Genomic DNA, 55,583 nt, shown 5'->3' on the forward strand with positions numbered 1-55,583 from the left:
GCTTTATCACTTTGTGTTATCACCTTGCTCTGTAGTTGTTTGTTAGCTTTATCGCTTTGTGTGAGCCATTAGATGTTGATTGTAAGCTACACCAACTTGCTCGTAAGCTGCAACTTGGCCAAGGTGCTCCTTGATTCTTTGGGACCTGAATTACGTCTTATGATAGTGATTCATTGATTTCATCATTTATTTCCATACTTTTGTCTGCAACTTTTTAATCGAAACCCTTTCAGTTTCTCTGGTCATTGGTCCTTTGCCAAGTGGAAAAGAAGTATCAGGGTCTTGATTGCTGATTGCTTCTAATTCTAATTCCATAGGTACTAGAGAAGTTTCAGGGTCTTGATTGCTTATAGTTCTAATTCCATAGGCACTCCCAATTGAAATATATATATATATATATATATATTGCTGATGTTCATTGCACGTGGGGAGTGATTTGGTTTGCTAATATGCTTTGTTTGTTTAAGTTGAGTTATTTAGTTCATCAAACGATATGTTATGTTATACTTCGAGGAATACCTTCTATGTCGATTATCAGTTTTTTTGTTCTTTCAAAATATTTAATTTATGTCATTTATAATTTACATGAGCTATCCAAACATTGAAATTTTCAATTTTTGTCATTTACAAAATTCGACATACATAAATCCAAACACTGAAATCTTCAATTACTAGAAATTGAAATGACGGAAATCTAAATTCCGTCATTTTAAAATTCTATGTAATTTGCAATTCCTTCATCCAAACAGAGCAAGTTGGTGTAGCAGGAGATAATTCATTGGTAACAATTAACCCACTGAAATAATTTTTTTTGTAAAAATGACAGAAAACAGAAAAGCCCAACCATTCTTTTGTAAACAGTTTCGAAGTTGTTGCCTAAATGCAATTAGAAAGGAAATCGAATTCGAAACAAAGTTTTTGTCGACTGGATCATCATCCACGCACTTGAGAGCTCCGCCGCTCCCTTTCGAGATTTGATCTCGCTTCCCAAATGTTGAAGGTTGGCTGAGACTCACTGACTCACTGGGATGCTGAAGATGATGATGCGGAATATAGCTGCTTCTTCTTCTTCTTATTGCACTAGCAGGAGATGGAGAGATATGCCTTGTCTTCACTCTAACTCCACTGTTGTTGTTTTCGCCAACGATTACTTTGCTTTCCTTCACTCTCAACCTTCTAAACCAATCAAACCTACAAGAACCCAACTAGAGCAGCCAGTGAGAAACTCGCCCAAAATCACAACTGTTGAGGATGCTTTCAATGTGTTTGATAGAATGCTTCAAATGCGCCCTCCGCCTTCAGTTGTTCGTTTCAATCAAATATTGGGTCAAGTTGCGAAATTGAAACATTATTCGGCTCTCATCTCATTGTATAACCAAATGGATGTGTCGGGAATTGGACCTGATGTTTATACTCTAAACATTCTCATAAATTGTTATTGTCATCTAAACCAAATGGGGTTTAGTTTATCTGTCTTGGGAAAATTCTTCAAAGTTTGTCTTGAACCAGATGTCTTTACCTTCAACACTCTAATCAACGGCTTTCTTCTCCAGAATAGAGTGGCGGAGGCAGTAGGAATTTTCAACAAAATGATTGCAGGAGTTAATTGTCCGCCTGATGTGGTTACTTATGGCACACTAGTTAAGGGCTTTTGCATGAAGGGTAACAACAGTGCAGCTATTCAATTGCTTAGGAAGATGGAGGAAGGAGCTTGCAAGCCCGACCTAGTTGTCTATAGCACAATCATCGACAGTCTTTGTAAGGATACACTAGTTGATGATGCATTAAACCTCTTCTCAGAAATGATGTGCAAGGGTATTTCCCCAAATGTCATTACCTATACATCCTTGATTCATGGAGTTTGCAAATTAGGCGAGTGGAAAGAAGCTACAAGGTTGTTGAATGAAATGGTGAGTAAAAACATCTTTCCAGATGTGTGCACGTTCAATGTCTTGGTAGACACACTTTGTAAGGAGGGGATGGTTGGGGAAGCAAAAGGCGTGGTCGAAATGATGATTGAAAGAGATATTGAACCTGATTCGGTTACGTACACTTCACTTATGGATGGTTTCTGTTTCCGAGGAGAAATGGGCAAGGCAAAAAAGATTTTTAAGCTAATGCTTAGCAAGGGCTCCATGGTTAATGTTATTAGTTATAGCACATTGATAAATGGATACTGTAAACGTAAAATGATGGATGAGGCCATGACGCTTCTTCGGGAAATGTCTCGTAAGGGACTGGTTCCAAATACTGTTACTTATAGCACTCTTGTAGATGGTTGTTGCAAAGTGGGGAAATTAGGTGATGCACAAAAGTTGTTCTCTGATATGCAAGCTTGTGGCCAACTTCCAAATGTTCAAACTTATGCTATTCTACTGGATGGCCTGTGTAAAAACCGACAACTTTCTACAGCAATCCAACTGTTTAAAGAGATGGAAGGCAAGAAGTTGGATGTAAATATTGTGATTTACACTATTCTTATTGAAGGTTTGTGCATAGCTGAAAAAATTGAATCTGCAAAGGAACTCTTTTGTAGTTTATCATCAAGAGGGCTTCAACCGAATGTAAGGACATATACCATAATGATTAATGGACTCTGTATTGGGGGCCGAACAAGTGAAGCAGAAAAGCTGCTTACTGAAATGGAAGAGAGAGGTTGTCCTCCAGATGATTTTACGTATAACGTAATTATTCGAGGGTTTATCAATAACAATGAGACAGTAAGGGTGACAGGACTTATTCAACAAATGGTGGAGAAGGGTTTCTCTGCAGATGCTTCAACTACAGAATTGATAATTGATCTATTGTGTAAAGATAAAGTAGATCCTGCATTGTTGCCATTGATGCAAAAAGAGAATTATGAACTTAATTTGCCTCAGTTAAAGTTGAACAGATATTCTGACCGTCCCAATAAACATTGAAGCTCTTCCACCTCTGGCAACCATGGATGTGTTATATCTGTTATCTCTTAATCCATCATGTGACAATGTCGAGTAGTAGATATAACTTTCCGATAATCGTAACATGTTTGAAACAATTGGCTTGTTTTTTCGTACACCGGTCTTTTTAAGTTTCTTTCACACAAACATTGTGCAATTGACTGACTCTGCATGTTTTTGTTATTTTGCGGTATACAGACTTGGTTATATAAAGACACCATTGGGGGATATCCTGTGATCATGATAGAGAAATTTCAATGTTACTCTTTTAAGGTTGTTAAATTTATTAGGGAGAGGCAGGGTATTTGGACTGATGTAATCAGATTTCTGTGTTTGGAGTTCCTTTAGTTTGCTCCTCCGCTCTGTCTTGAAGGTGCCCACCACCTGTTTGATAGAATGCCTTAGCGAACTTTCTGTGTTTGGCTACTTTATGCAGGTGCATCGCACTTTTTTTTTAATTTTTTTTTTAATTTTAATTAATTATTTATTTATTTTATAAAAAAATTGGCCAAAAAAATGTCATTTTAGACCATGCCTTAAAAAAAAGGGAAGAAGGAAATCTGCTTCAATACAACAAAGAAGCCTTACCCTCTTACTCCATGAAACCTGCAAGCAAAGCAAATAAATCTTATACAATACAATAACATGAGTCCAACCTAGCGATGGAGAGGATCTAATCATCTAATGACACATGTGTTGAACTTGAATGGATTCTTGCGTTGAATTATTGTCTTGCCTTGAAACTTGAAGAGGCTCTTTTTTAGTTCTTGTTGTAGACCACAAGGTGAAGAACTCACTCACGAGTCACGCCACTGCTCTTTTTTTTTTTTTTTCCTTCTAGTTTTTTCTCTCTCCTAGTTTTTTTCTCTTATGTTCTTTCATTTTTTTTCTTTCTATAATATGTTTTTTTCTATTATTTTTTGTTGATTCAGCTCTCTATGTATTTATATAATCAGTAGCAAACTCGAATAAGCTGTGCAGAGTACGACTTGAGGTATGCATTTTGATTTGTTTGTTTAATTGATAATTTGTTATGCATTTTTATTAGGCTTAATTATGTACATGCTGTGCTTTCAAACTTATCTCATATTACCACTGTGTTTGTAGAACGTCTCAAAGTACCCCCAACCTTTTAAAAACCGTCTCAGTTACCCGTTCGTCAATTTTTTGATGTTCCGTTCTGAACGTTGGGCCCCACTTCCTTTTTCTTTTTTTTTTCTCCTCCTCTCCCCACCCCTCCCAAACCGGCAGATTTTCAATCGCTTATTTACCCTCCAAAACTCAGAAATTTTTCCTAACCAACACAACTAGCAACAAGAACAGCTCGAGAGGTTGAAAAACCATACCTGGATCGAAGCAAATGGTGCTCAGAATCGCCCGAACGAGCGATGGAGATTTTGGGTAAAAACCGGTCAATTTCTTGCTTGTTCCGGCAATCTAGACGGCGATTGGCAACGACGAGATGTGAGGTGGTAGAGAACAACGTCTGGTTCTTTTGATACCCATGCTGCGCTTGGGTGGCGGAGGAGGAGATGGTGGCCCAAAAACTATTCGGATGAACAGTAACAAAGGGGAGGGACTATTGTTCTCAAATTGAAGGGGAAGGAGGAGAAAAAGAAGCAAAAAGGAAGTGGGGCCCAACGTCAGTAATGAAACGTCAAAAACTAACGGAACGGGTAACGTGAGACGGTTTTTAAAAGGTTGGGGGTACTTTGAGACGTTTACAAACACATGTGGTAATATGAGATAAGTTTGAAAGCACATGAGGCATGTATATAATTAAGCCTTTTTATTTTATATATATATAGATTAATTAATATTAATTTTCGTAAATTAATTGATGATTTGATATGAATTTTGATAAACTAATTGTGTAATAGACAAAATTTTATTTATATTAAATATTGCCCCTCTGTTAAAAAAAATCTTGAATCCGTATTGTTTAAAGTATAAGGATATTTTTGGTTGTCAATGTTTTTAAAAAGCTTCTGTGCCTAGCAGATACAACGATGAAAATAGAGTGACCTACCATTTATAAATAAACTCAATCCTAAACATGTATTTATAAAAAAACCCAAACACTATTTAAACATAGAAACACACCCAAAATCAACCCCAAAGTCAACAATTGTATATTTTTTGGGTGTGTGTAATGATGGGTTTTGGGTGTGTTTATAAAGTGTTTTGGGTGTTGAGTTTTTTTATAATTTCAGCTCCATTTTGGGTATTTTAGTGAAACTCCCTAGAAACTGTTCCAACTAACCCCTCATTGTTTATGTACTATTCCAAACACATCAATTTTGTCTCAAATTCTTCAAGTTCGATCAATGTTATCTCCATCCTTTTATCCCACACATCAATCTCATCCATGAAGTCAATTCTGTCCAATTTTATGTCAAAACCAAGGGCAATATCATCAAATCAACAAGAGTTGTGCGATCGTTGAAACACCACACAAATTGAGGGTTGTTTAGCTTTTATTTATTTATTGAACTTTCAAATTAGATTGTATAAGGATTCATTTAGTGTAGAATTAATGAAGTTCAGAGGGTAAGATTATGTTTTAGTTGAGAGCAACGTTCAGAAATTCTAGCATCGTGCTTGCAGCTTGTGAAATGCAAATTTATTTGATAGTTCTTGTGGATCATGGGGGGAAAACATATTTAAGAAATTTCAAACACAACTAATCAGGAATACAATTTTGGCTCAATAACAACTATATAAACAAAAGGGAACTTGAGCAACTCAATACTGTAGTGGCCTTTCTTCAACCTGTTGATTTCTTATTTGCTCAGGTGTTCCTTGCTCTGGTGTTCCTCGGTTTTCATCATTGCCTGCAAACTGATTCATCATACCTTCTCCAAATTTACCCAACATCTGTGGGTTCATTGGTGCTCCTTGTGGTGGTAGGCCATTAGGTATATTGGCCCCACCTTTTTGTCCTCAAAATAAAATGCACAAATCCCTTTTTCTTTTCATCTCTTCCTCTCTTCCCCTCGAACTCAAATCCCCTTTCTCTCTCCTCTCACTGATGCTCTCTCTCTTTTTGCGTCGTCAATATTGGAGCCACACCTCAAATATTTATTTTGTTTCATGTGTAATGCTATTTTCTTTGAAGAGGGTTAAAAATTCTCTTTTTCTTCATTCTTAGAATTGCATTATAGGTTTCTGATAATTGGTTAAATTATTCTTTGAATTTCTTCTGTGATATATGCTTAAGTTTCGGGGGTGTATTCAATTGAGATTTTAATAGATTGTTTTGAAGCTTAAAATTCTAGTAGTATCCAATTAGGATTTTTAAGTAATCAATAAAAATATGGTGGTATTCAATTGGAATTTTTAGATAATCAATCTAAGTCTTGTGATATTCAATTAGGACTTCTAAAATATAAGAAAAAGTAAGGTTGTATTAAAAAACTTACCGATTTTGAGGTATTTCGTTAAATGGTGTATTGTGTGAGACTTTTGAGTGGGTGATACAAAATATCAAACCCTATTAAAAAAAAAATCCCACTCTCCTATGCCTCATTCTCACCTGTTTTTTTGTTTTTGGGGAAGATGAACAAATAAAGATAAACAAGGTACTCATGTCTTTACTAACCTGACTCGATCCTTATGTATTTAGTGGATAGACTCAGATAGCTGTCTTTGTTTTCTTTGCTTTCTCTAGTCTATCTTTGTTTTCTTTTTCTCCTGGCTGTTTGGTTGTAGGAGGTGTTTCCCACCTTTCTTTTGGCTCATGTCTATATTGTTCGGTTGCTTTCATCTTATGGATAATCTCTTTGCCCAATAAAAAGAGAGACTCAGATGGCTTACCTTCAGATATCTAAACAATAATTTCAAATATGTTGCTTTCAATAGTTGTTCATATTATGCAATATGCATGCATTTTTCTTAATAGATTTTCAGCTCGTTTATTTCCTTTGATTTATTTGTCTTTCTTTAGTAAACTTGTGGAATCAATTTGAGTGAAAAGTGTTCTGTACTAGTATCATGTCATAGGTGGACCATTTTGACTTGTTTTCAGCTGTCTAGTTTCTTATTTGAATTGATTCAATTAACTTGTCTGTTTTAATATTTATAAATTCAATTGATTCAAGATTTTTCCTTGTTGTAGCTTGTGTTGGCGTGACTTGTGGATATTGACTTACTTTCCTTACACACCAAGAATTATAATTATAATTGATTTACTTTAATTCTTGATTTCCTATTGTAAATAGATTTAGGAATTTATTATTTACTTGCCCATTCATGTTTAGTTGTATTATAAATATGACCTCCTACAAGAAGAAGAAGACATAGAAAATTCCCACAAACAAATATTCTCTCATAGTTTTCATATTTTAGCAGCTTGTTCCTATGTCAATTCTCAGTTCCAGACCAAGTTTAATAGTAGCATGGTTTTAGTTTAATGACAGTTATGTTTGAATTTTGGGACCGCTATGGTTTTAGCTTTATAACAGGATGATTCGAAGAAAGCCATACATGACAGATAGTAATGATAACTTGAGCAAAGATTGGTGTAATTTCAGCTTTCTGTTTCTTTAAAGGCTTGGCATCCTTTAACTAATGGATGAAAGATGGCTAACCCAAATCCAATCCACACTTCGGTGAAATCTACTTTGGAGAATACAAGAAAGTCCTACATGAATTAAAATCATAAGTAAAATCTTGTATTTACAATCCAGTAAAATCTTGTATTTACAATCCATTAAAATAATAAGAAAAATAATGTAATTACAAATTATGCTGAAATCTATTACATTAAAATCCTGTAATTACAATCTATTAAAATCTCAATTGAATACACCCCATCTTTCTTGAAAATTTGACCATGGTTGTATATATCGATGGTTTGCAATATTCTTGATAAAAATTGATATATTTTTTAATTTGTATTGGAAATCCTTTCAATTGCGGAAAAAAAGAGAGAGGGAGAGATTCGACCAAGAAAAAAAGTGAGGAAGTGATAACTGATAAAGCGAGTTGGGAGAGAGAAAGAAAAGGAAAATTGATGAGAAAAGAGAGATAAAGGGGGTGAGATATGAGAGAGGGGGCTGAGATATGAGAGAGAATAAGGGGGTTTTAAGTTGCAAAGGGAACACAGATGGAACAGACGTGAAAAAAAAAGACATTTTGAGTGAGGGAGAGAGAAAGGGGATTTAGCTGCAGGGAAGAGAGGTAAAGATGAAAGGGAGACTCGGTTAGAAGAGAGTGAGAGTCGATGAGAAGAGAGAGAGGGAGAGATGAGAGAGAAGAAGAGGACTTTGAGTTGTAGCGGGGAATAAAAATGGTGGAGTAGGCTTGAAAAAAAAAATATCTGAAGTGTCAAAAGTGTTTGACAGTTGTCAGGAGTTAATCGGCTGGGGATATTGAAGGACCAACTTATAAACTGAGTTTTTCACATCCATCAACATCTTAGACCAAGTTTTTGTAGTGTAAAAAAAGATAGTAGGAATGACATGAATTGTTCTTTTTTGTTTGTCCAATGCTAAAACATAAATGCATGACACAACTACCTCTCTATAAAATACTCTAAATAAAAGGGTTAATCGTTTTATTAGTCCCTGAATAAAAGGGGAGAGGATGGTACTCTTTTTCTTCAATTTTTTCCAAAAAAATAATTTGTAAAAATGATTTAACTGAAAATTGGATGAAATGTTGAGGATTTAGACGGTAAGGGGGAAATTGGCCAAAAAAAGAAGTTCATATCTTTGATTTTATATTTAAAAAAAGAAAAAAGATATGGGGTGAATCGAAAGCTAGATAAAAGTTCAGGGGGCAAATCACCAATTAACCCTTTGTAATAACGACGAGGAAACATAGCTTTCTAGTTTCTAAGCTAAATTTTACCTAAAAAAATAAGAAGTATAGTTGTAGATGTTATAATACATGAAAATATATTTATTTTTTGTGGTTGGAGCGGATGCTCTATAAAATGGGGACGGATCCTCTGTCCCCAATTTGGTGTCCCCTTCGTGTCCCTTCTCTAATTATTCGACACATGTCATATAACTTAACAGAAAATTAACTTTGTTAACTTGTTTTATTTTATCATTAAGAAAAATCCTTTAAAAAATATATAAAAAATTCCCCGAGACAAAAGTGCAGTGAACTTAAAAACCAATACATCACAAAATGGAAGAGAGATGAGATATGAGAAATCACAATCCCTAAGAGCATCCACAATGGGCTCTCTAAACCATCTCCTTAGACAAATTTTAGGGAGGAATGATAAAAATGCAACTCCAATCACGCTCCCTATCTACCTTCTAAAATAGGGAGTCCTCTAGGAGCTCCTAAATTTGAGGAGAGAGAAAAGACTCCTAGTGGCTCCCTATAATTTAATGTTGCTTTATTTAATGAGTATTTCAAACCTTTATTTAATGCTAACCATTTTTTGTTTTATTTTTTAATAGAGATGGACCAATAAAAAAAGAGTTATAACATTTATGACTCTCCAAATTAGGGAGTATGGTTGGAGTTGAAATTTTTTAGAGAGCTCCTAAAATAGCTTTCTTATATTCTTAGCCAAATTTTAGCTAAGAAATAGAGAGCGTCATTGTGGATGCTCTAAGAAGAAGACATCTGAGTCACAAAATGAAACCAACTCATCTTTTACTTAACACAAATGCTAGAACGATGAAGAGACTGTTTGATTTATGAGAAAACAAAGGGAAGATACGTGAGTGTTGAAATCAATTTGGAGGATTCTGAGCAAAAAAAAGAAAAAACCATGAAATCGATTTGGAGGGATATAACTCCTATTCAACCTCTCAGTTCACAAAATCAAATGAAATTGAAATCCAAAGAAACAAATCAACCAAAACCCAAAACAAATAACAAGTTAGAACTAAAGGGACACTCCGAAACCAAAATGAAACAAAACCGAGACGGAATCAACAGTCCAAAAGAACAGAAGCAAACTCCAAAACCCAAAGATAACTCCCAAAACAGTAGAAAACAAATAGAAAATTTGGACATCTTTAACAACAAGAAGCTCTCCACAACCAAGATTCATGTCCATGTAGAAACAGCCAAAGGCACCTCAAGATCAACTCGCACTTGCTCTATGGGATCAAAGGGGCATTGACTTTGGCCCTTGAAGGCAATGGCCTAGGGTTACTGCTGGGATGCGTATGCTCCTTTACTTGGTATTTGCTGAGTTTTTAATTTTTTTTAATGTCAAAAATAAAAAGAAGTTAATAGAGTTAACTCTCTATTAAGTTATATGACACATGTCAAATAACTAGAGAGGGGACATGAAGGGAACACCAAATTGGGGACAGCGGATCCGCTCCCCTATAAAATAGTGTAAAAGATAGCAAGAGAAGTATCCAAAACTCAAAATGTGAGAGACAAGGACATAAATATGGCACTGATGCGGAATATAGCTGCTGCTTCTTCTTCTTCTCATTGCACCAGCAGGAGATGGAGAGGTATGCCTTGTCTTCACTCTAACTCCACTGCTGTTGTTTTCGCCAACGATTACTTTGCTTTCCTTCACTCTCAACCTTCTAAACCAATCAAATCCACAAGAACCCAACTAGAGCAGCCAGTGAGAAACTCACCCAAAATCACAACTGTTGAGGATGCTTTCAATGTGTTTGATAGAATGCTGGGCCTTCAGTTGTTCGTTTCAATCAAATATTGGGTCAAGTTGCGAAATTGAAACATTGTTCGGCCGTCATCTGGTTGTATAACCAAATGGGTGCGTCGGGAATTGGACCTGATATGTGCACTCTAACGATTCTCATTAATTGTTATTGTCATCTAAACCAAATGGGGTTTAGTTTATCTGTCTTGGGAAAATTCTTCAAAGTTTGTCTTGAACCAGATGTCTTTACCTTCAACACTCTAATCAATGGCTTTCTTCGTGAGAATAGAGTGGCGGAGGCTTCAGGAATTTTCAATAAAATGATTGCGGGAGGTAATTGTCCACCTGATGTGGTTACTTATGGCACACTAGTTAAGGGCTTTTGCATGAAAGGTAACAACAGTGCAGCTATTCAATTGCTTAGGAAGATGGAGGAAGGAGCTTGCAAGCCTGACCTAGTTGTCTATAGCACAATCATCGACAGTCTTTGTAAGGATACACTAGTTAATGATGCATTAAACCTCTACTCAGAAATGATGTGCAAGGGTAGTGCCCCAGATGTCATTACCTATAACTCTTTGATGAATGGAGTTTGCAAATTAGGCGAGTGGAAAGAAGCTGTAAGGTTGTTGAATGAAATGGTGAGTAAAAACATTTTTCCAAATGCGTGCACGTTCATTGTCTTGGTAGACACACTTTGTAAGGAGGGGATGATTGGGGAAACAGAAGGCATGGTCAAAATGATGATTGAAAGAGATATTGAACCTGATAGGGTTACATACGCTTCACTTATGGATGGTTTCTGTTTGCGAGGACAAATGGGCAAGGCAAAAAAGATTTTTGAGCTAATGCTTAGCAAGGGCTCCATGGTTAATGGTATTTGTTATAGCATATTGATAAATGGATATTGTAAGCGTAAAATGATGGATGAGGCCATGATGCTTCTTCGGGAAATGTCTCGTAAGGGACTGGTTCCAAATACTGTTACTTATAGCACTCTTGTATATGGTTGTTGCAAAGTGGAGAAATTAGGTGATGCACAAAAGTTGTTCTCTGATATGCAAGCTTGTGGCCAACTTCCAAATGTTCAAACTTATGCTATTCTACTGGATGGCCTGTGTAAAAACCGACAACTTTCTACAGCAATCCAACTGTTTAAAGAGATGGAAGGCAAGAAGTTGGATGTAAATATTGTGATTTACACTATTCTTATTGAATGTTTGTGCATAGCTGAAAAAATCGAATCTGCAAAGGAACTCTTTTGCAGTTTGTCATCAAGAGGGCTTCAACCGGATGTAAGGACATATCACATAATGATTAATGGACTCTGTATTGGGGGCCGAACAAGTGAAGCAGAAAAGCTGCTTATCGAAATGGAAGAGAAAGGTTGTTCTCCAAATGGTTGGACCGACAACATAATTATTCGAGGGTTTATCAATAACAATGAGACAGTAAGGGCGATGGAACTTATTCAAAAAATGGTGGAGAAGGGTTTCTCTGCAGATGCTTCAACTACAGAATTGATAATTGATCTATTGTGTAAAGATAAAGTAGATCCTGCATTGTTGCCATTGATGCAAAAAGAGAATTATGAACTGAATTTGCCTCAGTTAAAGTTGAACAGATCGTCTGACCATCCCAATAAACATTGAAGCTTTACCTTTGGCAACCATGGATGTGTTATATCTGTTATCTCTTAATCCATCATGTGACAATGTCGAGTAGTAGATATAACTTCTACAACTTTGCAGTTTCGGCAAAAACCAACCAGCCTTTGATTAAGGGGCCTTCTACAACTTCTTTTCAATTTTTTTGATTTGTAATAATTTTGTGAAGGACGGTGAAATTTGCTAACCCTTGATTGGGTCTGAATGCTCGTTTGGGAGTGATTTAAGATGGGGAAAAATCATTTATGGGTAGAAGCACCTCAAACATGCTTATTGAAGTGATTATACGGAGAAGTGATTATTGGCCCATCCAAAATCACAGCCAAAACGCGCCCTTCGGTCCTTTGGTGGTGAAGCGAACTTACATTGTGTTTCATTTTGAGTCTAGCTTTTCTGGTCAGGAGCCTCTGAAGTTGAGACTTGGTTTAATTGATTTGCCTACGGTTCTTTTATTCATTGGTCAATCAAATTTTTAGATAAAGCCAAATTTTTACCAAAGCATCTATTAGCCAAAAAGCAAAGAATGGTTGGGAAACCTTGGAAATAGAGGCAATATTGTTGATGGGCCAGGACATGGTTTTTGTCATCATGGAATTATTCATTTGGCCGTTAATAAATACGAGATTCTCTAACGAAGAGAGTTTTTGGTCATTTCGCAAAATGAAAAGAAGCCAAAGAACCATATGCATAAACAACCCAAATATTGGATCGGCCATATTGCTCAATGTACGTTTTGAACTACTTTTCTTTTTCCTTTTTTAGCATAATCTGCATATAAAGACCAAAAAAAATTATTTATGGAAGGCAAAACTACATATAGATATACTTGTTTTTGACACGTGGCTTTAATCGATAAACGTTTTTCTTTATTAAAAAAAAAAGGAAAAAGAGAGTATCATTGCTCATTCCATGTTTTTATTTTTTCAAAAGATGTGTTGACACGGGCGCCTAATGGTTGGGGTCCTTTTTATAGTAAAAATTGTATGGCCGCCCGGCCATACTCAGTTTTTAAAATTTTAAAAAATGTATAGCCGCCCGGCTATACTTTTTCATAGAGTGGGGCTGCTGTTTTTTAGAAAATAGTATAGCCGTGCGGTTATACTTGATTTTTTCTAATTTTTTTAAAAACTAGTATAGCAGTGAAGCGTTACTGGTTTTTTTTATATTTATTTTTAAATTGTCCTTAATAAATAGTATAGATGAGCTGCTATAGTCTTTTACATATGTATGTGTTGAGGCCAAAAAAATGCAACTTGGCCCAAATATATTTTCGGCCCAGTACAACACCAAGCGGAAAATCATTCTTTAAGCAACATGCCACTCTACAAGTTTGAGTGGGCCCAAGCCACGCGAATGCTGAGGCTTGTTGAGCGGGTTGTGGTATAGATGGTTACGAGCATTCACGAGGCCCATTGATGGTCCAAGGAGTGGAAGTTTTGGGCTACTTGGGAGCACTAAAACTCAAGCCCATTTCTTGAGTCCAAACGTATGGGTAAGCATGAGAGAAAACTTAGTAGCCTATCACCTTAAGAAAACCTAGTAGCCCATCACCTTAAGAAAACCTAATAGCCCATAACAGGTGAGAAAATCCCACATTAGCCAAAGCTTCCAGCAATCTAACAAAATCAAAGGGAACTCATAAGCAGTTGAAAACAAAACAACCCAACCCAGCACCTTATAAAATATCCAAAGTCGTGCATCTCTGTTAAAACCAAATCGCAGCCAAACCACCTAAACCAAGCAAACCCATGTGCTGATCACCTTTTTGACCAAGCACCCTTACCCATTCTTTCCTCTTCAAGCTTTGGTGAGAAAACAAGAAACAAAAGTGGGTGGCTCCTCACCCACATGGAGAAGTCCAGCTACCTAAAGACTTTGGAACCCTAAAAAGCTGTGTTCCTGTGGGTTCAGGCTAGGAAAATTTCACCAAACAAGAGTAAATGGAAGAAAGTGAGGAAAATGGGAGAGGATGGCTTGACAAAAGTAAGGTTTTCAGACCCTATAAAAGGAGCCACTTTCTTCCCAACAAAACAACACACAACAAATAGATCGAAGGCAAGCATCCCCTCTGGAATCTTTCAATTTCATGCTTTGTTCTTCCATCTTCTTCCTCTCTCTCTCTCTCTCTCTCTCTCTCTCTCTCTCTAGATAGAGCAAGCATCATCTCTCATCTCTGGAACCCTTCGATTTCAAGCCTTATTCTTCCATCTCTTCCCATGTTCTCTTCTGTCGAGCAACCCAGGAGCCTGGCGAAGCTTTTCGTCAAGCTGCTGGAAATATGCTAAAGTCACTCATCCTTCTATCTTCTTCCTATCTTTCCAATCGAGGGCAAGCAACCATATCTAGAGAGAGCAAGCATCACCTCTCATCTCTAGAACCATTCGATTTCAAGCCTTGTTCTTCCATTGCTTCCCATTTTCTCCTATGGCAAGCCATTCCAGAGCTTGATAGAGCCTTTGTCAAGCTGCTGAAAAATTACCCAAAACACCTATTACTTCATCACTAGCCACAACGCCGATCCAGAGAGCAAGCTTCATCTCTCATCCTTAAAACCTCTGTTTCTCATAGGAAATCCATGCCTTCTCTCTCTCATGCTAAAGTCACGAATGCTCAACTCCCATGCCACAATCTTCTCATGCCAAGCCCAAATATTTATTTGTAAGTAACTGTTGATTTCATTGGTGAAGAAGACCAAGGTGTTTCCTAAGGCTCAGCTACCATTTCAAAACACTCTTGGGATATGATCCTTGAACTCAGACACAGGGGCAGCTTTACTGTTTCTCTTTTCAAGAGCCCAAGCCTATTAAATCAGGCTGCTTGAATAAAAAGACCCTTACATTATGCATATATATATATATATGTTGGTACGTATTTTTCAACAATACATTCGTGTTCTATACACGTCTCACATTTTCTTTAAAAAGCAAACATACAATCGTTGTATTGTACATGTACGTACGTATTTCTAATATTTTATACACGTATTTTCTATAAAATTTTCAGTAAGACACAAAATTCACGTATTATACAAATAATTCTCACATATTATTGAATAAGAATAACTAGGGTAAACTGTCGAAATGCCCCTTGAACTTGTACCTAATTATCAACTTACCCTCTGGCTTTTTTTTCGAAAATTAAGGGCTCGAACTAAATTTTATTCTCAATTTCCCCCCTGCCATCTAAATTTTCAACATTTTATCAAATGTGCCGTTAAATGTAATAGCAAATGGGTCATTTCATATGTTAAAAATAATATATATAAATTATTTTAATAAACAGAGGGGCCCATCCCCTTCATCTCTTCCCCTTTTGTTGTAATTAAAAATAGGCTTAATTATGTACATGCCCCCTGTGCTTTTCAACTTATATCAGATTACCACCTATGTTTGCAAACGGCTCAAAGTACCCCCAACGTTTAAAAACCGTTTCGTTACCCTTTCCGTCGTTTTTTGAAGTTCCGTTCTGAACGTTATCGTTCATCCCCAAAATTCGAGCAATGACCCATCCCCTTTGTTCTGTTGATTTGCTGTATATTGTAATTATCGGTTTTACCTTTTTTCCTAAATATTTATAACTCCATGTTTGTTAAAGCTGATTTGCTGGAATATATTGGGAACACCATTGTTAGATGCATATGTTTTTTTTTCTTTTTTCTTTAAAAAGGACACCAACTGGCCCCATCTCTTTAATGTAAAAGAAAATTATGTTGGCAATTGACGAGGGAAATGGCCAGGAGAAAAAGAGTGTTAATATGTGATTATTAGGGGGGTGGGTCTGTGATGGGGATGGAGGTGTGTCTGTGGGTGAAAAAACATATGGGTTTGTTGGGGGGTGGGTCTGTGATAGGGGATGGAGGTTGGTCTGCGGGTTCTGGGTTCGTTGGGGTGGTGGTTATGGGGAATCGGGTTAGGATGGGAAGGGTGAATTTTCTTGGGGTAAAAACTGAAGGGAGGGAGCGGAGCCACACTGGGACCAGTGTGGTCCCGGCCCCCACTCAAGTTTTTTTATATTTTAAAAGTAATATATTGTTATGTATTTATATATGTATATTATTTCAAATATTTTACGTTTTGATATGTACCCACATGTGTTGTGGCAAACTTATTAACGCACAAGAAGGTAGTTCAAATTGAGCCCTTGCTCAACTGGTGGTGGTGCACTCCAGGTGTACAGATTACCTTATTTCTATTTTCAACATTTAAGTAAATATCTTTGTCCTTTTACTTTAATTTATTTTTATATTACTCCATTTACTTAAGTTTACAATGTAAATAAGGAAGTACCCCCTATTTGGATTCAAATAAAAATACTAGAAAATTAAATTCCCACAAAATGAAAATATGAAAAATCGGTTTTAGTGTAAAATACGATTTATGCTAAAATTGATGGCTCATTAAGTCAATATATACTTCATACTAAAATCCCATAAAATCAAGTTTTCTTATTTGATGTGTAAGGAATAAAATCCGCCAAAAATTATTTTAATTTTTCATACTTAGTCAATATTTTTTTTTCATATATGATATGAATGCATGAAGGGGCCTAAGGTTGTTTTTAATTTGGGAAATTTTGATTTTTTTTTCTTTCTATTGGGTTTAATGGATGAAAAAGCTCTAAAGATATTTGCTAAATTGCTACTCTTTGTCTATTCTTGCAATTTTCTTGCTTAGAATGTATTTGTTTATCCCCTTGTCGAGAACAACTATGATTGCAACCAATAAGCAATATAATACTTGACATATGTGATATATATACACTATTTTTTGTATGTATTGTGAGTTCGAATTTTTGATTCTTTATAATTTGTAAGAGGCCCCCACACACATGAAATTCAGCCAATGGAGAGAGGTAGGGGGATTGGTCTGGAGTGAAAGGTTGGTGGTCATGGGGGAATGGGGTGGAGAAGAAGACGGCAAGGGGGGAGGGGTAGGTCCATAGGATTTTTTTTTCATTTTTTTCTTTAATTTTTTGAAAAAATATTTTTTTTTAATGATTTGACTGATTATTTGATGACATGTTATTGATTTGGATGGCAGGGGAAAAATTGATAATAAAATTTAGTTCAAGACTCGAGTCCTTAATTTTTGAAAAAAAAGGTCAGGGGGTAAATTGGTAATTAGGTACAAGTTCGAGGGGCATTTCAGCAGTTTACTCTAATATTTATAAGGTATCAATTAATGCAACTATGAAAATCCTTTTTTATTATTAATTTTTTTTAAATAAAAAACCGTATAGCTGGGCAGCTATCTTTTTCTGACACGTGGCTTTAATCGATCGAGGTTCTTCTTTAATTTTTTTTCAAAAGATAGTACACCAAGACTATACTCCATGTTTTTAATTTTTTTTTAAAAGACATGTGTTGACAAGTGGCACCTAATGGATGGGGGGTCCTCTTTATTATATTTAAAAATAGTATACCCGTACGGCTATACCAGTTTTAAATTTTTAAGAAATATATAGCCGCGCGGCTATGCCTAGTTTTTCTTTGGAAAATCGTATAGCCGTGCGGCTATATTTGAAAAGAAAAGGAGACAAACAAAGAGGAAGAAGAAGAAGGAAAAGAAAAGAAAAAGAGACTTATGAGAGACTGAAATAGAAGAGGACGAAAAAAGAAAAACATAAAAGATCGAGAGAATGAGAGATGGAGACAGATGCATGTTTTTTCTGTTTTGTCTAAGGCATTCGTGTTGGTGGCAGGATAAAGGTTTTTACCTTTATTTTTTACTTCTTATATATTTTATATTACTTATAATAATATTTTATTTAGTATGTGTAAATACCAGTAGTTTGATTTGGTTAAACTGTGGTTTTCAATATCTAGCACTGAGCCTCTCTCTTAAAACATTCTTGTATTTCCCAGTGACTCGTTTGTATGATAGTGGTCTTTTGGGATTTGTTGTGACAATAATTTGATGGTGGGGGTGGTTGGTTAGGTGAAGGCTAAGTTCTGGAAACGAATTATTGTTTTTGGATATGTTGAAATTGGTGAAAATTGTGTAAATATTATAGCCGCACGGCTCTACTCGGATATTTTTTATAATAAAAATAGGCGTGGCGAAAAGGGAGCCATGCGGGTTTTTTTTATTTATAAATAAATGAGTATATTAGTGATTTGCCCCCTAAACTTGTACATAATTTTCAATTAACCCCTATCTTTTTTTTTAGAAAATTAAGGATATGAACTTTTTTTTTCCTCTAATTTCCCCCATACTGTCTAAATCCTCAACATTTCATCCAATTTTCAGTTCAATCATTTAAAAAAATTGAAGAAAAAGAGGAAAATTCACAAAGAAAAAAAAAGATAAGAAAAAGACATTAAAAAAAAAAAGGACAAACTACAGGAAACCCCATAACCTATAGGGTAATTTACGAGTTCATGCCCGATTTTGGGGACATTTATGGGTACATACATAACGTCACAAAAAATTACAGATCGCCCCCTCCGTTAGCGATTCCGTCATGAAATCCGTTATGTGCCGATGTGTCAAAAGTGGTACCCCTTTTTTTAATGACTTGGACTTCCACGTGGACCAAAAATTAATAAAAAATTATTTTAATGTTTAAATTATTTTTAAATCATTTTTAAAACACACACACACACACACACTCTCTCTCTCTCAGAAAATATAATCATTAAAAAAAAACTCATATTCTCTCTCTCTCTCTCTCTCTCTCGGGTTGATCTGCAGCCTTCCCCTCCAGATTCGAGTCCCAAGTCCATCACTCGCATCACCGCAAATAGAACGGCGATTCTGGTCGCTCTGCTAGTTTGCTTTCCCGACGACCCTAGCAAATCACCGCCTCCCAAGACGGCTCCGAACCGTGGTGGTCTCCGCTTGCCGAAGCGAACCGGCTTTGGCTTCAACCTCGCCGACGATTGGACCTTGTTCGTCGGGTTTCGTAGACGGCGGCAGAGCTGGGCCCCGCTCGTGACGATACCGTGGTGCGCCGCTCAGGTTTGGTAGTAGGCCGAGATCTTAGGGTTAGGGCTTTGCAAGAGGTCGGCCATGCGGAAAATTTGAGGAATTATCTGCGTTTTTTGTGTTCTGATAGTCGTTTGTTATTGGTGAAGGATATGCCTTTTTGGGTAATGTTCTTTTTCAATTTTATGTTTGTTTGAACTTTATCATTTTGTTCCAAAAATTAATCTCGTTTCTGGGTTTATCAGTTTACCCAGAAACTGATAATTAATCAAGAGGAATTATCTGCAAAAATTAATCTTGTTTCAAATGTGATAATTTGGAAATCAACCTATCACAGTACTTTACCAATATTCTTCTTTTCCAAGTTTCTTCACGATTTGTATTTCCTAATGTTGTTGTAAAATGGGTTTAAATTTGAGGAGAAGTTCTGGAGAAGTTGGGGTGGGTTGGGAGGGAGAATGGGAGAGAGAGAGAGAGAGTTGGGTTTGGAGGTGGGTGATGGAAGGGGGAGAGATGAGATTTTTTTTTTCTTTTCATTTTTTAATGATTTTAATATGATTTTAAAATAATTTAAACAGTAAAATAATTTTTTATTAATTTTTGGTCCACGTGGAAGTCGAAGTCATTAAAAAAGGGGTCCCACTTTTGACACGTCGGCACATAACGGATTTCATAACGGAATCGCTAACGGAGGGGGCGACTTGTAATTTTTTGCGACGTTGTGTATGTACCCATAAATGTCCCTAAAATCGGGTATGAACTCGTAAATGACCATATAGGTTGGGGGGTTTACTGTAGTTCGTCCAAAAAAATCTTGAGAACCCAACGTCCCCCACCCCGATTTCTTTCTCCCTAATTCTCCCATGACCACCCCTTACCTCTACCCAACCACAAACCCGAAACCCTTACGGTTTTTCACCCTCACCCACAAACCTTGAAACCCCTTCGATTTCTTATCCCAGGCCTGCCTAACCCCAAACTCCAATTCCTACCCACCAACCCCTGCCTGCCAACCACTCACTCACTCTCTCTCTCTCTCTCTCTCACTCACTCACTCACTCTCTCACTCTCTCTCTCTCTCTCTCTCTCTCTCTCTCTCTCTCTCTCTCTCTCTCTCTCTCTAGGCTCGTGTGGAGATGGGGGTCATCATTTGGCAGTGGCGACAATTGCAGACTTGCAGCCCGTAATCCACACCATGATTTTCTTCTCATAGTGTTGGTGAGAAAAAAAAACCCTCATCAACTAAACGGCTTTGCAAGTCCGCAATTGTGGTTGTACAAAACGAGAAAGAGAGACAGACTAAAAAACAATGGCTTCCATGGCTTACCAGTCACATCTCATGATCGGCTCCGCCGTAGAACGATATTATCCGCTTTGGGCCCCCCATACCCTCATAGTTTTGTTTCTGTGAACTCACGAGAAACTTCCCAGTGGGTCACCCATCCTGAGATTACTCTCCCCCAAACTCGCTTAACTTTAGAGTTCTCCTGACTCTGAAGCTAGTGAGCTCCCAAAAGGCTTTGTGCTAGATGGAGGTGGGCATATACATATAAGGCATATTACCCCTTATTCGTTAGTCGATGTGAAATGTTACAATCCACCCCTCTTAAGGACCTGACGTCCTCGTCGGCATACTCACACCACACGACAGAGTGGCTCTGATACCAAAGTGTCACATCCCGAGATCGGCTCTATCGTAGCACGATATTGTCCGCTTTGGGCCCCCTCATGCCCTCACGGTTTTGTTTCTGGGAACTCACGAGAAACTTCCTAGTAAGTCACCCATCCTGGAATTGCTCCCTCTCAAATTCGCTTAACTTCGGAGTTCTCCTGACTTCGAAGCCAGTGAGCTTCCAAAAGACCTCATGCTAGATGGAGGTAGGCATCTACATATAATATAAGGCACATCACCCCCTCTCTTTGGTCGATGTGGGATGTTACATTACCTAACAAGCTCCTCCTATAACTACAAGAATTACAAAAAGCTTACAGAGAGAAGCTTTTCCTCCTAATTGTTGAGGAACCCAGATGGAATGCAAAGAAGCAGAGCTGGTTCCAACCAGCGAAGTGGAGTTGGGTCTTGTAATATGATAGTAGGCCCTGACTTGGAGTTTCTATTATGTTTTTTTTTCATTATTTATTTATTTTCAATTTACAAAATGATCATTTTGCCCTCATTTTTAACGGCAAATTGGATGAAATGTTGTGGATTTAGACGGAGGGGGGAGATTGACGAAAAAAAAAGTTCATATCCTTAATTTTCTTAAAAAAAAGGATAATGGGTAAATTGAAAGTGAGGTACAAGTATAAGGGGCAGATCACTAGTATACCCTAAATAAATAGTATAGCCGTACTCGGATTTTTCAATAATAAAAATAGTATGGTCCCAAATTCAGCTGGGTTAAAATAGAATAGAACCCTTTTTCTTTCCCTCTCACACACAATATAAAATACAATGCCAAAAGCTAGAAACAAACCCTAAATCCTTAACCAATAAGGTAATCATTTACATCCTAAATTAGCAAGGAAACTCAAATGCCTCCCAATCCGCCTAAGATACAAATTTCCAATCCTTACACTACTAATCCTTACAATATCATCAAAGATAGCTTCTATTTGGATTTAAAAGACTGAACAAAAAAAAAATCAATGAAATCACAGACAGAGAAGGCAAATCATTATGAACCATATTAGTCATCCTATCAATTCCTATAAAAACCCTATACATTACAAACACTTGACAACACTGACTAAACTAAAAACCATCAAGAGCTTCCTCTCATTCAGCCACATTTAATTAAGTTTAATTTTGTTCATTCTGAATGGAAGAAATAGCTGCAACACGTTTACACTTGTATTTGCTTTGGTGATTATGTCGTTTTTGGCTATGAGGCAACACATTGTCTTTGAGGGTTCACATATGTCATTCTCCTGAAGAGTCCAACTGCCATTCGGAAAATTGTGAAGCTTCATGTAGGGATGAACTCAAGGATGATTTCTCCTATTTATATTCAATAACTGTTAAAATAAATCTTAACACAAAACGAGGTACGGAACTTTTTATCCAAGTTTAGAAAAAGGAAAGTTTAGAAAAAGGACTTGAGCTTTCTCGAGGAAACCAGTTGGAGGGAGGTTTGAGCGCCCTTTTACTCAGAGATGCTGAAGATGATGATACGGACTACAACTGCTGCTACTTCTTCTTCTTCTTATTGCTGGAGCAGCAGAGGTATGAATTGTCTTCACTCTTACTCCACTTTTCTCAATTATTTTGCTTTCGCTATCCCCGTCACAGACACCGCGGTCGAGCGACAAGTCGGTGCGAGATCTGCGATCCGGGGATTCGAATTCGATAAACAGGCATGAAAAGGACAAGGGTGTCAATGTGCAGGTGCTTGTGCGTTGCAGGTGAGTCGGAATCCGAGTTGGGTGTGAGGCCGAGTTCAGTTAAGTGTTGTTGTCTGAGTGAATGATCAGCTCAAGAATTGGTTTGCATTTGTAGGCCTTTGAGTGAAGATGAAATGAGGGTACATACACCCGTGGTGATTTCTTGTCATGAGAGTAGAAGGGAAGTGTCTGCAATTCAGAATATAGCTAACAAGCAGATTGATAGAACCTTTGCGTTTGACAAGGTTTGTTGATTAGAATGCTGAAAGTCAAACTCTTGTGTTTCATCTTGTTCTACTTTAAAAGTGGCACTAAGGTCTTACTAGATGAAAGGAATTCATGGGTTTTAATCTGTTTTGGCTCCTGAAGTTCCAAAATTTGAATAATGATTTTTCCTCAATTTTAGTGAAGTAAAATTGAAATATGTTGCTGTTGTTGTGCTACCTGTTGTTACTTTCTTTGCACTGGGAAATGATCAGAAAGCTGGATAATGTTGTTTAGGTATTTGGTCCCGCATCCCAACAGAAGGAATTGTATGACCAGGCTGTGTCTCCTATTGTAAATGACGTACTTGAGGGCTATAACTGTACTATATTTGCCTATGGTCAGACAGGGACGGGGAAAACATACACAATGGAAGGAGGAGCAAGAAAGAAGGTTTGGTGTTTTCGACTTTCAAATAGACTTCAGCCTATGTATTATTTTATGATTTTCTCCACATAGCTTGCTGACTGAATTTTGTGATTTTTGTAGAATGGGGAGTTTCCAAGTGATGCTGGTGTTATCCCACGAGCTGTTAAACAAATTTTTGACATATTAGAAGCTCAGGTTGCTGAGTATAGCATGAAAGTCACATTTTTAGAGCTGTACAATGAAGAGATAAGTGATCTTCTGGCCCCAGACGAGAGCACGAAATTTATAGATGACAAATCTAAGAAACCCATTGCTCTCATGGAAGATGGGAAGGGGGTGTCTTTGTAAGAGGCTTGGAAGAAGAGAGTGTGCACAGCAAATGAAATTTATAAAATCTTGGAGAAGGGATCTGCAAAAAGACGTACAGCTGAGACTCTTCTCAACAAACAAAGCAGTCGTTCACACTCTATATTTTCCATCACAATCCACATCAAGGAATGCACACCAGAGGGTGAGGAAATGATTAAGTGTGGGAAGCTAAATCTTGTTGACCTTGCTGGTTCTGAGAACATTTCACGCTCAGGTGCAAGAGAGGTAAGGCACAGAAGTAGTTTATAATCAATATAATGATGGAGTTGTCTTACTACATGATCTTACTGCCATATTTCCAAAAAAATTTGTGTTTTGAGTTTATTTAATCCTTATAATGGATTATGGTAGGACATTTTCTTATCTGAATCTGATTGAAAAGAAATTTTCACTTGCAGGGTAGAGCAAGGGAAGCAGGGGAGATAAATAAAAGCTTGCTTACTCTTGGCCGTGTCATTAATGCTCTAGTCGAACACTCTGGTCATGTTCCATATAGGTATTATTTAATAAATATCCCTTCGTGGTTTTTTTCCTGTATTTGCAAACCCCAGAAAGTAAATTTAATCACAATGATATTGTTTGGAATATCAGGGATAGTAAACTAACAAGATTGTTGAGGGACTCCTTAGGAGGGAAAACAAAGACATGCATAATTGCCACGGTATCACCCTCTATCCACTGTTTGGAAGAAACACTCAGCACCCTAGACTATGCGCACCGTGCCAAAAACATAAAGAATAAACCAGAGGTCAGAAGTTTGCCCACTCCCTGTTCTCACAAATCATAAAGGGGAATTGTCTTTCATTCTGACCCTTGTTATGGTTTGTTGTTGCTCATTGTTTCAGGTCAATCAAAAAATGATGAAATCTGCTCTGATCAAGGATTTATATTCTGAGATTGATCGGCTTAAGCAAGGTTAACTGATTTCATCGTTGCTCCTCTCTCTCCTCAGAAGCTTTTTCTAGTGGATAATATTATTTAATGATTTTTTTGATAGTTAGTTTATTGCAAGCTAAATTGTATGACATGTTTCTTATGTTTATTCAGAGGTATATGCTGCAAGAGAGAAGAATGGAATCTATATACCACGAGATCGTTATCTTAATGAAGAAGCCGAGAAGAAGGTCTGATTGTTGCCATTTAACTGAATGACGCAATTCTTTTCCTACATAAATTCACACAATGCACTGGTTACTGACCTCATTCCTCTCTTTTTACCCTAGGCAATGGCTGAAAAAATAGAGCGGATGGAACTTGATTCTGAATCCAAAGACAAGGTATTTCCATGAAGATTTTGCACTCCTTTCTTTGTAAGTATTACCAGACTACAGCGTAGGAACTAATATAATTGTTATGTGGTGGTGACCTAAGCGCAGCAGCAACTGATGGAGCTTCAGGAACTTTACAGTTCTCAGCAACTTTTGACTGTAGACTTGAGTGATAAACTTGAAAAAACTGAGGTAATACATTTGGGAAATCAAATTACATAGTCTCCCATTGTTCTTTCTGCTTTCATCCTGATAAAATTCAACACTTTATACTTCAGAAAAAGCTTGAGGAAACTGGAAATGCACTGTTTGATCTCGAGGAAAAACATCGACAGGCAAATGCAACCATTAAAGAGAAGGAATTTCTGATTGCAAACCTCCTCAGATCGGGTGAGCAAAGTGTCTGCTACAACGAATTTTGTTGTACATTCTACATATTCAGATCAGATATTGATACTTGCCATTTCATTTTACCTTCAGTTTATATAGTCGACATTTGATGGATCAAATAGCTTTTCCTAAGGACTTCCATTTTTGACTTGTTTGTCTTCTAGTTTGTGCACACGTAAAGTCTCATGCTTTCCAGATGGTACAATTTGATGCCTCTGAATCTTCCTTACAATAATATGCACTGTTAACTTTCAGAGAAATCACTGGTTGAGCGTGCATTTGAGCTTCGAGGAGAGCTAGAGAATGCTGCATCAGATGTGTCCAGTTTATTTGCCAAGATTGGTTTGTCTCATTATTTTGGATATTTTTATTGGGTCTTCCTCAAAACTTCTGGTGCTTTATTGCTAACCATGGCTGGTTTTCCAGAGCGCAAGGATGAAATTGAAGATGGAAATCGGATATTAGTTCAGAAATTTCAGTCCGAATTAACTCAACAGCTTGAAATCTTGCATAAGACTGTCGCAGTTGCAGTGACACAACAGGAGCAGCAATTGAAAGGTATGGAGGAGGATATGCAGTCCTTTGTATCAACCAAGGCAGAGGTAAGATCTAGACAAGAAGATGATTGTCTTTGAGCATTCTTGACATTTGATTGTCAGTCTATAACTACGTACAACCTAATTATTTGCCATGCTTTTGAAGGCTACTGAAGAACTTCGAGGAAGACTAGGAAAGCTTAAAAATATGTATGGTTCTGGTATTAAAGCTCTGGATGGTATAGCTGGGGACCTTGAAGGAAATTCTCAGTCAACTTTTTGTCATCTAAATTCGGAAGTTTCTAGCCATTCTTCTGCTCTGGAAGATGTAAGTATTAGTTCACTGTTTTTCAGTCTTCACTGTTCTTTTACTATTTCTGTACTTAACTTTGTTCATATGATTTAGCTCTTCAAAGGAATTGCTTCAGAAGCTGATGAATTACTCACTGATCTTCAAGGTAATCTTCACAACCAAGCAGAGAAGCTAAGTGCATATGCACAACAACAGCGTGAGGTTCGTAATATATTGTTGCTTTCATGGTTATTTGTTTTATTTTCTTCAAGAGTAAAATTCAAAAATCTCTTTTTGGAGTGAAAAATTTGGTCTTCAATTTTGTACAGGCTCATGCCAGAGCAGTTGAAACTGCACGGTCAACTTCTAAAGTTACTGTGGACTTCTTCAAGACTCTAGACTTGCATGCATCCAATCTGACCCAAATCGTGGAAGAAGCACAAACTGTCAACAATAAGAAATTGTCTGAACTTGAAGAGAAGTTTGAGGTGGTTGCAGTGTACTTTCTAAATTAAATGGGCCATTAACAACCTTATTAACAGAATTTAATGCTTGTTTTTTTTAATTTATATGTAGGAGTGTGCTGCTAATGAAGAAAGGCAGTTGCTAGAAAAGGTGGCAGAGTTGCTGGCAAGTTCGAACGCTAGGAAGAAAAAACTGGTATGTCTTGTTCTTAAGCTGCAGCCAATTACTTATTCCTTGTTCCTAAGGTTTTATGTCAGTAACAACTTTTTTATTTAGGCTCAATTAGTAACATTCTTTATCTATTAAATAGGTCCAAACAGCAGTAAATGATCTTCGAGAGAGTACAACAAGCAGAACCAGCAAACTACAGCAAGAAATGTCAACCATGCAAGATTCAACATTTTCTATCAAAGCAAAATGGACAGTTCACATGGAAAAAACAGAATCCCAGTTACCTTGAAGATACATTTGCTGTGGAAAGTGGAAAGAAAGACATGGAAGAGGTTCTACAGAATTGGTACATATTCTGGATATTAGGAATTTAAACTTTGATCTGGCCATGCTTCTGCTACCTGAATTTTTCTGGTCCATTACTTACACAAAAACAACTTGTGCAGTTTGAAGCAGGCAACAATGGGTGCAGAACAATGGAAGAATGCCCAGGGTTCCTTGCTCAGTCTAGAAAAGAGTAATGTTGCTTCTGTGGACTCCATTGTTAGGTATGCTCATTCCTTATAGGAAAGAAATATTGCAGGTTTTAATTGAAGATTATTCATTCAATTTTTTTCTCTTCAACTAGGAGGGGAACGGAAGCCAATCAAGCTCTACGTGATAGGTTTTCCTCTGCTGTATCAGCTGCACTAGAAGATGTAGACGCCGCAGACAAGAATCTCCTGTCTTCTATTGATCGTGAGTGTCAAGTTTCACATATTGATTTCACATTTGTCTTGCTAGGTTATATATTGGATTGCATGTTAACTGAAACAAATACTTGCAGATTCATTACAACTTGACCATGAGGCATGTGGAAATCTTAACTCAATGATCGTTCCATGTTGTGGGGATTTAAGGGAACTGAAGGGAGGTCACTACCACAATATTGTCGAGATCACAGAGAATGCAGGAAAATTTCTTCTGGATGAATATGTGGTAAGACTGCTAGAGTGCTTTTTGTACAATATATGTGTTTTTTATTCGATGACATTATGTTCTTTAATGAGTTCTTCGATTCTGCAACACTCAGGTGGACGAACCATCATGTTCCACGCCAAGAAAGAGGTCGTTCAATCTTCCAAGCATTGCATCCATTGAAGAACTCAGAACTCCTGCCTTTGAAGAATTGTTGAGATCATTCTGGGATGGAAGATCTGCAAAGCAGCAGGCAAATGGAGACTTAAAACACATCGCAGTGGCGTACGAGGCTGCCCAGTCCATTAGAGACTCTAGAGTTCCTCTCACTGCTATTAACTGAAGAGGGGGTAATCAAAGATTTAGAGGACAGAGAACACGTGTGTACATAACATGTATGGCGTATATATGTACTCTTGTAGTCACTGTGCTACGCTATTCGTTAATTGTTTCTGGAGACAGTGGATGAAAAATGATTGTGGATGGAGAAATCTATATAGTTAGGCCTCCTGGGGAAACTTCAAAACTTGAGTTCATTGAATTTCCCACTTTGTAACGAACTGCAATTGGATTATTGATGAGGAGTTACTGAGTGTTTTGGTTTGAGTGCTTTCGAAGCTTCTTCTTTACAGCCATAGTTCTTGTCAATCATAATACCTTCGATTTGCACCCAAAAGGATGCATCCAGCAGATTTATTATTTTTTTGTGGATTAGATTAATTAGAATAATTAGGCTATCAGTTGTATTTAAAAATAAAAATACCTTCTATAAATTATCACAAAGTCAATAACCTTAAACAGAGATCGAAACAGAAAACCATTCTATTCTGGTGCGAGTGAAAACCAATCTATTCATTAAACCAATATGACTCGCATATCATTCAGACCAAAAGCCACACTTTTTTGGGCGGATGGAATTAAGAACGGCGGTGAGGATACACTTTGGGTTAAAGTGGTCAAAGTGGTGAACAAAATATTTCCATAAAAAAAGGCTTATAAAATATCAAGTTTAGGAACTAATGTTGAAAAATAAAAGAGGCTAAAGAAATATAACCAGAACGTTGAAAAAACAATAGGAAAGGCTGAGAAACTTCAACTTGATTCTTGTCCTTGAATTACATCTTAAATAGAAACACCAAAGTTACTGCCGCAAGTAACTCACCCACAACTTTAAGATTTTGTGGAACTTCATCCCATGATTAAAAGCATGAAGAAAGACAGACAAACCATGACTCCTATAAACTAAGATAATACCAGTCTCCTATCTATAGGTGTAGAAACTGAGTTTTCTATGTCTTTCAAAAGAGATATTACAACATATTTATATACAAGGTATAGGATGGTAGACCTATCAGTTACAAGTCATTGATAGCCTAATAATATCATAACAGCAGCAGACAATGAACTAGTCATAACTTTGATAACTGCCTAACAATAGGCACCAACCCTTACTGAAAATAAATAACTGTTAAAATAAATCTTCACACTAAACGATGAGGACTCCTAAACGAAAGGTACGGAACTTTTTATCCAATTTAGAAAAAGGAAAGTTTTTGTGGAATTCATGACAACACGGACTTGAGCTTTCTCGAGGAAACCAGTTGGAGGGAGGTTTGAGCGCCCTTTTACTCAGAGATGCTGAAGATGATGATACGGACTATGACTGCTGCTACTTCTTCTTCTTCTTATTGCTGGAGCAGCAGAGGTATGAATTGTCTTCACTCTAACTCCACTTTTCTCGTTTTCTTCAACAATTACTTTGCTTTCTTTCACTCTCAACCTTCGAAACCGATCAAATCTACAAGAACCCAACTAGAGCAGCCAAAAAGAGACTTACCCAAAATCACAAATGTTGAGGATGCCTTCAATGTGTTCGATAGAATGCTTCAAATGCGCCCTCTGCCCTCTGTTGTCCGTTTCAATATAATCTTGGGTCAAGTTGCAAAATTGAAACATTACTCGGCCGTCATCTCATTGCATAACCAAATGGGTGTGTCGAGAATTGGACATAATGTTTATACCCTAACCATTCTCATAAATTGTTATTGTCATCTAAACCAAATGGGGTTTAGTTTATCTGTATTGGGAAAATTCTTCAAACTTGGTCTTGAACCAAATGTCAGTACCTTCACCACTCTAATCAACGGCTTTCTTCTCGAGAATAGAGTGGCGGAGGCGGCAGGAATTTTCAACAAAATGATGAGGGGAGGTAATTGTCAGCCTGATGCTGTTACTTATGGCACGCTAGTAAAGGCCTTTTGCATGAAAGGTAACAATAGGGCTGCTATTCAGTTGCTTAGGAAGATGGAGGAAGGAGCTTGCAAGCCTAACCTAGTTGTCTATAGCACAATCATCGACAGTCTTTGCAAGGATACACTAGTTGATGATGCATTAAACCTCTTCTCAGAAATGATTTGCAAGGGTATTGCTCCAGATGTCATTACCTACAACTCTTTGATGAATGGAGTTTGCAAATTAGGTGAGTGGAAAGAAGCTAAAAGGTTGTTGAATGAAATGGTGAGTAAAAACGTCTTTCCAGATGTGTGCACGTTCAGTGTCTTGGTAGACACACTTTGTAAGGAGGGGATGGTTGGGGAAGCAGAAGGCGTGCTTGAAATGATGATTGAAAGGGATATTCAACCTGATATGGTTACGTACAGTTCACTCATGGATGGTTACTGTTTGCGAGGAGAAATGAGCAAGGCTAGAAAAGTTTTTAAACTAATGCTTAGCAAGGGATTGATGGTTGATGTTATTTGTTATAGCGCATTGATAAATGGATATTGTAAGCGTAAAATGATGGATGAGGCCATGACGCTTCTTCGGGAAATGTCTCGTAAGGGACTGGTTCCAGATACTGTTACTTATAACACTCTTCTGGGTGGTTATTGCAAAGTGGGGAAATTAGGTGATGCACAAAAGTTGTTCTCTGAGATGCAAGCTTGTGGTCAACTTCCGGATGTTCAAACTTATGCTATTCTACTGGATGGCCTGTGTAAAAACCAAAAACTTTCTACCGCAATCCAACTGTTTAAAGAGATGGAAGGCAAGAAGTTGGATGTAGATATTGTGATTTACACTATTCTTATTGAAGGTTTGTGCATGGCTGAAAAAATTGAATCTGCAAGGGAACTCTTTTGTGGTTTATCATCAAGAGGGCTTCAACCGGATGTAAGGACATATAACATAATGATTAATGGACTCTGTATTGGGGGCCGAACAAGTGAAGCAGAAAAGCTGCTTACTGAAATGGAAGAGAAAGGTTGTCCTCCAAATGATTGTACGTATAATGTAATTATTCGAGGGTTTATCAATAACAATGAGACAGTAAGGGTGACAGGACTTATTCAACAAATGGTGGAGAAGGGTTTCTCTGCAGATGCTTCAACTACAGAATTGATAATTGATCTATTGTGTAAAGATAAAGTAGATCCTGCATTGTTGCCATTGATGCAAAAAGAGAATTATGAACTGAATTTGCCTCAGTTAAAGTTGAACAGATCTTCTGACCATCCCAATAAACATTGAAGCTCTTCCACCTCTGGCAACCGTGGATGTGTTATATCTGTTATCTCTTAATCCATCATGTGACACTGTTGAGTAGTAGATATAACTTTACCGATAATCGTAACATCTTTATTGTTTTGTGTTTTTGTACGCAGGTCTTTTTTAGTTTCTTTCACACAAACATTGTGCAATTGACTGACTCTGCATGTTTTTGTTATTTTGCGGTATACAGACTTGGTTATATAAAGACATCATTGGGGGATATCCTGTGATCATGATAGAGAAATTTCTATGTTACTCTTTTAAGGTTGTTAAATTTATTAGAGAGAAGCAGGGTATTTGGACTGATATAATCAGATTAGTTGTGTTTGTGAAGGACATGGTGAGAGCAACGTTCAGAAATGCAGCTTGTGAAATGCAAATTTATTTGATAGTTCTTGTGGATCATGGGGGGAAAACTTATTTAAGAAATTTCAAACACAACTAATCATGTAAGGAGGGGATGGTTGGAGAAGCAGGATCTGAAGTAGCTTGGCCAGTGCTCATTCGAATAACAATCTTATCTTGCTTCATCTTCTTCCAGCCATCCACTGTGTCTTTCCGAGCTACATTACCTACCCCAGGAGAACCAAACTCTTTCCATCACAGGATGCACAACCATATATTAGCTGCAACAAGAATATAATCCAGGACCTTGAAACAATATTGGCAGGAACACACAAAAAGAAACAGAAAACATGCGATGCATAAGGAAGAGAAGGGGCAAGCTCCAACGCGATCTCCAAGAGCTGTGGTACAATGACGGATCCAGGATTTGAAAGCCGGTCAGGCGAAACTTACATTAAAAACTCTGAATTTCATTAATAAACATAGAAAAATACACCTAGTCAATAAACATAATGAGCATTACCCTCAAATGCATCTTTATACATAAATTAAAGCTTATAACAAAAAAACAAAAAGAAAAGATAAAAAAGAGAAGTAAATGCAATGCAACACAAAAATAATAGCACAAGCTCGCCCACAAATATTAATATATTATCAACAAATAATCAATGTCTTCACCTATCTTCTTCGGGGAGAGACCTAGAGGACCGATCTTGGGTCGAACATTGGAGGCATGGCTTCTTTGGTGGCGCTCTGGGTTTCGAGGGGTTTGGGTTTTGGAGGGAGTCTATGACCCCTGACCCGACGGACTAAGGGACATGGAAAGGGACGTGGAAGTTCCGTGCCCAGCTGATTGGGGTCTTTCCCAATTTCTCATTTCATCAATCTCCCAAAACTGAAAATTCAATTCACCAACCAAAACCTCAAATCCCAATTTCTCATTGTTTAAGCAGCTGGACCATGACGATATATTGGTTGGTGACAATGTTCTGGATTTGATGGACAAGGCAGTGGGGAGTAGGAGGGGTGGTGCGCAGTGGGATATTGTTTTTTTCAATTTTAAGATTTTTTTTCTGTCTTTAATATGTATTTTCCTATTGAATAATTTTTTTAAAATAATTTGTGGACCGAATTGCCCCTCCAAAACTAATAGAAGTTAAATTATTTTTTTTTTTATGGAAATTGAGGATTGCCTTTGAATTGCTTCAAATTGAAACCACAAAGGGCAAACTACAGGGACCAAAATGGACTTTTTCCCTATATTACTTGGCAATTGGCAATTGGCAAATTCCACGAAAATAGCTTTCCAAGTTCTTCATTGGAGCAATTTTACAAGGAAGAGGAGTGTTAACATTGGGCTGCAACACTGGCTCTATTAACAAGCAAACCACAGCGGCAAAAGGCTTAAATGGATCTGTTTAACAGCAATAACAGAACAATTAATACAATTAATAATTCCTGATATAAACTCCAGAAAGCAAAATTACAGACAATAAACAGAAACAAGTTCAAGGTGCAAAGACAGACGAGGTAACTTTTATGATTAACATACATTACCGACCAAATCCCCAACATATTTAATTGCAAAAATATGAGGGATCAATTTGGTCTTCAGACCTGTAATTACCTTTGCCGTTCCTATTTCCACATACTTGTGAACACATCATAGCTTGTTGCCCCATTATGTCATCAGGCATGCCAGGTAGAGTCTTATTCAAGTGATAATACTGAAAAGTGGCTCAAGGGGTCAATTTGTTATGATGATTAAGTAACTCTTTGGTGACTTTCATCTAGAAGTTTAAGACTTCTTAATATCCATTTAAAAGTATGTAGGCAATCAGCTGTCAAATTTGTTATACCTCACATGACTCTGTTTTCCTAAAACTAGTACGGAGTCATGTTCACGGTTTAAGATCATGGACTATAATACAATAATGGTAGTATGAGATACTAGGTAAACAAGTCACCTTCCCAGGATATATATTCTATTGGTCCTCAACATATACACTGGAACATTTTCAATCTGTACCTGTTTCAAAATGCCAGTGCAGACATCTTCATTTCTGATCAAGCCTTCCATGCATTCTGCGTTAGCATCGATCCAAACTAGAAGTGCATTGGAAAGATGCATCTCACTGTAAAAGACCACTAAGAGTCTAAGATATCAGTGTGTCAAGATATCTCACAGAAAATTTAACTAGGTCATTCAAAGGATAAGTAACCTGTCTACTGTCAAATTCATGTGCTTCACGCAATACAGTAATAATAAGTCCATAGGATCTGACGCAACTTAATTGATAACAATCTCCAATTCAACCATTAGCAACAACCTGATCGAAAAGAAATATATGGAGGCATCTGTTTTCAGTTTAACCAAGATTAGTAGCCACAAATCCGTGTGTGCATGTGCGCATGTGCCACGTGGTCAGGAGACTACATGGTGCTCTTTGATGTGTTTCATTATGCTAAAATCATATCCTCCATTACATCCTCAGTAATGATGTCAATTCTCTTTGCCTCTAACCATGCCCCTCTTGGGCTCACTTAAGCTCTTATATCCTTCTCATTTCCTAGCCATCTCTAACAGAACGCTCTTTTTTCTTTTAGACCTTGCAAGTGCAATATTATGACTAAACACAAACGTTGGCTGTCAAGAGAAAACAATCTAAAGTGATATCATATGGAATATCAACTAAAATGGTACCTCACAATAAAACATAATTTTCTACTCCATATCAAGTCAATATGAATCTACAACCTCCCACTAGCCTCTATGTGTGAGTTAATATTGAAGCATAATTCTATTTTCAACAATTAATCTGATTGTGCCCAAGTCACTACTACGAAAAATTGGGCACAAGAAGGCTGCAGAGAATATAAATACAAGTTGAGGACATACAAAGTTTCTCGCAAGATAGCTCCCACATAATTCCGGAAGAAAATCACGGCTGCAATCCATTCCAATTTAATCTATTAGACTAGACAACACTAATTTAAAATACGAGTCTTTCATAGACATTGCTGTTCTAATCATTCTCACCATGCTCTAAACCAAAGCTCCAAATAGAAATCAAATCATCCAATTGTACTCGTGGTGGCACCTCCGCCGATACTCCTCAGAAAACCAAGTTTTGCATCTCATGAGAAGCGTCTGCACTCCAAAATAAAGTGCACCCTGAAAACGTAACACAGTATTGTCAAAGGAATATTAACTTTGTAAAACATTTTATGTGATTTACAGGCAGATGCGTTCAAACTAGAACTAGAAGTTAAAGAAATGCAATTTTTTCTTTTTAAATGACCAAAGGTTTGAATTATTTAAGATCAAACCAATAGTTAAACAAATAAGTAAATGAAGAATAGAAAAGAACACACTGGATCAGAATTACCATATAGTAAAGTTAATTCATTTACCTCATAAGAGGGAGGAAATTATTAGATGTTACATCCAATGGGCGGTCATATATACAATTGATCCAGATTCACTACAAAATTTCTCAACAATTTAGCCAGAAGCAATTAAACAAAATTGATTAGAATATAATTATTCAAATTCAAGAAAAATAAAACTTGTTCATTTCTTCGAAGAATCATAATCTAAATTGAAAGAAAGCACAACTTCAAGTTCCGGGCTTCGTTGAATTCAGTTTCACAAGAAGAAAGTGATCGAAATTGATTACTTGAAGCTCCCACTTAGGAGGCCATTGAAATACGATCAGTGTTGAATTAGCCTGCAATCAAATCTCCCTCATTGTATTTTCCCGGGAAACAAACGGAAAAAGAGTGAGAAAATGATAAACCACCACGCACCTGTTCCGATGGGCTTGAACTTTGACTGTTTGGTGACAGAGAATTGATGGCAAATCCCAGCTTGGGATATTCGTGACTGAAATTAGAATCTCTATATCGGTGCTGGTGGTGTTTGCTTGAATTGGATTGGGGTTACTGCATACGACGGTGATGAAGTCGTCGTCTGAAGTTGAAGAAGCCATGCTCTGGTTTTCCGACACTCCGTCTGTAAGACAATGGAAGCAGAGAATATGCAGAAGTTTACAACTTTGTTCATGGAGTGACGAGCTTCTTCTTCCTTTTTTAAATTTAATTTTTAATGGAAAAATAGGATTCATGATCTGATTTTAAAAAAATTTAAATTTATTTTAAAATTAAAAAAGATAATTGCTACTTATGTTCCAAGAAAATATGATCAATTATCGAATTTTTCTTTTCATTTTAATTTTTTTAATATAAAAAAGTGGAAATTTACTGTATTATCCTCATTTAATTAATAATTTTAATTTTTAATGTTTGCATTAATCAAGGACATTTTTTGATATTTTGAATATTTCACCATTTTCTGCATTTTGCTTTATATATATAGAAGATATAGATATAGATATATAAATATAGATTAATATATTCAAAGAGTATAGCCAATCAATTAATCCTTTTAAAATTTAACAATAAATTCATATTTAACACACCTAATCAGTTAATTTAATTAAAAAGTTTTTATTTATTAATTTATGAAGTATATGTGATCAATTATCTTTATATTATTATTTTATAAATATAATAGTGTACATATAAGAGCAATTTAAAAAATAACGTACCTATTACTTCTTTTATAAAAAAATATGTACTTAGTATGAATTTACTTATTTTTCAAATAATATACCCAAATTTTATAAAAGCATTTTTCATATAATTTACCTAATAAGTTCCTATTATGCAATAATATAACTTGTAATTCATCTGTTATGGGTATATTGTAGGTATATTAAAGTCTGTACATTTATAGGTATATTGTGAAAATAATTTACCTACCCATATTAGATATATACAAGATATATAGGTAAATTTGTAGGTACATTATATTGTATTGATAATAATTTACCTATTTTATTTTATTTGGACAAAATTTAAGGGATTTTTTATTGGTCGAAAATTTAAGGATTTTTGATTGATCAAAGTTTTAGGGATTAGAAGGAATGCCAAAACAAAAAAATAAAAATAAAAAAACAAAAAAACCAGAGTCGTTGACATGCTTGGTCAAGTTGACTTATCTGACGTCTAGTGGCAAACAATGTAAATATTTAAGAGTACTATGACCTTTTATATCTTATGAGGAATTTGAGTTTTATACATAGATTTCAAAATTAATGATTTGATAATTAAGAAATAGAAGTTGTAGAACCTATATTAGACCAGCCCAAAAAAAAAAAGGATAAATCAACATATAATACAACGAGATGGTACTACTCAAGTAGAGTACAGCCGGACGGCTATACTCCATGTTTTTAATTTTGTAAAGTAGACATGTATTGACACACGGTGCCTAATGGTTGGGGGGGTCCTCTTTTCTGTAATTAAAAAATAGTATAGTCGTAAGGCTATATTCAGTTTATTAAAAAATTTTAAAAAATAGTATCACCGTGCGACTATACTTGAATTTTTTTCTATTTTTTTTTTTAAATAGTATAGCAGGGAAGCGTTATTGGTTTTTTATTATTTAAAAATTGTCTTTAATAAATAATATAGACGAGAGGCTATAGTCTTTTACATATATATATGTTGGTACATATTTTTCGACAATACATTTGTGTTCTATACACGTCTCACGTTTTCTTTAAAAAGCAAACATACAATAGTCATATTGTACATGTACGTACGTATTTCTAATATTTTATAAACGTATTTTCTACAAAAATTTTCAGTAAGACACACAAAATTCACGTATTATATAAATAATTCTCACATAAGAATAACATATGTTATAAAAATTATACTAAAATATCATATAGTGGAAGATTAATATCTATTTTGGATATGTTGCAAATTAAAATCTATAAGGTACAAACTAATGCAACTAGGAGGGTCCTTTTTTATTTTTAAAATTTTTAATTAAATAGTATAGCCGTGCGACTATAACTTTTTTTTTGACATGTGGCTTTAATTGATAAGGTTCTTCCTTATATGTATATATTTTTATTAAAGAGAGTACAGCCGCACGGCGATACTCCATGTTTTTAATTTTTTAAAGAATTCATGTGCTGACATGTGGCGCCTAATGGGTGGGGGGTCCTCTTTTTATATTAAAAATAGTATAGCCGGACGGCTATATTCAATTTTTTAAGAAACGTATAGCCGACCGGCTATACCTATTTTTCTATTTTTAAAAAATATAGTATAGTAGGGAAGCGTTATTGGTTTTTTATTTAAAAATTATCTTTAATAATTAGTATAGACGAGAGGCTATAGTATTTTACATATGTATGTGTGTATATATATATATATATATATATATCAACAATACATTCGTGTTCTATACATGCCTCGCGTTTTCTTTAAAAAGCAAACATACAATAGTCGTATTGTACATGTTCGTACATATTTCTAATGTTTTATACACATATTTTCTACAAAAGTTTCAGTAAGACACACAAAATTCAAGTATTATATAAATAATTCTCACATATTATTGAATAAGAATAACATATGTTATAAAAAATTATACTAAAATATCATATAGTGGAAGATTAATATCCGCTTTGGATATGTTGCAAATTAAAATTTATAAGGTACAAACTAATGCAACTAGGAGGGTCTTTTTTTATTATTAATTTTAAATAGTATAGTCGGGCAGCTATATTAGGATTTTTTTTATTTAAAAAGGGTATAGCCGGTCGGCTGTACTTGTGTTTTTTTACACATGGCTTTAATCGATAAAGGAAGAAAAAAAAGCGTATAGCCACACGACTATACCCCCATGTTTTAAATTTTTTAAAAAGACATGTGTTGACACATGGTGCCTAATGGTTAGGGGGTCCTCCGTTTTATATTAAAAAATAGTATAGCCTTATGGCTATGTTTAGTGTATTAAATTTTTTTTAAAAAGTATAGCCGCCCGACGATACTATTTTCACACAGTGGGCTGGGCTGTTTTTTCTTTAGAAAATAGTATAGCCGTGCGGCGATACTTTATTTTTTTTTCTAATTTTTTTTAAAATATAGTATAGTAGGGAAGCGTTATTGGTTTTTTTTTCTTTTTTTAATTGTCTTTAATAAATAGTTTAAAGACGAGAGGCTATAGTTTTTTACATATGTATGCATATATATATATATATGTTGGTACGTATTTTTCAACAATACATTCGTGTTCTATACGCTTCTCACATTTTCTTTAAAAAGCAAACATACAATAATCGTATTGTATATGTACGTACGTATTTCTAATGTTTTATACAAGTATTTTCTACATAATTTTCCATAAAAATAGGATACATGTTCTAATTTTATTTTTTTATTTTGAATTTTTTAATACTAAAATGTATAAATTTATTATATTATTCTCATTTATTTAATATTTTTAATTCTCACTACATTAATCAAAGGTATTTTCTGATATTTTGAATTTTTCACAATTCTCTACCTTGCCTTTTATATAAATAGATTATGGTCTTTTAGCACTTCAGTTTATTAAGGGTATTTTACGAGTTTTAAAAAGTTTCCCCAAAAGTGGCTTCCTGCCTTTTTTTACAATTTGCACTAAAACACCCAAAATGGAGGTTGAAATTATAAAAAAACCCAATACCCAAAACACTTTATAAACACACCCAAAACTCATCATTACACACACTCAAAACCCATTTATAAACACACTTAAAAAGTTGACTTTGGGGTTGATTTTGGGTGTGTTTCTATGTTTAAATAGTGCTTGGGTTTTTTTATAAATACATGTCTAGGATTGGGTTTATTTATAAATTTGTATTTTATTTTTCATGGAAGCTAATTTACTTTTGCATGTGCAAGGAGTTTATTTTTTATTGTATAGGTTTGGTTAGGTGTCAAAAAGTGCATTAGCAAACCTTTTGAAGCAAGTGAGGAATGGGGTGTCAGTTGGTACATGCCTTTTAGTGTGCTCTCAAGTGGTCCTAGGTTCAAGTCTTCATGGTATTTGTGTGTGTGAGTTTCCTCTTTCTCCCTTCCCTAACTTCGTAAAAATACAAAATTGAAAAAAAAAAAAAAAAAAACAACACCTATTGAAGCAAGTGAAAGAGTAGTTTTTAACCGACCACGTAAAGTGTCTTGAAGGGGAGAACAACTTCCTTGGCACAGGGATGCCAAGGTCAGCCATCCACGTCAGTATCTCCAGCCATTAAATCCTGACAGCTATCAAACACGATTGACACTTCTAAATTTTTCATTCTGAATGTAAGGAATAGCTGCACCACGTTTCACACTTGTATTTGCTTTGGTGCTTATGTAGTTTTTGGCTATGGCGCAACACATTGTCGTTGAGGGTTCACATATGTCGTTCTCCTGAAGAGTCCCAATGCCATCCGGAAAATTGTGAAGCTTCATGTAAGGATGAACTCATGGATGATTTCATGAGGTTTGAATGTGTGCCTATTGGTGAAGCAACTCTTTGTGTGTGTTTGAGCAAAAATTACTAGTAATTAAAACACATTTACTTATGACTGCTTATTTGTTATGCATTTCAAGCATACATATCGTTATATCTTAGTTTGTAGTGGCTCTTTTTTTCAATCAAACCTCCCCAAATTGTACTCGTTCATTAAATATAATAGAAGTGACCACCACTATCTTGACAAAACTGAAATTAAACTGTAAATTTTGAAAGCTGAAATTAAACTGTAACATTACTAATTAGAAAACTGAAATTAAACTGTAAATACGGAAATCATCAAAAGAGAAAAGAAATACGGAAATTAGAAAACTGAACACTGAAGAAAATTTCGAAAAGAACTAACTGATATATTCAATAATGAAAAAAAAGAAAGAAGACATAATGTTTATACCCTAAACATTCATAAATTGTTATTATCATCTATACCAAATGGGGTTTAGTTTATCTATATTGGGAAAATTCTTCAAACTTGGTCTTGAACCAAATGTCAGTACCTTCACCACTCTAATCAACGGCTTTCTTCTCCAGAATAGAGTGGCGGAGGCGGCTGGAATTTTCAACAAAATTATGAGGGGAGGTAATTGTCAGCCTAACGTGGTTACTTTTGGCACAATAATAAGGGGCTTTTGCATGAAAGGTAACAATAGGGCTGCTATTCCGTTGCTTAGGAAGATGGAGGAAGGAGCTTGCCAGCCTAACCTAGTTGTCTATAGCACAATCATCAACAGTCTTTGTAAGGATACACTAGTTAATGATGCATTAAACCTCTTCTCAGAAATGATGTGCAAGGGTTTTGCCCCAAATGTCATTACCTATAACTCTTTGATTCATGGAGTTTGCAAATTAGGCGAGTGGAAAGAAGCTACAAGGTTGTTGAATGAAATGGTGAGTAAACACATCTTTCCAAATGTGCGCACGTTCAATGTCTTGGTAGACACACTTTGTAAGGAGGGGATGGTCTTGGAAGCAGAAGGTGTGGTAGAAATGATGATTCAAAGAGGTATTGAACCTGATACGGTTACGTACAGTTCACTCATGGATGGTTACTGTTTGCGAGGAGAAATGAGCAAGGCTAGAATAGTTTTTAAACTAATGCTTAGCAAGGGATCGATGGTTGATGTTATTTGTTATAGCGCATTGATAAATGGATATTGTAAACATAAGATGATGGATGAGGCCATGATGCTACTTCGGGAAATGTCTCGTAAGGGACTGGTTCCAAATACCGTTACTTATAGCACTCTTGTAGATGGTTGTTGCAAAGTGGGGAAAGAAGGTGATGCACAACAGTTGTTCTCAGAGATGCAAGCTTGTGGTCAACTTCCAAATGTTCAAACCTATGCTATTCTACTGGATAGCCTGTGTAAAAACTGACAACTTTCTACAGCAATCCAACTGTTTAAAGAGATGGAAGGCAAGAAGTTGGATGTAAATATTGTGATTTACACTATTCTTATTGAAGGTTTGTGCCTAGCTGGGAAAATTGAATCTGCGAGGGTTCTCTTTCGTGGGTTATCATCAAAAGGACTCCAACCAAATGTGAGGACATATACCATAATGATTAATGGACTCTGTATTGGGGGCCTAACAAGTGAAGCAGAAAAGCTGCTTACTGAAATGGAAGAGAAAGGTTGTCCTCCAGATGATTGTACGTATAACATAATTATTCGAGGGTTCATCAATAACAATGAGACAGTAAGGGTGACAGGACTTATTCAACAAATGGTGGAGAGGGGTTTCTCAGCAGATGCATGGACTACAGAATTGATAGTTGATTTATTATCCAAAGGTAAAGTAGATCTCGCATTGTTGCCATTGAAGAGATCTTCTGACCATCCCAATAAACATTGAAGCTCTTCCACCTCTGGCAACCATGGATGTGTTATATCTGTGATCTCTTAATCCATCATGTGACAATGTTGAGTAGTAGATATAACTTTACTGATAATCGTAACATCTTTGAAACAATTGGCTTGTGTTTTTGTACGCAGGTCTTTCTTAGTTTCTTTCACACAAACATTGTGCAATTGACTGACTCTGCATGTTTTTGTTATTTGCGGTATACAGACTTGGTTATATAGAGACATCATTGGGGGATATCCTGTGATCACGATAGAGAAATTTCAATGTTACTCTTTTAAGGTTGTTAAATTTATTAGAGAGAAGCAGGGTATTTGGACTGATATAATCAGATTTTTCGGCTGCCAAGACTTTGCAGTTTCAGCAAAAACCAACCAGCCTTTGATTAAGGGGCCTTCTACAACTTCTTCTCAATTTTTTGATTTGTAATAATTTTGTGAAGGACATAGTGAGAGCAACGTTCAGAAATTCTAGCATCGTGCTTGCAGCTTGTGAAATGCAAATTTATTTGATAGTTCTTGTGGATCATTGGGGGAAAACATATTTAAGAAATTTCAAACACAACTAATCATGAATACAATTTTGGCTCAACAACAACTATATAAACAAAAGGGAACTTGAGCAACTCAATACTGTAGTGGCCTTTCTTCAACCTGTTGATTTCTAATTTGCTCAGGTGTTCCTTGCTCTGGTGTTCCTCGGTCTTCATCATCGCCTGCAAACTGATTCATCATAACTTCTCCAAATTTACCCAACATCTGTGGGTTCATTGGTGCTCCTTGTAGTGGTGGGCCATTAGGCATATTGGGCCCACTGTTTTGTCCTAAAATGCACAAAAATATGTGTCACAATACCAAACATTACTAAGAAAAATGTGGACGGAGACTTAATTTTAACGTGATAAGTTGAATGACATGCGTGGTCTAGTTAAAAATAATATAAATTTATAAATAAACCAAATCTTAGACATGTATTTATAAAAAAACTCAAACACTATTTAAACATAGAAACACACCTAAAATCAACCTCAAAGTCAACTTTTTGGGTGTGTTTATAAATGGGTTTTGAGTGTGTGTAATGATGGGTTTTGGGTGTGTTTATATGTTTAAATAGTGCTTGTTTATAATTTCAACCCCCATTTTGGGTGTTTTAGTAAAACTCCCTAAAAATAACGTGTTACAAAAGCTATGCAAATGCACATGCAATTTAATAGAGATTATAGGTTGTGTGCTGACCTGCATTGGTTGCTGCTATGGCAGCTGCTCTTCTCCTTTTACTTTGGTTCATAGAACAGACAAAGATCACCACAATAACCCAGAAAACAAAGAAAGCTGGAATTGCAATTCCAAGAATTAATGGTAGCTTGCTGCTTTTCTTCTTGCTGCTGCTACCAGAAGAAGGACCTCCACTGTTATCAACTATTGTCTTACAGGACCCACCAGAGGCACACAGATTAGGGTTGCCTGATGACCTTTTTCCCCCAAAAAAGCAAAAAAGAAATAATTTTAAAATAATTTTTTTTTAAAATCCAAATTTGAGAATACAAAGAAAATAATAAAAGAATACGGAAAAATATATAATATGCACCAAATTATAAAGGACGCAATCGTTCCCCAAAGAAAAGTCTTGGGTTCGAATCCTAACATCCGTGTAGTGTGTGTGAGTTTAGTATGGTTGTCGCCTCTCTCAATAAAAAATGTCCTATAAAAAAAACCTGAGATTATACTTACACTAACTTCAGCTTGTTATTGTTTGAAATTGTGGTTGGTATGGGTCCACTGAGTTTATTGTCTGCCAAATTCCTAATAGATGGACAAAATTTCTGGTTAATTATGCAGAAATTAATTAGATGGAATATCATATGCTAGGAGAAATTTTCTAGGAAAAGCTCACAATTGTTTTAGATTAGGTAAGGCGCCAAGAAAATCAGGAATGGATCCACTCAAGCTGTTGTTATGCAAGTCTCTGCATTTCAAAAAATAATTCAAAAGTGACATAATTAGAATTTTGTAACAAAAAAAATAAAATAGGTTTTCTGCAGTTTACAATTTATTTATTTTCTTATGCAACTTACATTGTCTGAAGAGCATCCAAGGAGCTGAATTCTGGGAGTTGCCCAGAGAGACCAAAGCCACTCAGATAGCTGAATGCATTACAAATTATAATAAATATATTTTATTAATATGAAAAAATAAGACAAAAAACTTTAATTGAGCAAAAAATTAAGTAAATAAATAAATAATTACAGTGCTGTGACGCGGGGTGTGTCGTCAGCAGAACAATTGACCCAATCCCATGTAAATGGGGACGGGAGGCACGGGTCACCAGTCCATTCCTGTAGTATGCTAAACTTATCTTGCAACGTAGCTAAACCTGCCACTGATAGATCAAAAGCAAAGCCACAAGGGAAAAATTATCATTATTTTTAATTTAATAACTAGTTAGCTCGGTACAAAAGGGTTTTGACTTATAAACTAGAGGTCTCAAGATTGAATCTCTACGACATCATAATTTTGTATGTGTGTGTGTAAGATATAATAAAAAAATTAAGGACTAGATTACCAACCATCTTTGCTATCAGTTCCATCCGTGATCGGACCGCTGACATAATAAACTTCCATGGCATTGATCAAAGGAGGAAGTGTCGAGTCCGAAGTAGCCACCAAAGAGAAGGAAGTGTTTGAAGAAGCACTTATGTTGGTAATGGACATCTCAACGACACTTCCATAGACTGGAACAATGGGGTCGAAGTGAGACTTGCCGTCGATGTAGATCTCGAAGGATCTGGTTTGGGTCGAATCAAGTTCGTTTACTTCGGAGAAGTACATTATGATGTAGATGGGAACTTCAACGGGTGGAAGATCAGTGACCAGAAGTATTGCTTCAGATGTTTTTGAGGTTGTTATTCCATACTGGAAAGCAGCTACAGGAGGCTGATCAGGCACAGATGTATCAATAGTTTGTGCATCAGTTGTGACTTTTACTAGTCCATTGCCAACCTCCACTGCATCCCAAATCCTATCAAAATCATCACTTGGATACCTGAAATATTTAATATAAGGAAATTAAAGTCAGCTTGAAATAAAAAAGAATTCAAGAATATTAGGTTAGTGATCGCACAATGTGGAGAGAAATTTGTGCACCACATCAATTCTTTAGCTTGGGTTAAGTTGACTTCAAGTTTGGCCAAGTCAATTGAGAATTGGATTGAGGGATTGAATTAATATAGCATTTAAGTACCATGTTTACAAAAGCTTTACCCTGACCAATAATCTTAAGGTCCTTTATTTGCATATTGTACTCATTAAAAATTTATAACATCTACATTAAAAATAAAAAATAAAAAAAATAAAAAATAAAAAGGCGTCAAAATGCTTGCTAAGACCGCTTTTTGTTAGAAGCGCATTGAAATTTTTATTAAAATGCAAGTAGTTTATTATAAAAATTTTAAAAAAAAACATTTATAAGAAGTTCCTAAATAACTAAGTACAGTATGTGCTTTTCTAGAAAACAATAAAAAGTGCTTTAATAACTCATAAGAACCTTTTGTTTTTATACCCCGCACAACCAAAAGTAGTTCAGCTCATCTGAAAAACACTTTTAACCCTTATAACATTTCACTCTTTATCTAGGCAAAACAAAAAGAGGGAAAAAGAAACGTCCCACTTTGGTAATACACTCTTTCTAAGAAGGCAAAGAGAAAGTAGGTGAGTAGCATAGCATGCATACCTTATAGCTTCAGTTGCACCATAAGCAACCCTTCTTGTCAGAAGCATGGCATATTCCGAATCGACATGGTTGTACATTTCCGAGGCCAAGCCCCGGATCTCAATTGCCGATATGAACGGAAGCTGGTTAGGCTGCGTCTGAGCAACACAAAGCTCTATAGAATCACCTTTCGTGATATATATAACTTCATCATACACAACACCTTCAGCTGAAGTTTGAATGGTGTTCCAATAGTTTCCATCCAATTGAAGATCAAAGCTAGGAGGAGCTGACTTTTTGTCATAGTTTCCATAATAAAAACTTGCACGCACAAGAAATTGAGAGCCCTTTTCTGCTTTGATGGAGTAACAGTTTTTTTTCCTAGTTGAAAACACCCTCAAGGTGCCCATTACATGAGGCACTCCGTTGGTGGTTTGCACCACTTGGGACTTGCCATTTTGAACAAAGTCGTCGTCTCCTACCCACTTTATTGAATTTTCATCTGTGTAGGAATCCGATGACCCACAATCGATGCTAACAACTGCAAATGTAGCAAAAAATAGAAATTAGTTTGGATATAATGCATGCATTCACGTAAGAATGATAATTAAGCACAAAAAAGTTGGGCTATTGCTAGCCCTATTACTGATTACATCTCTCTCAAGAAATCCACAGGAGATATGATAAGGCGCATGATAAATGAAAATTATTGTAATGTCATTTGTAGTATATTTACTGATCACATATCTTGCAATACTTACGAGAGATGTGATCAGATCATATATAAGTATAGTACAAATAACGTAATTAGTAAATGCGTTACTCACGATTAGCGGATACAGATAGAAGAGCTAGAGCAATGAGGAGCAACAACAGTACTATGGAGATAGCCATGGTGAGCTGACCGAGCACCGAGGAGCAATATGGGAAGAGGCACATATGATATAAGTACTTAGGAATTAATATGAACCTTAGTGATGGTGGGTTGGGTTCTGACCCTTAGATTAAGGGCTTTGACTTATGGAGCTCTTCCTGGCCAATAATGCCACGTGGCGTGTTTTAAGGAGTTGGGTCGGCTGGAAATGTCTACTCCATTGGTGGAGATCAGGTGAGTTCGAGCTCACATGAGACCAAAAAGTATTAAAGCTAGACCGAATAGAATTGCAGAGTGCTTTATTTTTTTGGCTTAAAGGTTTTCTCTTGACGGAGCACTAACTGATTTGAGAGTATAGGTGAAGCTCCTCGGCTAAAACACACCAGATCCTAACTGTATTGACTTTGACTTTCGTTACAGCTCTCCATTCATTTGATTCTAGGGATCCTCATGCAAGAGTAGAAACAAAGAAGTAGTCAATATCAACGGCTGCTGGTGATTTTCTGGCAAAGAAAAGGAGTTGACTTGATTAAGAGCTAAGCAAGTTGAAGACTAAAGAACCAGCTAAGATAGCGACGACATTTCCTATGGAGATCAATGGCTTCCATATATATATACACATTTGCTGTAATTATAATTGCTTTTATAAACAGTTGACAATAAGCTTGATGTACGTGCATGAACATGAAAACCAAATTTGTGAATGCATTCACATGAAGAGAAGAAAAATGTTTGAAGTAATATTAGACCACATTTGAATAGCTTGAAGAAATTCTTCAATACGCAAGCCAACAATGATTTATAGGTGTAAATATGCGGCAGGCTACTAATAATACTCACCGAAACTTTGGTTCATATTTGAAAACCCATACAAAGAACTTGTAGTTCAAGTAGTTAAGAGCATTCATCTGAGGTTTTATTTTGATTCCCCCCTCCCCAATATCGCTTCGAATACCCCTAACACAAGTAAAGCTGATGTTCAAGTCCCTTCGACATTCGAAAAGAAAATTCAGAAGTGAAACTGTTAGAATGGAAATATATAACAATAATATTTAATAGGTCGTCCACTAGTTTACAAATATCTTAAGTTTCTTACAAGTTGCATTATCTTAAGATCACCCATGAAGCGGAAGTAGCCAAAAAGAGAAAATAAAATAAAATAAAATAAAAATAAAAAAATAAAGCCACCCCGAAACCTGGAAATCTCAAGAGCTAGCACGTACAAATTTTGAACCCCAGACAGAAAAGGATGTCAGGATTTTACCAAGTTAAATAAAGACAGAAGCAGGATATTTATAACTGCAAAGAAAAAGAAAATTCAATAAAGACAGAACCCATGATGAAGAGTCGTCGCACATCGGATCTGAAGTAGCTTGGCCAGTGCTCATTCGAATAACAATCTTCTCGTGCTTCATCTTCTTCCAGCCATCCATTCTGTCTTTCCGAGCTACATTACCTACCCCAGGAGAACCAAACTCTTTCCCTCACAGGATGCACAACCATATATTAGGTGCAACAAGAATATAATCCAGGACCTTGAAACAATATTGGCAGGAACACACAAAAAGAAACAGAGAACATGTGATGCATAAGGAAGAGAAGGGGCAAGCTCCAACGCGAGCTCCAGGAGCTGTGGTACAATGACGGATCCAGGATTTGAAAGCCAGCCAGGCGAAACTTACATTAAAAACTCTAAATTTCATTAATAAACATAGAAAAACTATACCTAGTCAATAGACATAATGAGCATTATCCTCAAATGCATCTTTATACATAAATTAAAGCTTATGACAAAAAAACAACAAAAAGTAAATGCAATGCAACACAAAAATAATAGCACAAGCTCACCCACAAATATTAATATATTATCAACAAATAATCAATGTCTTCTTCTATCTTCTTCGGGGAGAGACCTAGAGGACCGATCTTGGGTCGAACATTGGAGGCATGGCTTCTTTGATGGCGCTCTGGGTTTCGAGGGGTTAGGGTTTTGGAGGGAGTCCATGACCCCTAACCCGATGGATTAAGGGACATGGAAGCTCCGTGCCCAGCAGATTGGGGTCTTTCCCAATTTCTCATTTCATCAATCTCCCAAAACTTAAAAATCAATTCACCAACCAAAACCTCAAATCCCAAATTCTCATTGTTTAAGCAGCTGGACCATGACAATATATTGGTTGGTGACAATGCTCTGGATTTGATGGACAAGGCAGTGGGGAGTAGGAGGGGTGGTCCGCAGTGGGATATTGTTTTTTTTCAATTTTAAGATTTTTTTTTTCTGTCTTTAATAGGTATTTTCCTATTGAATAATTTTTTTTAAATAATTTGTGGACCGAATTGCCCCTCCAAAACTAATAGAAGTTAAATTTTTTTTATGGAAATTGAGGATTGTCTTTGAATTGCTTCAAATTGAAACCACAGGGACAAAATTGATCAAATTGAAACGACAAAAACCAAAGTGATAAAAGTGGCAAACTACAGGGACCAAAAGGGACAAAGGCAATGAGTATGTATTAATGCCCTATGTCTAACATCAGAAATTTAAGCATACCTGCAGCAAACCACAGCGGCAAAAGGCTTAAATGGATCTGTTTAACAGCAATAACAGAACAATTAATAGAAATATTAGACAAATAAATAATTCCTGATAAGGCATACATAGAATCACCCATATAAACTCCAGAAAGCAAATTTACAGACAATAAACAGAAACAAGTTCAAGGTGCAAAGACAGACGAGGTAACTTTTATAATTAACATACATTACCGACCAAATCCCCAACATATTTAATTGCAAAAATATGAGGGATCAATTTGGTCTTCAGACCTGTAATTACCTTTGCCGTTCCTATTTCCACATACTTGTGAACACATCATAGCTTGTTGCCCCATTATGTCATCAGGCATGCCAGGTAGAGTCTTATTCAAGTGATAATACTGAAAAGTGGCTCAAGGGGTCAATTTGTTATGATGATTAAGTAACTCTTTGGTGACTTTCATCTAGAAGTTTAAGACTTCTTAATATCCATTTAAAAGTATGTAGGCAATCAGCTGTCAAATTTGTTATACCTCACATGACTCTGTTTTCCTAAAACTAGTACGGAGTCATGTTCACGGTTTAAGATCATGGACTATAATACAATAATGGTAGTATGAGATACTAGGTAAACAAGTCACCTTCCCAGGATATATATTCTATTGGTCCTCAACATATACACTGGAACATTTTCAATCTGTACCTGTTTCAAAATGCCAGTGCAGACATCTTCATTTCTGATCAAGCCTTCCATGCATTCTGCGTTAGCATCGATCCAAACTAGAAGTGCATTGGAAAGATGCATCTCACTGTAAAAGACCACTAAGAGTCTAAGATATCAGTGTGTCAAGATATCTCACAGAAAATTTAACTAGGTCATTCAAAGGATAAGTAACCTGTCTACTGTCAAATTCATGTGCTTCACGCAATACAGTAATAATAAGTCCATAGGATCTGACGCAACTTAATTGATAACAATCTCCAATTCAACCATTAGCAACAACCTGATCGAAAAGAAATATATGGAGGCATCTGTTTTCAGTTTAACCAAGATTAGTAGCCACAAATCCGTGTGTGCATGTGCGCATGTGCCACGTGGTCAGGAGACTATTAGGTCAACGTCATGGTGCTCTTTGATGTGTTTCATTATGCTAAAATCATATCCTCCATTACATCCTCAGTAATGATGTCAATTCTCTTTGCCTCTAACCATGCCCCTCTTGGGCTCACTTAAGCTCTTATATCCTTCTCATTTCCTAGCCATCTCTAACAGAACGCTCTTTTTTCTTTTAGACCTTGCAAGTGCAATATTATGACTAAACACAAACGTTGGCTGTCAAGAGAAAACAATCTAAAGTGATATCATATGGAATATCAACTAAAATGGTACCTCACAATAAAACATAATTTTCTACTCCATATCAAGTCAATATGAATCTACAACCTCCCACTAGCCTCTATGTGTGAGTTAATATTGAAGCATAATTCTATTTTCAACAATTAATCTGATTGTGCCCGAGTCACTACTACGAAAAATTGGGCACAAGAAGGCTGCAGAGAATATAAATACAAGTTGAGGACATACAAAGTTTCTCGCAAGATAGCTCCCACATAATTCCGGAAGAAAATCACGGCTGCAATCCATTCCAATTTAATCTATTAGACTAGACAACACTAATTTAAAATACGAGTCTTTCATAGACATTGCTGTTCTAATCATTCTCACCATGCTCTAAACCAAAGCTCCAAATAGAAATCAAATCATCCAATTGTACTCGTGGTGGCACCTCCGCCGATACTCCCTCAGAAAACCAAGTTTTGCATCTCATGAGAAGCGTCTGCACTCCAAAATAAAGTGCACCCTGAAAACGTAACACAGTATTGTCAAAGGAATATTAACTTTGTAAAACATTTTATGTGATTTACAGGCAGATGCGTTCAAACTAGAACTAGAAGTTAAAGAAATGCAATTTTTCCTTTTTAAATGACCAAAGGTTTGAATTATTTAAGATCAAACCAATAGTTAAACAAATAAGTAAATGAAGAATAGAAAAGAACACACTGGATCAGAATTACCATATAGTAAAGTTAATTCATTTACCTCATAAGAGGGAGGAAATTATTAGATGTTACATCCAATGGGCGGTCATATATACAATTGATCCAGATTCACTACAAAATTTCTCAACAATTTAGCCAGAAGCAATTAAACAAAATTGATTAGAATATAATTATTCAAATTCAAGAAAAATAAAACTTGTTCATTTCTTCGAAGAATCATAATCTAAATTGAAAGAAAGCACAACTTCAAGTTCCGGGCTTCGTTGAATTCAGTTTCACAAGAAGAAAGTGATCGAAATTGATTACTTGAAGCTCCCACTTAGGAGGCCATTGAAATACGATCAGTGTTGAATTAGCCTGCAATCAAATCTCCCTCATTGTATTTTCCCGGGAAACAAACGGAAAAAGAGTGAGAAAATGATAAACCACCACGCACCTGTTCCGATGGGCTTGAACTTTGACTGTTTGGTGACAGAGAATTGATGGCAAATCCCAGCTTGGGATATTCGTGACTGAAATTAGAATCTCTATATCGGTGCTGGTGGTGTTTGCTTGAATTGGATTGGGGTTACTGCATACGACGGTGATGAAGTCGTCGTCTGAAGTTGAAGAAGCCATGCTCTGGTTTTCCGACACTCCGTCTGTAAGACAATGGAAGCAGAGAATATGCAGAAGTTTACAACTTTGTTCATGGAGTGACGAGCTTCTTCTTCCTTTTTTAAATTTAATTTTTAATGGAAAAATAGGATTCATGATCTGATTTTAAAAAAATTTAAATTTATTTTAAAATTAAAAAAGATAATTGCTACTTATGTTCCAAGAAAATATGATCAATTATCGAATTTTTCTTTTCATTTTAATTTTTTTAATATAAAAAAGTGGAAATTTACTGTATTATCCTCATTTAATTAATAATTTTAATTTTTAATGTTTGCATTAATCAAGGACATTTTTTGATATTTTGAATATTTCACCATTTTCTGCATTTTGCTTTATATATATAGAAGATATAGATATAGATATATAAATATAGATTAATATATTCAAAGAGTATAGCCAATCAATTAATCCTTTTAAAATTTAACAATAAATTCATATTTAACACACCTAATCAGTTAATTTAATTAAAAAGTTTTTATTTATTAATTTATGAAGTATATGTGATCAATTATCTTTATATTATTATTTTATAAATATAATAGTGTACATATAAGAGCAATTTAAAAAATAACATACCTATTACTTCTTTTATAAAAAAATATGTACTTAGTATGAATTTACTTATTTTTCAAATAATATACCCAAATTTTATAAAAGCATTTTTCATATAATTTACCTAATAAGTTCCTATTATGCAATAATATAACTTGTAATTCATCTATTATGGGTATATTGTAGGTATATTAAAGTCTGTACATTTATAGGTATATTGTGAAAATAATTTACCTACCCATATTAGATATATACAAGATATATAGGTAAATTTGTAGGTACATTATATTGTATTGATAATAATTTACCTATTTTATTTTATTTGGAAAAAATTTAAGGAATTTTTTATTGGTCGAAAATTTAAGGATTTTTTTATTGATCAAAGTTTTAGGGATTAGAAGGAATTGCAACAAAATAAAATTAAAAAATTAAAAAAATAAAAACCAGAGTCATTAACATGCTTGAAAACGGTCAAGTTGACTTATCTGACGTCTAGTGGCAAACAATGTAAATATGTAAGAGTACTATGACCTTCTATATCTTATGAGGAATTTGAGTTTTATACATAGATTTCAAATGATTTGATATTTAAGAAATAGAAGTTTTGATATTTAAGAAATATAAGTTTTGATATTTAAGAAATAGAAGTTGTAGAACCTATATTAGACCAGCCCAAAAAAAAAAGGACAAATCAACATATAATCAACGAAATGATATTGCTTGAGTAGAGTACAGCCGGGCGGCTATACTCCATGTTTTTAATTTTTTAAAGAAGACATGTGTTGACACGTGGTGCCTAATGGTTGGGGGGTCCTCTTTTTTATATTAAAAAATGCTTATAGCCGTACTCCTATATTCAGTTTATTAAAAATGTTAAAAAACAGTATAGCCGACCGGCTATACTTTTTCACACAGTGGGCTGGGCTGTTTTTTCTTTAGAAAATCGTATAGCCGTGTGGCTATACTTGATTTTTATCTAATTTTTTAAAAAATTAGTATAGCAGGGAAGCGTTATTGGTTTTTTTTAATTTAAAAATTGTCCTTAATAAATAGTATAGATGAGAGGCTATAGTCTTATATATATATATATATATATATATATATATATATATATGTATATGTGTGTGTTGGTACGTTTTTTTCTACAATACATTTGTGTTCTATACACGCGTCACGTTTTCTTTTAAAAGCAAACATACAATAGTCATATTATACATGTCTGTACGTATTTCTAATGTTTTATACACGTATTTTCTATAAAATTTTTAGTAAGACACACAAAATTCACGTATTATATAAATAATTCTCACATATTATTAAATAAGAATAACATATGTTATAAAAATTATACTAAAATATCATATAGTGGAAGATTAATATCTACTTTGGATATGTTACAAATTAAAATCTATAAGGTACAAACTAATGCAACTAGGAGGATTCTTTTTTATTATTAAATTTTTTAATTAAATAGTATAGCTGGGCGGCTATACCAGGATTTTTATTTACAAAAAGGGTATAGCCGGGCGACTATAACTTTTTTTTGACACGTGGCTTTAATCGATAAGGTTCTTCCTTATATATATATATATATATATTTTTTTTTTAAAGATAGTACCGCCGCACGGCTATACTCTATGTGTTTTAATTTTTTAAAGACATGTGCTGACATGTGGCGCCTAATGGGTGTGGGGTCCTCTTTTTATATTTAAAAATAGTATAGCCGCAAGGCTATATTCAGTTCATTAGAATTTTTAAAAAACAGTATAGCCGACCGGCTATACTATTTTCACATTGTGGCTGGGCTGTTTTTCTTTTGAAAATAGTATAGCCGTGCGGCGATACGTGATTTTTTTCCTAATTTAAAAAAAAAATAGTATAGTAGGGAAGCGTTATTGGTTTTTTTATTTAAAAATTATCTTTAATAAATAGTATAGACGAGAGGCTATAGTCTTATATATATATATATATATATTCAGCAATACATTCGTGTTCTATACACGTGTCACGTTTTCTTTAAAAAGCAAACATACAATAGTCGTATTATACATGTTCGTACGTAATTCTAATGTTTTACACTCGTATTTTCTACAAAAGTTTCAGTAAAACACACAAAATACACGCATTATATAAATAATTCTCACATATTATTGAATAAGTATAACATATGTTATAAAAATTATACTAAAATATCATATAGTGGAAGATTAATATCTGCTTTGGATATGTTACAAATTAAAATCTATAAGGTACAAACTAATGCAACTAGGAGGGTCTTTTTTTATTATTAATTTTTTAATTAAATAGTATAGCCGGGCGACTATACCAGGATTTTTTTATTTAAAAACGGATTAGCCGGTCGGCTATACTAGTTTTTTTTTTTTTTTTCGCGTGGCTTTGATCGATAAAGGTTCTTCCTTATATTATGAAAAAAAGCGTATAGCCGCACGGCTATACCCCATGTTTTTAATTTTTTTAAAAGACATGTGTTGACACGTGGCGCCTAATGGTTGGGGTATCCTCCTTTTTATATTTAAAAAATAGTATAACCGTACGCTATGTTCAGTTTATTAAAATTTTAAAAAAGAGTATAGCCGCCCGGCTAAATACTATTTTCACACAGTGGGCTGGGCTTTTATTAAAATCATGACAGCTATCAAACACATTTGACACTTCTAAATTTTTCATTATGAATGGAAGGAATAGTTGCACAACGTTTCACACTTGTATTTGCTTTGGTGATTATGTCGTTTTTGGCTATGGAGCAACACATTGTCATTCAGGGTTCTCTTGAAGAGTCCCAATGCCATCCGGAAAATTGTGAAGCTTCATGTAAGGATGAACTCATTGATGATTTCATGAGGTTTGAATGTGTGCCTATTGGTGAAGCAACTGTTTGTGTGTGTTTGAGCAAAAATTACTAGTAATTAAACACATTTACTTATGACTGCTTATTTGTTATGCATTCAAGCATACATATCGTTATATCTTAGTTTGTAGTGGCTCTTTCTTTAATCAAACCTCCCCAAATTGTACTTGTTCATTAAATATAATAGAAGTGACCACCACTATCTTGACAAAACTGAAATTAAACTAAAATTAAACTGTAAATTTTGAAAGCTGAAATTAAACTGTAACATTACTAATTAGAAAATTGAAATTTGTTAAGATTTCAGAGGGACGGATCCTTGGCCCACCACTAGCAACATCGATATTGTCCCTAACTTAACCACCTGTTTAGCAAGTGTGAGGTTTTATACAAAAGGCCTCGATGTTATTAAGAGTGGAACCATTTATTAAATGGGACTTTCTATTTTATTAAGTTTTCGATGTGGGACTCGTGTATTCTTCAACACTCCTCCTCACGTGGGATCACTTTTTAGTGGGCCACACGTGCAACCAATTCCACATCGGTCA

The 55,583-nt window shown here is 35.6% G+C and overlaps 8 protein-coding genes across 19 annotated transcripts; 6 read left to right on the plus strand and 2 right to left on the minus strand.

Annotated features, from left to right (window-relative positions):
• The first annotated feature begins 867 nt into the window (after window positions 1-867).
• LOC103323889 (uncharacterized) lies at window positions 868-3,055 on the plus strand. Of its 2 annotated transcripts, XM_089044021.1 has the most exons (2): window positions 868-1,799; window positions 1,905-3,055. In XM_089044021.1, exons 1-2 carry the CDS (start codon window positions 1,029-1,031, stop codon window positions 2,919-2,921), a joined length of 1,788 nt encoding a protein of 595 aa, XP_088900147.1. In that variant the 5' UTR covers window positions 868-1,028; the 3' UTR covers window positions 2,922-3,055. The 2 variants fall into 2 exon arrangements, with proteins under 2 accessions (XP_088900147.1, XP_088900146.1); XM_089044020.1 differs by having other exon boundaries at window positions 868-3,055.
• Window positions 3,056-10,311: 7,256 nt separating this feature from the next.
• On the plus strand, window positions 10,312-12,655 carry LOC103323882 (uncharacterized). The gene has a single exon (XM_089046783.1). The coding sequence runs from the start codon at window positions 10,647-10,649 to the stop codon at window positions 12,186-12,188; it is 1,542 nt and encodes a 513-aa protein (XP_088902909.1). The 5' UTR covers window positions 10,312-10,646; the 3' UTR covers window positions 12,189-12,655.
• Window positions 12,656-22,361: 9,706 nt separating this feature from the next.
• On the plus strand, window positions 22,362-28,200 carry LOC148921453 (kinesin-like protein KIN-5D; the record flags this gene model as incomplete). The annotated part of the gene is given in 25 exon segments (XM_089046777.1): window positions 22,362-22,534; window positions 22,629-22,758; window positions 23,015-23,170; window positions 23,267-23,474; window positions 23,477-23,510; window positions 23,512-23,740; window positions 23,914-24,011; window positions 24,107-24,263; window positions 24,361-24,430; window positions 24,563-24,639; window positions 24,739-24,792; window positions 24,892-24,975; window positions 25,062-25,173; window positions 25,429-25,515; window positions 25,600-25,775; window positions 25,876-26,037; window positions 26,116-26,223; window positions 26,331-26,489; window positions 26,578-26,661; window positions 26,777-26,914; window positions 26,916-26,983; window positions 27,084-27,185; window positions 27,266-27,375; window positions 27,464-27,615; window positions 27,710-28,200. Coding segments are annotated over 25 exon segments (3,156 nt in total), but the record flags the coding sequence as incomplete, so codon positions are not given.
• Window positions 28,201-28,914: 714 nt separating this feature from the next.
• Window positions 28,915-31,363, plus strand: LOC103323872 (uncharacterized). Its single transcript, XM_089046778.1, has one exon. The coding sequence runs from the start codon at window positions 29,230-29,232 to the stop codon at window positions 31,120-31,122; it is 1,893 nt and encodes a 630-aa protein (XP_088902904.1). The 5' UTR covers window positions 28,915-29,229; the 3' UTR covers window positions 31,123-31,363.
• A 140-nt stretch (window positions 31,364-31,503) lies between these two features.
• LOC103322550 (uncharacterized) lies at window positions 31,504-35,604 on the minus strand. Of its 11 annotated transcripts, none has more exons than XM_089046792.1 (8): window positions 35,299-35,604; window positions 34,903-34,973; window positions 34,529-34,663; window positions 34,388-34,436; window positions 33,711-33,818; window positions 33,518-33,623; window positions 33,116-33,215; window positions 32,008-32,902 (listed from the first exon to the last, which is right to left on the minus strand). In XM_089046792.1, the coding sequence occupies exons 5-8, from the start codon at window positions 33,761-33,763 to the stop codon at window positions 32,751-32,753; spliced, it is 411 nt and encodes a 136-aa protein (XP_088902918.1). In that variant the 5' UTR covers window positions 33,764-33,818; window positions 34,388-34,436; window positions 34,529-34,663; window positions 34,903-34,973; window positions 35,299-35,604; the 3' UTR covers window positions 32,008-32,750. The 11 variants fall into 11 exon arrangements, 5 of the variants coding, with proteins under 5 accessions (XP_088902918.1, XP_088902914.1, XP_088902923.1 ...); XM_089046788.1 differs by having other exon boundaries at window positions 34,903-35,219; window positions 35,299-35,601; XR_016124441.1 differs by lacking the exons at window positions 32,008-32,902; window positions 33,116-33,215 and adding an exon at window positions 31,504-31,951 and having other exon boundaries at window positions 34,903-35,219; window positions 35,299-35,600.
• A 4,741-nt stretch (window positions 35,605-40,345) lies between these two features.
• LOC148921454 (uncharacterized) lies at window positions 40,346-41,296 on the plus strand. The gene has a single exon (XM_089048852.1). The coding sequence runs from the start codon at window positions 40,346-40,348 to the stop codon at window positions 41,288-41,290; it is 945 nt and encodes a 314-aa protein (XP_088904978.1). The 3' UTR covers window positions 41,291-41,296.
• A 27-nt stretch (window positions 41,297-41,323) lies between these two features.
• Window positions 41,324-42,290, plus strand: LOC148921455 (uncharacterized). The gene has a single exon (XM_089046821.1). It carries the CDS (start codon window positions 41,324-41,326, stop codon window positions 41,765-41,767), a length of 444 nt encoding a protein of 147 aa, XP_088902947.1. The 3' UTR covers window positions 41,768-42,290.
• On the minus strand, window positions 42,274-51,692 carry LOC103322541 (uncharacterized protein At1g24485). Its single transcript, XM_089046816.1, has 15 exons — window positions 51,391-51,692; window positions 50,995-51,311; window positions 50,620-50,755; window positions 50,479-50,527; window positions 49,790-49,897; window positions 49,597-49,702; window positions 47,199-49,294; window positions 45,506-46,025; window positions 44,343-44,818; window positions 44,023-44,155; window positions 43,851-43,919; window positions 43,670-43,741; window positions 43,507-43,578; window positions 43,012-43,247; window positions 42,274-42,599 (listed from the first exon to the last, which is right to left on the minus strand). Exons 7-15 carry the CDS (start codon window positions 47,212-47,214, stop codon window positions 42,403-42,405), a joined length of 1,791 nt encoding a protein of 596 aa, XP_088902942.1. The 5' UTR covers window positions 47,215-49,294; window positions 49,597-49,702; window positions 49,790-49,897; window positions 50,479-50,527; window positions 50,620-50,755; window positions 50,995-51,311; window positions 51,391-51,692; the 3' UTR covers window positions 42,274-42,402.
• Window positions 51,693-55,583: the final 3,891 nt, after the last annotated feature.

This window comes from Prunus mume, linkage group LG1 (assembly GCF_029339155.1).
Source record: "Prunus mume cultivar Tortuosa linkage group LG1, ASM2933915v1, whole genome shotgun sequence".
NCBI lineage: Eukaryota > Viridiplantae > Streptophyta > Magnoliopsida > Rosales > Rosaceae > Prunus > Prunus mume.

Bases quoted from the DNA above. Each gene is read 5' to 3' on its own strand.
- LOC103323882 (XM_089046783.1), top strand. From the start codon at position 10,647: ATGGGTGCGTCGGGAATTGGACCTGATATGTGCACTCTAACGATTCTC.
- LOC103323889 (XM_089044020.1), top strand. From the start codon at position 1,029: ATGCTGAAGATGATGATGCGGAATATAGCTGCTTCTTCTTCTTCTTAT.
- LOC148921455 (XM_089046821.1), top strand. From the start codon at position 41,324: ATGGAAGGCAAGAAGTTGGATGTAAATATTGTGATTTACACTATTCTT.
- LOC103323872 (XM_089046778.1), top strand. From the start codon at position 29,230: ATGCTGAAGATGATGATACGGACTATGACTGCTGCTACTTCTTCTTCT.
- LOC148921454 (XM_089048852.1), top strand. From the start codon at position 40,346: ATGGGGTTTAGTTTATCTATATTGGGAAAATTCTTCAAACTTGGTCTT.
- LOC103322550 (XM_089046797.1), bottom strand. From the start codon at position 33,763: ATGGACTTATTATTACTGTATTGCGTGAAGCACATGAATTTGACAGTA. The intron at 33,624-33,710 runs GTTACTTATCCT...GGTCTTTTACAG, and splicing joins ATGAATTTGACAGTAGACAG to TGAGATGCATCTTTCCAATG. The intron at 33,216-33,517 runs GTACAGATTGAA...GCCACTTTTCAG, and splicing joins GCACTGGCATTTTGAAACAG to TATTATCACTTGAATAAGAC.
- LOC103322541 (XM_089046816.1), bottom strand. The intron at 43,248-43,506 runs GTAAGTATAATC...TGGGGGAAAAAG, and splicing joins AATAACAAGCTGAAGTTAGT to GTCATCAGGCAACCCTAATC. The intron at 42,600-43,011 runs GTCAGCACACAA...TGTGCATTTTAG, and splicing joins CATAGCAGCAACCAATGCAG to GACAAAACAGTGGGCCCAAT.